Source organism: Vombatus ursinus, unplaced genomic scaffold (assembly GCF_900497805.2).
Source record: "Vombatus ursinus unplaced genomic scaffold, bare-nosed wombat genome assembly UNPS02014818.1, whole genome shotgun sequence".
Classification (NCBI taxonomy): Eukaryota; Metazoa; Chordata; class Mammalia; order Diprotodontia; family Vombatidae; genus Vombatus; species Vombatus ursinus.
In genome coordinates, this window is record NW_020954596.1 from 59,486,250 (window position 1) to 59,558,338 (window position 72,089).

Genomic DNA, 72,089 nt, shown 5'->3' on the forward strand with positions numbered 1-72,089 from the left:
TTAGGACTGGATCTGAGGATGTTAGCTATTCACCACTGATAATAGAATTTCTGCGTGACACAAACACAAAAAAGTCACAGTAATCTAGGCATTACAAGTATTTCTTCCACTAAGTACGAGTATTTGAACAACTTGTCCAAATGGCTATATCACTGCATAACTGAGGTAGAATTCAAGTAAATGATATTAACAGCAAACATTCAAAAGAAAAGCATTTCTGCCTACTGTATGTAAAAGATTAATTCTTAGTGAAATGATTCATAATTATTTTATTAGCTGTAACACAATTAAGCCTTTTTTTTAAGGTCTGAATTGGAATTCTTCAATCCTGGGGTGGTTAGGAAAACAAAAAATCACCTGAATCTTCTGTGTGTGTGTGTGTGTGTGTATATACATACACACACATATACATACATACTACATATGCTTATTTACAGATGTGTGAATACTTAAATTTATTTCTGCTTTCTAAATTCAATATTATGCTTAAATACAATAACTGGAAAACTCAGACACTATAATTTACCTTTCAAAATTAGACACTGTAATAAGGTTTTTGGAGAAAAAGATTATAGTAATGAAATCAGACTTTATGTCTAAATCTTTTTCCAACCATGTGAAATTCATTAAGACAGTATACATATTTTTCCTTCAAAAACAAACTAAGAAACCTAAGCTTAAATACAAGCTCCGAAGTGTGTACTAATAAAGCCAATTTATTAGTTTGGAAAATTTATTCCTGGTCATTGCATAAAGAAAAGACAAATATACATTTATTTATTATGAAATGCTCATTTATTTAATCCAGTTAAATAAACTGCTAGTTTGGTCAATTTCCTTTAAGTAATTGCTCCCTTGGTCCCAAGCTTCCTCCCTCATCTCCACTCAAATTGGTTTAAAAGGATTTTATTCAATATTATGATCTATTAAGACAAATAGGCAATAAATCCACCAGTCCATATTTTAGATTTAAGTGTTAAATAATGCTTAGTTGTACAAATCATTTAAAAATATAACACCTTATGTTTAAATTAAGGTGTTAATTTGTTTACTAGAAAAATTCAGCAAGTTAAAATTTAATATAATGAATATTTTTGTATTGTTTTTTCTTAATCTGGACAATCAATTAAAATACAGACTTATCCCTAAACATATCTTTCCACAGCCACATTACAATGCTAAGTCCTTAGTTACCTCTTCTACTTCATCATTCCTATCAAACATATAGATCCAACACTGCCAAAGAATTAGAATTTTTTACTTAAAAAGCTGAAAATGTTTTTATTTTACCATGATTCCTAATTTCTTAATAATGAAAGAAAAGCAGCTTTAAATATTTGTCAAGGAAATTAACAGAATATCAACTATTAAAATTAAATCTAAAACATTTGATCAAAATTTTGTTTGAATTAAAAAATATTACTTGACTTACCTGATTTTATATTCTTTGATAGCAGCATGGAATAGAGCTCCAGCACTTCATTTTTTAATTTCTCATGGGTTATCAGTAGTTTCTGAACAGTTAAGTGTTTTGTTTACAAACTACCCCCAAAGTTTTATTTGTAAATACTTGAAAATTCCTGAAATCCTTTACCTAGCAATCATTGTTGAGCTAACTTTAAGATCATCAAATTTTTTTTTTTAAATGCGAGGCAGTTGGGGTTAAGTGACTTGCCCAGAGTCATAAGATCATCAAATTTAACAAGACAAATGAAAACATGCTTTATTTGACACACTAACCATAAGCATCTCAAAGACCAACTCAGTAGACAAAATCCCTATTCTAGACTGAATTTTTAAAATAATTTCTCTTATGATACATAGAGATGAACATTAATCTGTCTACAGCCCTCGACCATGACATAAGCCTTCAAACTTTCTGAGCCAGAACCCCTACATAACAATGTAATTATTTCCCCAATCTGGCAGTTATCATGAGTACCTTGTTTCCACTGCCACTATTGCCAAATTTTACAATGCTTAATTCTGAAAGAATTTAATATCATTTACTTCACCAAAGGTCAAAAAAAAAAAAAAAAGGAGAAACTTTAAAGGAAATTTAATGCCTACAGTTAAAAAAAAACACAACCATAATTATAAAAAGTTTATGAAGATACAATAGGATAGCTGAAATTGTCTAGTTGAATGGGATGTTACTAAGGAATGAGAAAGTCTTCAATCTGAAACATAAGTTTCCATGAGAAAGCATAAAAACCTTTCATACCTTCATGCCAGACTTTAGACTTGGACAAACATGTTTGAAACAATAAAGCTACAGTAAAAAATTAAATAGGGGAAGGAATTTTTTTAAAAAGGAATTTGGGGAAAAGGCAGTTTTTTTCAAGAATAAACTGAAGTTCAACAAATGACAGAAGAGAAAAGCATTTCAGTAGATTGCACCACTCTCTATTGAAAACTAATATGATTTTTGCTTCTAGACAAGAGACATATCTTATTTTCCATAAACAAAGTCTCTTGCTCTAGTTAACCATTCAATATTTGCCTAAGAAATACTGTACTCAGAATAATAACTCATAGTGTTTTAAGGAAAAATAAGTTTCCTCATAGCAATCCTCTGAGATAAACAGTGCAAGTATTATAGATAAGGAAACTGAGGATCTGAGAGATTAAGTGATTTGCTAATAGTCAGAAAACTAACAAATGATGGAGCAAGGACTCAAACATGGTCTCTTCATTTTCTTTAAAAAGAGAAGGGAAGTCACCTACCCTAAATTTCAAAGCATTTTATTTTTAAGTAAATGTAACATGACACAAAGGAATCTTGTATCAGAAGTTAAAGAATGCTAAGACCTTAGAGAGATCAGAAGGCCCAATTCTTTCACGTTATTGATGAAGAAACTGAGGCCCAGAGCCTAAATGACTAGCCTACATACTTCTAAGTCCAATTCTCTATTCAGCTATGCTTATGTAGGTCAACTACTTCTGTGTACATAAAGGACTTTTCTTCAAGTACTATACATAAGTAATAAACAAAATAGTATTCCAGTCACATGCAGCAAGTACACCCAATTCTGAAAATGCAGATGTAAACTTAAAAACTTCTAACTACTGGCCAATCCACTGAGGTTTGTGTTGACATAGCAAAGATAAAATATCAACTACTACTACTCAAACATTACTCTTAGATGTCAATTAGTTACTTTCATATAGAATTTTAACAAACAACTATAAAATACTGGTTCATGTAACACTATGAGGTAGGTAGTCATATCTTTGTTTTGTAGATGGAGAAATTAGCTGAGATCAAGTAACCTGGTGTCACAAAAAGTTAGCAGAAGAAGCACATGTCAACTCCTGAATTCCAGTGTTTGGTTAGCTTAACTTCTGTGATAATTTTCTATTTTGTAAAAATTATTCCTCTACAATCAAGAAAATTTTGAAACTTCTGACTCATAACTTTCTAAACCGAACCATATAACAACTTTTATATGTTCTAGAAAGAGAACATAATAGTAACTCTTAATACTTCAGGAAATATGGTTGAACTACCCCACATTACATTGCAAGATACGTTCCTGAAAAATATGGAACTTCATAGGCATTAAGAATAAGGAAAGTTGGGAAACAGAAATTATGATAAAGAATTGGTAATCTCAATTCATCTTTATAAATGTATCTAGACTCAAAATATTCTAACAGAATAGCCATATTAAAACCTTTAACAAAATACTAGGGTGCTAGACGATGCAAGACAAGTACATAAAAGGGAGTGGTTCTAACGTGGGGTGGGGGGAAAAGTTATCTATTCTAGAACTTTAGCTAGGACCTGTCCGAGACTAAGCCCCTCCTCCTAAAGTCTCCTGAGACAGCAACTATGACTCTTACAGGGCAAAAGGATTGGAGTACCACAGTTCCATTTTGCCCTATTTTCTTTTCTTTTGTTCCCCACGGAAGGATTTTTTTTTTTTTGATGTCTTCTTTGTGAGAACAAATGTATTGTTCAAGGAAACAGCTTCTAAGGGGAATATGAAATAATTGAAAGGTTACAGAACAGCTTTGGGGTCAGAGGGTGGCAGTAATCTTAGAAAGGAAGAGAACACCAGGTTCTATTTATGTACAAAATAAAGACCAAGTACATGCTTTGAACAGGGTGCTAGGCATGAGGGCTTATAAAGCTAATCTTGAAGCTACAGTTGGTGGCAACAGAGATGAGGCTTGAGTGATATCCTCTCATTAATACAAATAAATAAGCAAGTCATTTGGGCTAATAAGCTCCTCTTTTAAGAATGCAAATATCCCCAGAGAAGGCTGAACCGATCAGTGATTCTCTTCCACCCCCCTCCCCCAATAATCAGACTAATACTCAGTTAAGAAGCAGGAAATTGTAAGTTTTGCTTTAAGAAAACAGGAAAGGAAGAAGAGGGAATTTGTCTACTTCAAGGAAAGGCAAGGCAGGCAGGCTCAAAGGAGGTAGGCTGCCTCAGATGAGAACAAAAGAGCATGGGAGGTCTAAATATCCAGGGACAGAAAGAAAGGTTGCAAGGAGAGGAAAAGGGTACAGAAATGAAGGTTGGAGGGGCAGCAAAAACAAACTGTGCAATTCTGCCTTAAGGTAGCATATATGCTCCTGAAAATCAGCAAGATATAATGGGATTGACCAGTTGTATTTAAAGAAACAACCTGAAACACTCTACAAATGACACTAGTCACAAAACCTTTACTATCATCTTCTGGTTCTTCCTGAACTATAATTCTTCAGTTATATAGGTAGCTAATGAAAAAAAGAAGCCTTTGGTTACTACTGTACTGGCTTTGAGGATATCACTATTTTATAGCATAAACGTAAGTTTTGCCTAAAAGAATAATAGCAGTCACTACTAGTTCTCCTAGAGTACAACCACATTAATACAACAACCATTTTCTACATAGACAAAGTAATTTAAAAGTATAATTTTTAGGGGAAAAATTGACATTTGTCTTATAAGCTAATCATATCATCTCAGATTGATTATGGTTTTTTACTAATAAGTGAGTCATAATTTGCATAGTTGAGTTTCCAGGGACATAATTTTACCAACATATTATCCAAATCAATGGAGTAACAAACCATACTGTAACATGGTTGCTATTCTACATTTAAACACCACCAAATGTTTCTTTCTATACAAGAATGGTGAATTATTTCCAAAACCACAAATGATATGCAAATTATTCACTAAGCTTATGTAAGAATCTACACACTCATTGAGATTTTTACAAATACCCCACTTTGCCAGTACAAAAATAATAATATGGCTCAGAACTGATGGGAGCTATAGAATAATTGCCATTTTAAGTATTTCCTTCAGACTAGCCTACACATAAAGGCATCTCTGACATTTGCAATTTCCAGGAACATAGCCACTCAAATTCATAGTCTGCAAAAAAAAAGTAACCCAGTTACACTGGGGGACACTAATGAAAACCAAAGCACGAAAACCTAACTGTTCAAGGCATAATTGGCTCATGGTAGTGCCGGCATATTAAGCATTCATGGTTCTTTTCCAGATACACATTGAAAGTCTAAGAGTGCACATTCCCAGAGAATCTCTTTAAGCAAATGACACACTTCTCCATTTAATTAAAAAGAGAATTAGAAAGGCTTAAAAAGGACACTATACTCAACACTACCATCCATAGTAAGTTTCATATTCTCTTGAGTATATTAAAAATATACTTTTAAAATACCCTACATCTTTTTGAGGGCTGATTAAAAGAAAGACTAAAGGTAGGAAGAAAAAAATATATATCTTTCTAAACAGGTTCAGCTCTTTTTAGTAAGGCAGCCAAGGAGACACATCTACACATGCAAGATAAAGCACCACATTTTGAGACAGAGCGTTCTACTGCCTCATCTAACTCTATAACAACAGCCTTACCTTTCCTCTGGTTTTACACCCTGAAGCAGATAAAATATTCTCTACACTTTCTTTTAATCTAAACCCAATAAGGAATATTACAGTGTTGTTTTGAATAGCATAACATTTTAATTGCACTATTCAAAGGGCAGCAGACCATACCCTAGATACAAGCTAAGTGAGGTGAAACATGTGATTGGACTCAGCAATTTGAGCTCTTCAGAAGAAAGGTAATTGTTCTTTTTAAATTGTTACTATTATTTTGGGCACCAAAGGTAAACAATTCTCAGGAAAATAAATGACAAATTATTCAGACACTTTCTGATGTCAAATATAAGATGACATCCAACCATTTTAGAGAATACAGTACTGTGGAGAAATACACAGAACACGTAAAAAATACAGATGTATAAATTAATGAAACTGGTATTTAAAAGATTTAATACAAGGTGGAGGGTATTTTGTAGTGGTACCAATTCCTAATACAAAGTATTAATCAAGAGTATATGTTTTTCAAAATTATTCACATTATTGCTCGATACCACAGCTGTATGGAACAGGTTCTTAACATACATTAAAATTTGTATAATTCCAGGCTTATAAAAAGAACAAAAACTTACATATATACCATTGAACATTTTTTTAAAAATGTAAATGCATGAAGGTATGTACAACCAAAAAAAAAAAAAGATATAATGAATATAACTGAACTGACTCAAGAAAAGGTCACATCCCCATGAAAAAAATTCTTAAAACAATTGTGCAGAAAATTAAGTTGCTCTAATGGATCAAAATTTTTAAAGAACCACCACATACACAAACTGATATCTTCTCCATATCTTAAGCTTTCATTATTGTCTTACATACCCTATTTTGAATATCCTTTGGAGATTAGGTAATGGTCTGTATTTGTCTCCATTATTCAATTTTTCAAGACTTTTTAAGATTATCCAATCTAGAACTACAAAGAGGATGTCATGGAAAATGTGTTCCTTAGACAAATGCTTAATAAAAATGAATATTTCTGCACCTTGGTATACAAGATTTGGTAAACAATAAAAAGTAACCCAAGTAAGGCCATCATTAAAGATATAACCTTGAATAAAGATATATGTAGGTTGTGATGCTACTATGTTTTCTGTGATCCTGAGCTCTAGTAACCATTAGATGCATGCAGACCTTTAATCAATTCTCCTATTCTAGACAAAATAATTCAATGTCTGTTTTAGCAACATTGAAGGTAGAATATTTTCAGAACTATTTGATATGATTTATCCATAAATGAACACTGATATTCCTACTCAGAACAGGGGTAAGGATTGGGAGCTGGATTTGGGGAATGGGGATTTAAGTCCCAAAAAGACTAGTATGGAAAATTCACTATTTCAAAAGGGATACCTTGATTAAATTAAGAAATAAAGAATATAAAATAAAGTATATCCACTGGGAATGATACATAAAGAATCACAGAAAGTGTGTTTATGTTAAAGGAATTTACAATGAAGGGATCATGAACCTTGGGTTAAAAATTAAAAAAAAGCCTGGTCACTTTTAGGCTATGTTCAAATGTATTTTTTTGATAATACAAAAAAGTAATCTTTGAAAATCAGAATACATTAACAGAAAAAGCACAATAACTTAATTGTTTAACATCTGTATGAAATAACTGTTGCAAAGTCTGACAAAAATGCACACTTAGAACATGCGGTTATTTAAAAAAAAAACACCACAAGATTCTGTAGAACCAATGCTATGTCACCACCAGGAGAGCACCAAGCAAGGCACCATTGGAAAGACAACATACTTGGATAAGTCTCTATAAATAAAGCAAATGCTAATCTGGTCGAAAAATCGGTGTCTTTGGTAAAAATTCTATGAGGATGACCTGTAAAAAAAAAAAAGACAAAATTAAATAAATTTGACCGTAACAAAATGTAAGCACTTTTCTATCATTTGAAAAAACTGCTAAGAATACAACAATCACAAACACTCCTATCACCACTACTTGGCATTCAAATAGTCTTTCCCTGGGAAATTCTTATAAATGATTTACAATTGCTACCATAAAAAAATTATCCTTACTAATTACCATGCAGGGCTTATCTCAGTCTTGCAATTTATAAACTGAAGGACCAAAGAGGCAAGTAGCCAAATTAAGGTGTGAGGGAATGGCCCAGGCAGAAAGGTATTCCTTTCTGATCCTAATTCCACTGCTGGTCAAGTACCCCTACTGAGTTTCCAGCTTATGTACCCTCTGCTTTCATGCTGTATTCTTGATCAAAGTGTGAATAACCAATTCTCTTTTCCCCTAATTTCAATCAATACAAGGCTAGAATTTTTCAGAACTTGTACTAGAAAATTTTGGTTAGTAGAGGGAGGACAGTAAATTAAAGGATAGAAACAAGTATTCAGAGTGCAAATGTCTAATTCCCAATGGCTCCCCAGAGATCAGCATAGCTGGTACAAATTACGAAGCATCAAATCCTAGTTCCTTTGACTTCACTTAAATCCTATTTAAAGTTGATAATAAGATTCTCAAACCACAAGCCTGGTCTAGTGGAATTCTTCAATCCTTTCCAAAATCAGTTTCCTGATTTTGTATTCAGTGAATAGATCCTCTAGCTATGGGCTAAGCTGCACTTCCACTCTGTTAACTACATTGGCCCTCTCAGGTTTTGCCGCTTTGCTTGAAATGAGCAGAGGTTCTCTACCTTGTCACCCAATATTCCTCTCCTGCTTCCAGTTACCTCGCACTGAATTTACACGTACCTCCTCTGCCTCTCTATTGCAGGTTCACAATGACTCCAAATCTTTGAAAGTTGTATCCCTACTCCAATCCATTTCTTCTAACCTGTCTGGTGTCACTGAAACATATTCATTTGACTGTTAATTGCTAAGGTGGGTTCCATCTTTTAGTCAAAGTATGTTTTTCTATCTATTGATCTTAGTTGGCTATCCAGGCTTGCTTTCATCATCAATTATGTAATGCTGATGGAAGATACCATCTTACTGAGGAGTCCATTTATATCATTCAGGTCCCTCAGACGGCCAAATTCAGATTTTGTGCCTTTTTGTAGGAAGTTAGGTGGCACAGTGGATGAAATGCTAGGCCTGGAATCAGGAAGACCTGAGTTCAAATCTAGCCTGGGACACTTACTAGTTATGTGCCCCTGAGCAAATTATTTAACTGGTTTGCCTCGGTTTCCGCAACTGTGAAATGGGGATAGTACCTCCCTCGAAGTGTTGTTTGTGATGACCAAATGAGATATTTGTCAAATGCACCTAGTACAGTGCCTGGCACATAGCAAACATTATATAAATGCCTATTCCCTTCCCCCTTCCTTTTTCCTGTTGAAAATCTATTGCTTCTCTTTTAGAGTCCCTCACTAAATTCCTGTTTCCTTTATGAAAGGTGTCTTCAAGTTCTCAATTAATTTTTAAAACACAAGTAATTGGTAGATGTTGTGTTCAATAAAATACTAATTTCTTCCTGGCTCATATTAGCATCTCCACAATGCTTTCTTGCTCTTCAATGAACTACCACTTGAGAGGCCTGAGGAAAGAACCTAAACAAATTACTGTTTTATCATAGCAAAAAGACTTTACATAAACTTAAACCAAGTAAAGGCTATTCCTTCATACAGAGTAATTCATAAAATAAATGACAAAGCCAATACTAGAATCCAGAACTCCTAACTTTTAACTATAGCACACTGGATCTAACAGATGTTCACTATGAACTGTTTTTACCTTTAAACAATTATGATCCTATGATCATCCTATGAAGAGTTGAGGAAACAGTAATTCAGAGAAAGAACAAGCAAGCCCCAAATGATAAAGATGGAATATATACTTAAAGGCTTTGAGTAGAAAGCATAAGGCTCAGAAATAATTCCCAAGGTTTAAATCTCTGTAAATTTAGAATTCTTCATATTTTATCCAAGAATTTTAGTAATAATGATTCAAATAATATAATATTACCTTTCTTCAAAGAGAAACAATAAAGCAGAAAAATAGGCCAAGACTCTCTAGGGGATCTAGGTACAGATCTACCACTTACTAGATGTATTATCATAGGCACTTAATCCCTCTAAATTTCTTTACCTATAAAAAAGAGGGAACTATGCTGAGAAAAAAGAGGGTACAATTTCTTTAAGATGATCTTTCAGTTCTAAAAATTAATATTCAATATGTGTATTCTCAAATATTAGGGATATTGCATTCAAACTGTGTTTTTCCAGGCACAAAATTCTACAGCATGGGTACAGCTCCTAGCAGACTGAATTCCACAAGGGTACAATGCCTTACATCAGGCAATTAAATTAAGCAAATATCAAGGACTTGTAATTTCCTTGGTCAACAAAAACTTCACACCTACTACAATGTAGTAGGTAAGTCTTCGATAGTTGCCTGAAGCTCAGAGAAGTAAATTGGGTTGCCCATGACCACAGAGCTAATAAATGTCAGAGGTACAACTTGAAACTAGGTCATCCTGACTCTGCAAGTCCAACACTAGGCTATTTTGTTATGCTGTCTCTAACTTAAACAAATATTAAAGGCCTACTATCTCTATCAAAGGCACTATGCTAGGTGCTGGGTTGGGATGCAAAAAGAGAACTATTCAGTCCTCACTTCACAAACATTTGTAGAGTTAAATGGCAAAGCAGAATGCTAAAACATAAACTCCGTTCAGATCTAATGGTTGCTGTACCATACACATTGCAACATTTAGCATTATGTACTACATATATAAAAAATAAAGCCAATTCTGATAATATTCTTAGGCATTACTAATTTTTTGAGAAAACATTTTATGAATATGGTCTCATTACTTTATATTTATGCCACGTAGTTATCATACTCCAAAAATCTGTAATCTCACCTATGTGTGTTCTGTCTCTACTAGCAAAGGTTGTAAGCCCTTTATGAATTAGCAGATGGCTTAAAGAATTGCTATGATCCCATCCCCGTTCCACACTCCGCTCCCCCCAATCAAGTATCATCTGGTTCCAAACCTCAAATGATGAGCTTTTCCAAAGTAAATGTGAGGCTATCCTCACACAACAGACATATAGAGGCAATACTCAAAACTTTTCAAAATAGTAAGAGGACTACCACCAATCATTCTCTACTGGCAAATTTTTGAAAACTTGGAGTCGTATTTATGCCACAATGGTATCAGAGTTGCAATTAAACTCCACTGATAAAGCACTGCCATTTCAAGATGGAATACAAGGCTAAATTAGGTTTCCCTAGCATGCCTCTAGTATTCAAAATACAACTGCAGTCCTTTCTTCTAACTGAAAGTATTGCTCAAAATTACCAAAAAGTTGTCTTTAAGAGGAATACTTAGCAAAAAGCATATATTAACTAGAGAGAAGGCAGTATCTTCTTAATGGAGCACTTCATAGAAAAACATAAGAGAATATCTGAGATTATGTTCTTCCCTTCCAACTTCTTATTAATATACATAAAGACCCTTTATGTGAAAAAAGCAAAAATTAGTTGAATTTTTCAATTTAATCTTCTCATAGATAACTTACATGTTATTACAAAGTACAATTTAGCTAATTTTACTAGATAACTTCTTATTGTTCTAAATAAAGTGTATGTAAGCATAGTAGAATACAGAAACAGCTGAAGTAACTGTTAAAGAAAACTAATTTAAAAAACTTTGATAATATACAACAGAATGTTTTCTAAGATTACTGCAAAAAAAGGTAACTATATGGTTCAACAAAATAATGTCATAAAAAGAAACAATGTCAATGATAAATATATTCATTAAATAGATGAATTTCATACACATAAACCTTGAAAAGATTAAATAGCAATGGTTTAGACTTCTGCTTTCTTCAAAGCAAATTCAAGAATGAAAAGAAAATCAGAGATTGAATTTTCAGGTTAGTGGGTAAAGTCTCTGGTTTGTCAATGTATTAAAAATTTCTATATCCCCAAAGCAACACTCTCTAACCTACATTCAAAACTGCCTCCTGACCAAAAAAAAAAATTAAAAATTACCAAGAAAATATTGTATGGTTTAAAAAACATATCTATATAGGACTAGCATTTTCACAGGTCAAGCTCAAAACTTATTCAGATGTGCTTTTTTTTAAATGGTTATAGAGAAGTATCATGTGTCTTTCTCATCATCATAAATTAACATGTTTGATATAATAGATAATGATACAAAAAAATCTACATTATTCGGTTCACTGAATAGAGCTATTCTGTGTAAAAAAGAAGCATTTTTAAAAAGGCCTTTTATGTTTCAGGCTAGAAATAGGACTTGATAGTATGAAAATGGAAGAAAGGGGAAATGCTAACAGAGAAAAGATGATTTTAGGATAATTTCCAACTATTTAAACACTGTTTTAATCAATCTTTTTATAAGCTATCTATGATGGCTGCATTGTTTCAAAGAATAGACAAAATATCATGCAATAAAAGACCATAGATATGTTAGAAGTACTATGCCAGGTACTTCATGAAGGTTAGTCTTTATTTTCAGCAATTAACCCTTTAATGGACCTTTCACTTGTATCTATAAAGCCACACATAAAGCACCCGGTTTCAAGAATGTCAATACCCCAAATTTCCTTATGTTGTCCATAGACAGAAGGACCAAAAAAAATTCAAACAAATCAAGCCACCAACGGGCAAGTTAAATTCCACACTAAATTATTCTAAAAATTTATATAATAGCTAGATTATATACTGTTTAAAGAATAAACACAAGAAGAACTATCTTTTGCTTACTTTTAAAATGAACTTTAAAAGTAATGTTCTAGGAACCCAGTGAAAGATATTTTGCAGACTGTTGAGGTATGGGCAGTTAAAATCTATAAAGGCTAAAGGTTTCGTAAGCTCCAGCAGCTTGGCTGAAAGGTCTTCTTCCATACTTTGAGACTTGATTAGCATTATATAAAAAAGCCATATCTGACTTGCTGCGTAACCAAAGTTGTGGTTGTTCTTTATACAGCATCTAAAATTTCACACTCCATCAACACACGTTCAGGCTATTTTATTTTGGCAATTAATTTATTATTTTTCAGAACACAGTGAAGCCTTGTTTTCAAGTCATTCATAACTTTATAAATCAGTCTTGCACATGAAACCATGCATCTGTGAACCGTAGAAAATCCTTGCACTCAGGAGATTAAGCTCCTGACACCTTTGCTGATTAATAATCATGAAAAGAATAAGATCAGAAGCAAAATAAATGATCATTTAATAGAGAAACTCACAAAACAGCCCTTTAACTTACATATTCCATCATGTTATTCGTTTCACATTTCCTTTTGCTCAGTCTCCAGTGCAAGCACAACTAGACAAGAACGAGAGTAAAGGAAGAAAAATGAGCCCTATTTTATTGCAGCACAGAGAGTAACCCATTTGTCCACCTTTCATATTTTTAGTTCAACAAAAGCATCTGTTTCCATACTGTGCAATTCAGACCCCAACAGTACGAAGCTGCTCCCTGCGGCACTCACCTTGTGGTATAACCTATTGTTTTCCCATTCTAATAACTTCTCAATCGATCTTCGTGTCTGGAAGACAAATGAGAAAAAACTTTACTCTTGACTGGTTTTAGAAAAACTTTCTTTTGCAGCTGCTTTTTGTGTGAAAAGGGGAGAGGTACAGGACAGTGACTAAGTACAGGGTGGTCTATAACACTATCAAAACTGCCTCTGGTGATAAACAGTTAACAGAAAGGCTCCTCTCTATTAAAAAGCGAGGCTTTGTATTTTAGCATGAAATATCAAGCGTTTTTAACTGCTTCAAACTTAATGGCCTCTGAATTTAGAATATAACACAAAAATGATTAACATTAACAATGTTATCTACCAAATAACATATTTTAATATATTGCTTTTAATGTCAATTTTAAATATTTAAATGACAATAAAACTCATAATATGTTAAAATAAAAATATACTAACATTTAATAGTCCTGTTTAATTACCAGTTTAAAACTAGCCATTAGTGAAAATTAGTAATAATGATATAAAAATCAGTAATTACATAATACACTTAAGTTGAATTTTGGCTAGTAAAGGCTTAAACTTGACTTAGAAAGGATAACCTGTAAAGTTTTTGTTTTTGTTTTTAAAAGGGAGAGGAGATCTGTTGGTAAAATAACTTCTTTTGAAAACTCTATTTTTATCTTCATACCCAAAGTTCAAACTCAGGACTGAAAATAATATTCTTTGGAAACCATTTGGTTTCAAAATAAGACAATTTAGAAATTTACTTGACATTTATAGCCATTTTGCTACCGCAACAGATACCATGTAGCCCTAAATGTGACCTGCTTGGGAGTATGAATAAAAGAGAGGATAATTCATGATGCCAGGTGTTAAGATGAGCCTGACACAGCTGCAGGTGCAAAAGGACAGAGAACTGCAGCAAGAATCAACTGGAACTTAGTGCAGCTGCAGCTTCTTTACAAGGCAAAGGAAAAAAAGCATCTTGCAGTTAATACTCCAAAACAACTGATATACTATAAAAAAAATTAATAAATATAAGGATGTCAAGCAAAGACGATTTATAAAGCAAAAATTGTTAGAATCAAAGTGTTCTTAAATTTCTAACACTTTACAATCCAAAGTTAGTATTTATTTAAAGCACCTAATGCCAATCTGGATGCCACACTACACTTTTCATTTTAAATGTGCTAAAGACTGCACTATAGTCACATGAATGCCAATTATAATTCATCATTATCTATGAATTGCCACTATTGGCTTAAGTTCCCTTAAATTACACCATAAAAGCAGAAACTCAAGTAACTTTCTAGGTAGCAGTGTGTCAATGACTAATTTATTGCATTACTTTTTTTTAACATAGTCTTTTGGGCAAGAATTTAAAAAAAAAAACCAGTGCCCTTGTTAACAATGATCAGCAGACCTCACTTGTTTCTTTGTAAAGATAGCCTTTTAGAGTCTGCTCTCCTTTTAAATGAAAATAGGGCAGCAGTTATGGTCACACTTTTTGTTAATTTAGTTGCCAGTCAGCTCCAAATCAAAAGAAAATAAGGCTGCAGAGTGTAATTAACATTCAGTTCAGTCGTTTTGTCCCTTGTCTAGCCCCCAAGCTTTGTTAAAATTGCCATCTGAATGCTGAAGGCTGTAGGGAAATCGATTTGATTCTAATCGCACCATGAAAAGAACATGATCTAACTGCTTTCAGCCCTCCGTAAATCTGTACTAGGTCTTTAGCACAATGCAACTTCCAATTTAAAAAGCACTGAATGTCTCGTCAATGACTTTGTGAAGAAAAAAGAACAAGGAGCAGACATAAAAATTCCAATAGTTGTTTAAGCATTAAAGTTCATTTGCATCACAGCGAACCTGAAAAGGGCTGACCTCTCAAACCGCCTCTCAGGTCTATGAAGTTGTAGCCTTGACAAGCTCACATTGACAGAGCTCATTGACTCTGAAAGGCTACTCTATCAATGGTGAAAAATGGCAATAGGTTCTACTCTGAGCAGGCATCTGCCTGCCCACCCGCTGCTAAACCAATGGCAAAACTGATTCAAAACCTGAATCTACCTTGTAATCTTCCTTTCTAGGACCTTTTAATAATAGATTAAGATTACTATACAATTTGAGGTTTTAATTTTACTGGTAGGTTGAAAAAAGAGAGGGGAGAGGAGATGAATGAAAAGAAAATCAGGCTCTCCAAGACCGCTCTTTTATACCTAATTTTTAAAAATAAGGCTCTAAAGCACTAGCAAATTAACATGCTATGAATATTGAGTATTAAATGAAAAAATATAGCATTCACCATATATGTGCCCACAAAAATCCTATGTTTGCCTAATAATAGGACTTTAATTAGTGTGATCTTATGAATCCATAAGGATTTCTAATACTTTTTGCATTTACTGTAAATAATGTGAAATCTCCCTAATCTATAGTTGATAATGATTATATAACACAATCTGCAAACTTCAACTAATTTACATAGGAATTATCTCTACTTCTTATGTTCCTAAATAAAACTTCAATAATACACTTTACTATGGTGAATATACTTTGGAATGCCTAAGTTTCTAAATCATACATCCTGCTGGTCTTTTCCAAAATCTGAATAAAAACTTGAATGCAATACATTTCTGCAAACTTCACAGTCTGGAGTAAAAGCTATGAACTAAGACAGCAGCATCCAACCTCTATAGCAAGACTTTTCCTACTTGACAGGTGAAAAAAAAGCACTTGCACGTGCAGCTTAATTAATCACTGCACTTGACATCTCAATGATTTACAGTGAGGAGCAGGTGAGGACATACAAAACCAGAAAAGAATCCTTGATTTGAGTGGAACATTTCCAGCACACTATGATGACAAGCATATAGATACTAGCAGTAGTATTAAAAAAAAAAAAAACCCCAACCCTGTGCGACAAATTATTTGTTAGTAACAACAAAAGCTCAAATTAAAAGAAAAAAAGGCTTTAGTTACTAAGAACATTTGTTAATACTCTACAATTATTTTGGTTCACAAAATCAAAATACAGTTTTAAGAACAAATACAATGCCAATTTAGCAGACACTGGAAAAATATACCATTTTTTCAAACCCATGACAGCTGTATTTAACTAGATGCCTTTAATCACTGTAAGAAAGCAGATTATAATTGCATTCAAGAAAAAATTATGTGTTTATGTCCATGGATTTTGTCATATACTTAATCTAATAAAATATACTGCAATACTGCCAAACTCTGAAGTTTTTGTATCATCAAATGAGGCAAATGAAATGTAGTTACAGAAATTTTTCCTTGGCTTTTGTTTATGTTCATTCCTTTCCCTTACCCCCAAAGAACTTAGACCACATAAATATACATCTGAAAAAATTTGTCTAGATTCTGTCAATGATAATGAAACCTTAACCACTAGTGAAACACTGGTCTTTTATGTTCTAGTTCAATGGATTTCTAAAAATGTCATTTTAATTTTTTTTAAAAGAAGTGAATTTAGTGCTTAAGAAAAGCACCAGATTGATAGTCCTGGGAACTAAAATCCTCTATTTAACTGAAAGAACAGTGGAAAAGGCAGCGCAAGCTTTAGTGTAAGCTTCCCCACAGTGCTCCACCAGTCCAGTGCCTTAATCCTTTTCTGTGCTCACACCCGAGGGGTGAGAGGACAGGTTAGCAGTTTTGAGCATTGAATCTCTAGCCATTCTGCTTAGATGACCATCAAGAGAGTTAATTTTATCATGAGTTCCTGTCCTTTATAAAATGGACCAAGACCACCAACTCACTCCATAAAGCCAAAATAACCTTCCAGTGGTAACAATATCATACTTGAAAACATAGCATGAACCGATATTCTCAGAAGCAGAAGGCTCCACCACCTGAATAGCCTACCTCCAGCACATAAAAGACCTATTTTACTTTTCTAACACACTTTTTGTTCACTCTACCTCTTTGCTAACTTTTTTTTTTACTGATCAGTAAACTATATTACTCAATTATGATTAAGACAGAGGCAACTAATATGGATAACTAAAATCCAAAGGACAAAATAATCTTTAGCCAGCATCTGCATCTATTAAACTTAACCCTATTAACAAATCTAGATTATAGGGTGGGAATTTTAGCTTCTTAATTTTCTTCATTTTAACTTCTTTCTCATTTTTTAGTGTGTTGGGAAACAGTAGATGAGAGATTCGGGGAAGGAAGAAAAAATGGCCATATAGTACATAAATCAGGTAATCAGATCATAAATAACCAGGAATTAAAACCATAAATGGAAATCCTTTCATACATTTTAATAAATGTCCTTATTTCTGATTTTCCTAAAGAGTAGATTATTTCCTAGGAATATACTCATATGACTGGTATTATATACTGACTGGTATTATATACTGATTAACAAACAATAAACAAACCTTGCCAGTTTTTAACCCAAACTGCTATAAAACACTTTAGCTAATGGCTCACTAATAATATTGCTCTTATCAAACTGCCTTAACTTTGATTTACCTAATATTGTCTTCTCAGAGGATCAAATGATGATATTAATCAGGGTATGCTTATAAATCATGTCTTGGACTTGCCCAGGGTCATCAAACTACTAAGTGTCCGAGGCCATATTTGAACTTGGGTCCTTGACTCCAGGCGAGGCATTCTGAAATCTAGCTGCCCGACCAACTAAGTATTGTTTCTGCAGAAACTGCCCAATTTGAGTTTGGGTTTCATCTCGGTGGAAGAGTTTGTTTTTCCGTGTTTCTAACTGGCTAATTCACAAATATTAAATGAGGTTTTGGTTGGGGGGGTTGATTGTTACTGTAAATGAGGTTTCTATCTTTATTGCTAATAAATGAGAATGTAATGATTTTATGGATTTATTTTGTATCTTACAAACTTGCTGAACTTATTTGTCTCATTCACACACCTTGCAAGTTCAGCTATGTGCCTTTGTGCCTTTTCTTAATTTTTAAATTTAATCTTGAATACACTGAAAATATGTAGAAGATCCCTTAACTATTTATTCTCAAACTTTTATTCTGATATTATTGATAAATCTTTTATGAATTTACTGTCAAATTGTTGGAAACATAAAAATCGAGAATTGCAACCTCTCACTTGTTCTCAATTAATCTATTACTTTCCTCAAAACAAAACTGTGAGATAAATATTAAGTATTATTATCCCCATTTTGGAGATGTAATAATGGGGAACAGAGAGTAATTAATTTATTTTCCCAGGGCTACACAGCTAATAATTGTAACTGTAAATTATACTGTATTATAAATTACATTAAATTTGTAATGTAATTGTAAATTACATTAAATTGTAAAAGTAATTGTAAAAACTAAAAGCTGAACCCAGTCTCATATCACCATGTCATGCTGCCTCCCAATGTGAAATAAAAAATTTCTATTTTTAAAAAACCATTAATAACCATACTTCCCTAAAGTTTAATGGAAAAAAAAAGCATCTATTGCAAGTTTATCATACTTAGAAGTTTTGCCTTCAGGGTAGCAAGCTCCTTTCTCCCTCTCCTTTTCTGAATTGTTTCTCATCTGGTTTTTCTGACTTTTTTTTCCTCTTCTTCCTCCTTTTCTTAAAAACAAAACAAAACAAAACAAAACTATTTGTTATAAGAGATGGTTTTCTGGAAGGGGGAGAGGGAAGAGTTGGAAGGGGAGGTACTAGGAGCGGCAACAGTTGATGTAAACGGGGAAGCAGCATGGCAGAAAGATATTTGGAGACTAAGAGGCCTGGGGTTCAAATACTGCCTGACACTTGCCAGGTGTGTAACCTTGTAAAAGTCACATAATCCCTGCTTCAGCTTCACATTCACTCATCCCCATTTCTGATCAGCTGCAAAGTCTACTACTTCTACCGTTAACATTTCTAGTGTCTGTTTCCTTCTCTACTTACATTATAACCGCCCTACTCCCTTATCACCTAAGTCTCTCTGACTCCAGTCTCCAATCTTCCATACAGTTTTCAATCTGATATTCCTCAAGTACAGGTCTGGCGATATCACCTCCTTGTTCAAGAAGCAAATGGCTCCCCATTTCCTAAAGAATCAAATATAAACTTCTCTGGTATTTAATGCCCTTCTGAATCTGACTTCAGCCTACCTTTCCAGACTGATTACATATTACTCCCCCTTCAAGGCAAACTGCCCTACTTGCTATTCCTCATACCTGACATTATCTTCCACCACTGTGCCTTTGTAAAGGCTGTCCCCTGCTTGGAATGATATTCCTTTTTATATCAACCTCTTGGAATCCCTAGAACTCAATTCAAAGGCCACTTCTCTCAAAAGGTCTTTTCTCATTTTGTCAGTTGTAATTCTCAGGCCTTCTTCCACCACCCATCAGTGGGTATTTTTTTTTTTATTTATCCTATATTTATGTATCTTTGAATATGTCATATCCCTCCAGTAGAATTTAAGTTCCTTTAGGGTAGAGACTGTCTTTGGAGTCTGTATCTCCAGAGCCTAGCACAATGGTAGGTGCTTAATAATTACTTAATGATTGAAAATAATACCAATATTAACTCCTTCACTGGATTTTGTGAGGTTCAAATGAGATAAGGAATGTATTTTGTGGTCAGCTAGAATGCAGAGGGCTAAACAGTAACTTGTGAGAAGGAAGGAATGAAGAAATAAAGGAAGGAAGGGAAAGAATATCTAAGCAAACTGTGATTATAAATGTAATGGAATACTGTTGTCCTCTAAGAAATTATGAATGAGAAAATTATAGAAATATGGGAGAGACTTATGAGAACAAAGTAAAATACTTCCCTCATCTTAAGAGAGGTAAATTACAAAAGTTTAACATTATACATGCTACCAGACATGGTCATTTTGCCCACTAGTTTTATTTAATTATTTTTCTTTGCTACCAGGTAGAGTTCAATTGCAGAGGGTAGGAGGGTAAAAAAGAAAGTAGTTTTGTGGGAAATGTCTATGCTGTGGTATCAAGAACCATACTGTATCAAAAAATGAAAAAAGGAGAATATATGGCAACTGCCTAAGAAATAATGAGGTATCAATATAACTTTTGAAAAAAAGTAACAGATGAGTTTTACTGGAAGGAAGTGAAATAATGCATTTAAGGAAAAATAATCCAAATGCCTTTAAAAAATCAGAAATTACTATCTGAAGAATATTCTTAGATGTACTGCTTTGCCTAGAAACAAAAGAGAAGAGATGATCCTACTGCAGCATAAAACCCTGGCACTTTCATACCTAGAATACTACCAGCAATCTTGGTCACATCCCAAAAAGGAAATTCAAGAGCTAAAGACGGTCCATCCAGAAGAAAAAAAAAAAGCAATTGAAATGATCAAGGGAATTCCATAAAAGAAACTAAATTAGGACTCAAGAAAGATAAAAGGCTGAGAGAAGGGATATCATCAAATCCTACAAAATCATAAAGGGTATAGGTAAGATAACCATGTATTTTATATACTATTTCAAAAAACTGAAATTAGTGGTAACTTAAAGATAAAAGGAAAACCTATTTCAAGTAAGCGGCAAACAAAAGACTTAAGAAATGATGCAGGCTAAAAATATAAATAAAATCAAGAAGGATTAGGCATAACAGTAAATTTCCCATATGACAATGGCAATCTATAGGCAAAAACCAAAAAGCAAAGGAGGGTGGGGATGAGGGTGGGGTGGAGAATGGCCTTTTAGTAGCCCAAATGGATGCTATATGATCTAAGCTCTTTAAGAGAGCCTGTCAAAGACCCTCACTCAGAACCTTATTGCTCTATTTTAAAATAATTCTGAAAAGCTTATTTACCTTGTTTCTCAGCCCATAGATTATCAGAAATTAGAAGTAAATAGAAGAAACAAAAAAACCCGAACACTAAAACTGTGTGTATACGTATGTGCCTGAAACACACACACACACATACATGTGAATACATATATATATACACACACATATTTACATTTATTTACACGTATGCATCTCATCTTGCATTCAGAAGTTTCTCACTCTATCAGAAGGTAGATAATATGTTTCATCACCAGTCCTATGGAATTGTGACTGCTTCTTGAGCTATTCAAACTTCTCTAAGTTTTTCAAAATTGTTGTCATTATATATAATCTGTTCTGCTGGTTCTCTTTATTTCACTCTCCATCAGTTCATACAAGTCCTCCCACATTTCTTTGAAACCATCCCTTTCATCATTTCTAATAGTACTCTATCACATTTGTATACCATAATTTGCTTCCCCATTCCCTGACAGATATCTTTGCCACCTCAAAAAGAGCTATAGTTTTGTACATTCTTAGAGGATATTTTGCTTAGAATAATCATTTCCTTAATTTACCCTCTCTCAAATTCCCCCTTCTTCCTTCTCTTTTCTTATTTACCTGAAGTACATTTCTGTACCCAACTGTGTCTGATGCACAATATATTTCTGTATCTAATGTGTGTATACGTATTCTTTCCTCCTTTGATCAGCTGAGTGAAGTTTAGATTGTCAGCTGCTCCCCTGATCCCTTCCTTCTTGACTTTACAACCCGATTTTACACATACACAAAGTTTTAAAATATATATAATTTCTTCTAACCATCCCTCCTCCTCCCTCCTTCCTCCCCGTGTATTCTTCTTCCCCTCCCTTTTCATTTTTCTCTTAAGCTCTTCAAGATGTAATAGAACCACTACTCCCAGGCATTGTCTAATTAGAATCCCTCTACAACTACTGACAGAGATAGGTTCAGAGAGGACAAATGTATCATCTTCTCATATCCCTTTAACTCTTATCATTATTCATTCATGTTTACTTTATCTTTCTCTTAACTTCGATTTGAACTTCAAAGTTTGTATACAGATCTGTTCTTTTCATCAGGAATACTTGGAAATCCTCTTTTTTCATTAAAGATCTACTTTCCCCTGTAGGATTAAATTCAGTTTTCCTCTGTAAGTTATAGGGTTAGCTATATCCTTTGCCTTCTGGACAGTCATATTCTAAGCTCTCTGCTTCTTAATACAATAGTAGTTGCTAAATTATGTGCTTATTCTGACTAGCTCCTTAGTACTTAAATTCTTCCTTTCTGAGTGTTTGCAGAATTTTCTCCTTTGCCCTAGAAACTCTGAATTTAAGCCACAATATTCCTGGAAGTTTTAATTTTGGGGTTTCTTTCAAGAGGTGACCAGTGGATATTTTCTATGTCCATTTTGTCCTCTGGTACTAAGAGATCTAGGTAGTTTTCTTTTTTCTTTTTTTAACATTCATATTTTTATTTTCAGTTCCAAATTCTCTCCCTCACTCAAGTCCCTCCGCTAAGCATTGAGAAGGCAAGCAATATGATACCCATTATACATGCAAAGTCATGCAGAACATTTCTCTATTAGTCATGTTGCCAAAAATAAATAAAATCAAGAAAAATAAAGGACAAAATATCCTTCAATCTGCACTCAGGAGTTCATCAATTCTTCCTTACACATGAATAGCATTTTTCATCATGTTGCTGCTGTTCAATCACTTCAGTCATGTCTGACTCTTCGTGACTCCATTTGGGATTTTCTTGGCAAAGGTACTGGAGTAGTATGCCATTTCCTTCTAAGTCTTTCACAGCTGATTATCATTACAATACTACTGTTACTGTGAACAATTCTCACTTCATTTTGCATCAGTTCATATACATCTTCCCAGGTTTTTCTGAAACCATCCCCTTGATCATTTCTTACAGCACAATAGTATTCCACCACAATCATATACAACTTGTTCAGTCATCCACCAACTGATAGGCATCTCTGGGTAGTTTTCTTCAAAGACTTCTTGAAATAGGATATCTAGCCTCTTTTTGTTGGTCATGGCTTTCAGGTAGTCCAATGATTCTTAAATTTTTTCTCCTCCATCTGTTTTCCAGGTCAGTATGTTTTTCCATGAAATGCCTTACACTTCCTTCTTTTTCTTTTTTTTTTTAAGTCTTTTGATGTGTTTTAATATTTCTTTATCTCATGGAGTCACTGGCTTCTATTTGGTCCATTCTAATTTGCAGAGTGTTTGCTGCTTGGGCAAGTTTCATACCTCTTATGCCAGGATGTTAATTTCTTTTCTAATTATTTCTCATCTCTTTTCCAGTGTTTTCCTCTAGTGAGCTCATTTCAACATACATACATACATACACACACACACACACACACACACACACACACACACATATGCATGTATATATGAATGATTGTTTCATCTCTTCCAGGAATTTTAGTTGAATTTGTACCCAAGATATGTTTTTGAGGATTTGCTGTTAGATGTTTAGGAGTCATTCTTTTCTGGGTTTGTGTCTTCAATGTCCCTGTCACCATAGTAATTTTTTATGATGAAATCATTTTTTTTGTTTGCTCATTCTTCCAGCTTGTTTCTTGACTTTGAACTTGATGGTGGGGCCAGGATCTGCATGCTTGTGAAGGTAATGTCTGGGCTGGCCCTATTGCTGCTTTCTTAACTGTTATGTTACTCCAGGATCTCAAGGACAGCTTGGATTGGGGACCTGTAAGCTTTTGTACTCCCAATGTAGCCTGGAATTCAGGTGAAGTCTCATCACCGGCTCCCAGTCCTTAGCAGTTCAAGTTTCTGACCTAGACTTAGGTCTGAGCAACAGTAGATTACTTCTTGAACTCAGCCCCTATTAGTCAGCTGGGAAGCTATACTCCCTTTGTTTTGAGACTCCCACCCTGGTTACTCCTCCATAGGATTCAGATTGGACTAGAAGCTGTAACTGAGACCCTGCTCTGCTCCTGGGATCTGAACCACACTGCTGCTGCTTGTTTCTGAACTTATTACTTGCTCAATACACAGTGTAGGGCTCATGACTGCTTGTCACTCTGGACAGCTACAGAGGTCCCTGGGTTTGTTATCTAGAACTGAATAGTGACAAAGCTGCCAGTTGGTCCCTGAATTCCTGTACCCTGCATGAGGTCACAGTGCCCTGTTATGGGTCTGCAACCTTGTCTTGTTCTTAAACACAGTCCCTGTGGCACATTTTTGACTAGATCCCTACTTCAGTGTATACAAACCATTCTGTCTTCCTATGCCAAGTTGGACTGGACAAATGACTCTTTTATGATTTTTCCTTTGATTCCCTGATTAAGATTTGTTCTGGTGAATTTTATGTGTATGTGTGGGGAAGGGGGAGGTGTAAAGGAAGAAAAGTTCACTTTAGTGTACTTCTTCCTGTTATTCCATCATATTGGCTCCACCCTGCTACATATAAATTAATAAATGACAGATGCAAAATAGAAAAGTAGGGATGTTTTGTGGACCCATTACTAACTTTTTGATCTCTACATCATTATCACTTTCATCACTCTTATTTCCAAAGACCTGTGCTCCATAAGGTTATTTATCATCCCACTTAACCAGGTCACCAACTAGCTTGTACTCACCTCAAGGACAAAGACTATGAATCATTTTATTCTTGACATGGTAATTTGTTTAAATAAATGTTTGTTTACCATGATAATACTTATACTCACAACCAACCAGATACGAAAAGGAGCAATTTAGTTTCCAGTGTTAAGCCAGTGACTTCTATTCCCACAAGCATTCTCTAACCTTCCCCCATAGTCTAGGATGTCTACTACCAAGGCTAGACAAACTTCAGATGTGAGGCTTTTGTGGATTTCAGAGATAGTTTTGGTCTTTCTCCTCTAATGAAAAGAAGCAAAGGATACTGACTATAAAGTCTCAAATCACATTTATTGTTCAGTGTATCTTTAATTTTTTAAAATCACTTTTCAAAGCACCAGCAGACATGTACTTCACATGTTATATAGAAAATGGCTTCTAAAATAGTAAAGACATTTAAAAAGAATCAAGGAATTTCAATGTCCTTAAGGGAACTAAAGCCTTTATTTTATGGATCAATCATGGTAGCAACGGCAAGAAATTAATACTATGCTAGAACACTTTCCACCTCAAGTATTTATAAAAGTTGAAAAAAAACAAAACTAAAAAGTGACCAACTTGGACAAATAAAAATTCAAAATAATGCTTCACTGATCATAGAGATCATAGAATTCAGAGAAGAAAGATATCTTAGAGATTACCTAGTCCAACTTTATGGTTCCTTTTCCCTACCTTTTGCTTCTACCAAAATAATAAATTATACCACAGTATTGTTTTCAAATTTACAAAGTAACATGTCATAAATTATTACTATAAAATCTGAAGCCTTAAATGTAGGGAATTTTCATATATCAGGATCTAATCCAGGCTGTGTCACTAACAAGCCATGTCACCTTGGGGGAGTCACTTAACCTCTCTGTCCCTTGGTTCCCTCATCTATAAGTTAAAAGGATTAGATTCTAAGGTATTTTCCAGCTCTAAAATTCTCTAAGTCCATATGATATATAACAGCACCTGCTGCACAAGGGTGATACTGTACTCTAGCTTTCTCACGCACTGTAAATATGACCGAAGTAACCTAAATTATAAGATTTCTACTGTGGATCCAGGATATACTAGAGATGGAAGAATTCCTACAGTCTCAGAAAAGGATGGGGGAACTCTTAATAGAAAGGAGAATCTGGACTTAGAAAGGAGCTATGAAGTTCTTCAACGTTCATAAATTTCTAAAAAAAAAATTATCTTTTCTTCTTCCATGCCAAAAGCTTTTAAATTTTTCTATTTATAGAATAATATAATATAATAGGACAATGGACAAATAAAATTCCCTTTGCCAAGTTTTCTGTTCTAAGAAAATTAAAATAAAAATCAACTCATACTTTAAGCATCCATGATCTCGTATACATGGAAACTCCCTCTGACAGTTCACATTATGAACATGTAAAGACCATAAGTTCCTTGAGAGAAGAGATTATCTTTTGCCTTTCTTTGTATCCCCAGCACTTAGCATAATGGCTGACACATAACAGGCACTTACTAAATGCTACATTACGCTTTGTCTTTTGTGATTCTTGTACATGTCCACTCATCCTCCAAAGAGGAATTACGCAGCATGCTGGAGGGCTTCCTCAGGATTTCAAATTTTCCTGGGTAATAATGAATCACTCAGTCTAATATTCATCTATTATCTCTCTCTCACCATGTGAGGAGCCCACCTGCTTTTCCAATATTATATTTATTTACTTTATAGATTTTACACCATTTCTTACAGTTATCATTGATAATATGCTACAGGCAATTTATACCTATTGTATATTTTTCCATCTCCCCTTGAGTCACTGGCAGTTTTGATTCTTGTTTGTTTTTTGTTTGTTTGTTTTGGCTAGGCAATGGGGTTAAGTGACTTGCCCAGGGTCACATAGCTAGTAAGTGTCAAATGTCTGAGGCTGGATTTGAACTCAGGTCCTTCTGACTCCAGGGCTGGTACTCTATCTACTGTGCCCTAGCTGCCTCTGGCAGTTCTGATTCTTAAGAGATTGTGGTGTTCCAAGATTCACAACTATATAGCATCACCAGAACAACACTGAGGTTAAAAAGATGAATACTTGTGGCAAGGGACAGCATGATATCATCAAAAGAGCTGTACAACTTTCCAAATACACTCTAGTTCAATCTCTTCCTCCAATTCAATTCAGGGACAAATTTACTATCCATCAGCTGTTTGTCCAAAATCCACATATTGATAAACTAACTCACTGGATTGCCCATCCAACTGCATGTATAGCAGAGGCAACAGGCATCTCATCTACTTGTTTTTTCCGGTGCGATTGTTAAACTAATCTCTATTCAATGACCATGGATATCACTGAGGAAGTCATATGGTATTCTGAGGTTTTATGTCTGAAGCACAATGTTATACAAAAAACAGAAGTATTTGGAATAGTTCATGATCTATAGTGACATACTGCTACACTTGTACATGCTCCATGACAGCATCAAATAACTTTGTTGAGACACCTGGTGCACTGTATTCAGTTCTTGGTGCTATATGTTAGTAAAAATGTTGATAACCTTAAGAGTGCCCAGAAAAGGTAACAAGAATGGTGAAGGACCTTGAAATCATGCTATAGGAGTATTGGCTGGAAGAGTAAGTGTCTGGCCTAGAGAAGAAAAGACTTAGGAAGAGTATTAAAGCTGGCTCAAGAGTATTCAAATATTCTTCAAATGTGGATGAGGGAATATATTTGTTTTTCTTGGCTTCCAATTAAGAGTAATGAGTGTAAATTACAAAGAGGTAAATTTAGATTTGATATAAAGAAAAACCTCATATTAATTAATGCTATCAAAGTGGAATGGGAAGGAAGAAGGCAGTGGGTTCCCCTAACTGAAGGGTTTCGTATAAAGTTTGGATGACTATTTCTGGGACACATTATAGAAGGAGAATCCTTTTTTCAGGTACCAGTTGGATTAAATGGCCTCTGAAGTTGCTACTGTATTTGAAATTGCATCATTCTGGAATTCTACATCTTTCTGTGCTTTTGTGCTAGACTTGACACTGATAATCTGAAGATCTTTAAACAAAATGATCTCTGCAGTTACATTTATAATTATGTAAGATCTTTTAAATAAACTTACTGTAAAATCAATAACCATTAACAAAAATTACATACATAAGGAATAAAATCTTATATAAATTCCTTAGCATCTAATAAGATATAACCAAATTAGCTAAACAAGAAAAAAAAAGTTCTTCTCTTTCATGCCCTTTTTCACATATGTCTCAAATACTATCTTTGGCTTAGTTTTCTTTCTTTAAAAAATAAACAGTTGTCAATATATATGTAGGTCTAGTTCTGTTGAATTAACTTTGCATGATTTTGCATAAGTATTATGCTTACTCTAGCAGCATATATATAAAAATAGGAACAATACAGAAAAAAATAACATCTATGAAGAAAGACACACTTTGTATAAGTCTCCATATTTCTTTTATATTTATTATTTTTGTGGCACCACAGCATACCAAATTTATTCACTCATTCACTAACTGATGGACCTCTTTACATCTCTAATATTTTGCTAACATGGTTCCAGTAGCTATTAAAATTTTTATAGTGACAGACTTTTTTCCTTTTGATATTTTTAGGATGAAGTAGCAATGAAATCACTGGTATCCAAATGATATACTCAGTTTTGTGCTTTGTGTATTATCATACTTATGTACCAACTTGTGGTCCCAACAATGTATAGCTCTGACAACACTGAATTTTATTATTTTTTTAAACCATTTTCCCCATTCTAGTGGGGATAAGACAACATTTTGATTTGTGTTTTTTGTTTGTTAGAAAATATAGAATTCTTTTCACATATTAACAGTTTATAGTCAAAAACTGCTCATGTCCTTTGACTACCACTCCAAGGAGTATGCATTGTTAGTCTTATGTCAGTTCCTTATATAACTAATGTTCTTGATATCAGACCTTGATCTGACATATTTACAGTAAATATTTTCTCCCAATATGTCTCTTTTAACTTTAGCAATAATGCTTTCCATTACACATAATTTTATCTAAAACAACTTCTACTTCCTTGATAAAAATGTTCTTCTCATCCAACTGAGAAAATATGTCTTTTTTCTTCTTTTTTAAAACATAAGATTATTGATATAGTCATTTTAGTGTGCTGAATAGTGAAGTATAGCTCAGGACATCTATTTGTCTTCGCCACATAGCTATCCAATTTTCCCAGAAGTGTTTATTGAATACTGATTACATTTTCTAATGTTTCTAAGTGTGGGATTAGAATCTTGAATGATCCCAATATATTCATGAAAGATATCTTACTGAAGAGATCTCAATGCTATTTTACTCTACTCAATTTTTCTTTTAAATCAACGAAACAATACGCACAACACTCTATCTTTCAGTTAATTGTATGACTGTGAAGATATGGTCTGCAGTAGAGAAATATCTTTAGAAGCCTACCTATTTTATCCTCATGTTTTCATTAAGAATTCCCTTGGTAGTTATATGGATAGTTTGCATGAAAATTTTGTAGATAAGTGAACCGTATTCTACAGATATATATGTTGCCTTGACTTGAGAAGCTTTTGTCAAGTTCTCTGTAGAATTTATCTTAATTTTCTGCAACAGATGTTGGCACATACATTGGAATTATCTTCATGGTGTGCTTATGTTCATCTTAAGTACTGAAAAGTAAAATGATCAAGTATCCCAAGCTAAGGAGAACTTTTGAGACATCCTTCTAGTTTTATTTATTGTGAGAATGTAGATAGTGATACGGTTTAGTTTTTCAAGTAGTATATCAAAAGCATTAGTCAATGGACCAAGATCTTACATTTAGAATATAATCAGTTAAATTAATGTTTATAGAACATTTAAAAACTGTGTTCCTTGGTACCCTGTTCATCACTCCACTAGCATCAATCACAGAGGAAGCAGAAAAAGCCGCAATAAAGGCAATTATGTATTTTCCTTTGTGCCATGTATTGACATGGCCAGAGAATTCATCACCTAATGCCTGACCTCCTGGTGATTATCTTTCTCCATATTTTTGGCTAGACTTGTCCTCAGAAAACAGGTACAAAATCAATTCATGATGAAATAAATTATATGGACCTAAGCTTTCATTCTATTTCACTGTAACAGAAGTCCATGCACACATATCCTACACAACGAGTAAGAGCAACTTGTATGTATTTAGTCTGTGATAAAGAGTTAAATAATTTATTTCCATTATGCAGGTTTTAGGTTTTAAACTACTAGGATTGTAATTGTAACTCTGTTTTTGTACATTATTCCTAATAGCATTCTTCACTCAATACTATTCAATATGACTATCAGTTACTAAAGCATAAGAAACTGAACAAAACATGCTCTCCTGATTGCAAATATATAAATATATAATCCAACTTACTCTTTTACTGAGACAAATAACTGGCCACATACTGCAACCTAACGTACAGCAGCAACAAAGGCAACCACAAAGTAGCCAACGGACATTAACTGGAAGGTTCTTCTTAAGACAACTGTTAACTCTGTTGATGCTGGCTTTAAATTCTTCAGGTGCTACCTAAAGAGATTAAAAAAAAAAATCACTAAAATATTAAGGTAGGAAATATTTCCTACAATCATTAAAATTCAAATAAAATTTTTGGGTTTTTTTGTAACAAGACCTTCAGTTGAATGCCTGACAAATATTATTAAATAATTCCAACACTCACTTTTCCAGTTAATGATGAAGGGAATTCTGATTCAAATTTGTTGCTCAGTCCAAATCTATGAAAATAAAAAACATGAGAATAAAGTCACTGCATGATATCACTGTGCCAAAAAGATATTAAATCCTTCTCAACTGAATAAAATCCTAAGAATACTTTACATAGCTAATATTTCACATATTGCTTTTATGTTTAGCAAAATTATATATATGTATGTATATATCACATAATTTTATCCTCACGATAACATTATGATGTAGCTATTACCGATATTATTTTTCCCATTTAACAAATGAGGAAACTGGGGCTCAAAAGGTTAAATGATTTGCTCATAGTCACAGAGCTAATAAAAATATATACATACAGATTAACAATAACAGCTTAAATATGATTAAGAAACACTTCATTAAATACTACTCAATTTATTACAAGTCATTATGTTGGCAGATGCAATAACTATTGTAAAATGAAAACTGGCTAGATCAGGAGTTCTTAACCTTTTTATGTCATGGACCTCCCTGAGCAGTCTTTTGAAGCCTTATGGACCCCTTTTCAGAATGTTTTAAGTGCATAAAATACATAGTATTACAAAAGAAAACAATTTTACTGAAATACTGTTAACAAAATATTTTTTAAAAACAAATTCGTAGACCCCTCCTGAAATATATTCGTGGACCCAATGGGGGTCCACAGACCTGGGGTTAAGAATCCCTGGGCTAGATGTTCAATAGATGGGAATATACTGAAGAATAATTGTTCATTCACATATGCTTTACCTTAAGAACTGACTTCAAACATTTAATATGATTGCTGGGTTAGCAACCTCTTCAAAAGAAAACATAAAAATAAGGAAGAAGTAGGAAATTAGAAGGCAGAAGGAGAGAGATGGGGCAAGTGAATAAGGGAAACCACAAAGAGGTAAAGAAGAATACCAAAAACTGCCTCAGAAGCCAAGAAGTAAAAAGAGGTAGCTAGGCACCTCTGCTGAAGTCTTATCCATTTAGGTATTAAAATACTGATGGCATTTTAGCATTATGGAAATGAGATCAAAATAACATGAGATAAATCATTTGACTTTGTCTGTTCTGAAATTCTTACTAGACAAAGAGACTATGGCTTTACCAAAGGATCTCTATCAACAAGGATATATTATTATTTTCTGCTGTTGAACTGCCATCATATAAGATGGTACAGAAGGAAAATGCAAGAAAGGAAATACATGTTATGAAATCAAATGTTATATATTTATAATGACCAAAAAGCGTGTCCCTAGAGAATAGTAAATGCACTTCCTCCTGTCTTTGGAGGACTAAGGGTACAAAAGATTACATACGCTATCAGATTTTGTTGATGTGGGTTGATTTTGATTAACTTTTTTTCTTTTTAAAATTCTTTGTTAGAAGGTTGGAGGGATATATTTGGAAATGAAAGTGATATAATAACAAAAGAGGTCAATAAAATCCTTTATCATTTGACATCTGGGAACATCTCTTTAAATGTTTATTAAACATTACTACAAACAAAGTGAAACAAAACATATCAGTCAAAATTGGTGATTGAAACAATAATTTTCAAAGTATAGCCAATGTCCCAAAGAGATTAAATTTAACCTAGTAACCGTACTTAATACTTAATTTTGTGTTCCCTGAAGCTCCTTAGTAATGGGCTTCTGCATTCTAAATGAACATATATTGATAATAGAAACCACCATATAAGTTTGTTAGTGACTGGAAAAATCAAAATAAGAGGTGCTATGTAGCTTTAAAAACAAAGCATATTATGCAAACTTGCATCTTCTTTTTAAAATATTTACAAGCAATTTTACAAATTCATGTAATATACTTTTCAAAAAAATCTCCCAGGGAACATAGCATTTACCTGGCTAACTGCTTAAATGCTTAACTTCAGTTACATAACAGATTTCTGAAATAGGTATGATGTCTCCCGCACAATGCACAAAGACGACATGCAGAGAAGAACCCTATAGTAAGCAACTTTGAGAAGAAAAAAATAATAAAACATTGTGAAAGACATTTAGAATTTATATAGCTCCAGTACTCTATAATCAACAGGGCACTGGCTTAAGAATTCCAAGAGCTGGATTTGAATTCTAACTTGCCCAATAACTCATCTGTAATCTTAGATAAACACTTCCTCTCCCTAGGCCTGAGTTTCCTCATTAATACAAGGAAGCTAGATTAGATGATCTCTAAGATCCCCTTCAGTTCTAACATTCTAACATCCTTGTGTACTCAAGTGCTCAACTTTACAAGCACTCTGTAACAATTCATTATTAATCAATTTCTCAACATGGTAGGTCAATATCAGTATCCTGTTTGATATAAAACAAAACAGTCAGAAACAGGGCCAACCTTGTTCAGAAATAGAGTAGAAAGCTACTTCCTTAGGGGACTGATAAGCTCCTTGAAGGCAAGGTCTATGACTTACACTTCCTTGTGTTCCATATAATACCCATCCTAGTGCCTAGGATAAAACAGCGCTTAATAATCAGTTCTTTTAAATCTGAAAAATATACTCTCTACATAACAAAATAGTCCAGCGCCTGAAATTCTCATTCTATCTCCAGAATGCCATCATTGAAATAGGTCTTAGAGTACCCCTCTAGGAAGATAATACAGAATATTCACATTAAGTTAATTGACACCTTGAAAATTCAAAGTTGTTCTGATAATATTAGTTATATGACAAATTGCAACTGAGGGGGATCTCAAAAGGACAGGGAAATCTGGCATGGAGGTTCTAGCAGGAAGAGAAGGGAAAGCACTAACGTGGGGCAGGAATATTGAAAGTAAGCCTTACTTACTTTACTATTTTGCCTATTGCTGACCCTGGTCACATAGAAAATCTGTCTCAGTGGTGAAAGAAAAAGTCAAAAATGGAGATGTATGTATTATAGGCCATGTACCAAATCTGGGTGTTCCCTCCAAAGGCAAAGTCCTGAACAAGAAGAAAGCAAACTAAATTGAGAGGCATTCATTGAACAATATAATTAACATTTAATCAGTCAAAACAAGAATACACTTTTACTTTATATAACAGTTCTTTCCTTTAAAAAAAATCATACAATGAATTTTCACAAGTTTAATTAATATTAAATGTTTATACTGATAGTTTAGGTATACAGAGAGGTTATTCCTACCAAGAGTGAGGGTGGGATATACAGTATGCCTCAGTTAATACTAATAAAATTAATTGCTGCTCATTCCCAGCAACAAATGATGTTCTCTCCTAGGTCTGCTTACGAATGAAAACAAAGCTACCAGTCCAAGTTTTCACTTTTTCCTGGTTTCAAATCATAAGAATAACTTTAGTCAATCTAAGAACTTAATTACAGACTATAACAGTAGCAGAAGTATAAATATATGCATGATGTATATACATGTATAAATATGCATAAAGACAGTGTTGGCTTAGTAGGAAGAATCCTGGACTAGAATCAGGAAATCCAGGTTCAAATACTGGCTCTAACACTTGGTAGCCATGTGATCTCAGACAAGTCATTTAATCTCACTAAGTTTCAACATTCCCTGAGAGAACTACCTTCTTTTTAATGTATGTATGTATGTGTGTGAGTGTGTGTGTGTGTGTATATGTATATGTAGATATATATACACACACACACACACACACACACACACTTACACATTCACTTGTCACGAAAAGCAACTATCCCATCTAACAGGGTAGTTAGATATAATCATCATATAGGCTGGGTGGATTCAAATCAGAATTTCTACAAATATTGGTGTGGGTTATCTAGTTACTAATAATTACTAATAAGACCAAGGTCACAAGTATGATCCCCACACAGACCTGTCAATCAAGAAACATTTATCAAGCATCTACTACGTGCCAGGGACTAGAAATACATACACAGAGAAACTAAACAGTACCTGTCCTAAGGAGGTCACATTCTTTTTTTTTTTTTTTGTGAGGCAATAGGGGTTAAGTGACTTGCCCAACGTCACACGGCAAGTATGTGTCAAGTGTTTGGTCTGAGGCCAGGTTTGAACTCTGGTCCTCCTGACTTCAGGGCCAGTGCTCTATCTACTGCGCCACCTAGCTGCCCCTTAGCTCACATTCTTTCAAAGGAAACAATATATTCTCATATAAGTAAATGCAAAGTAATATGGGGACAGTGGGCTGGGGAAGAGACTGAAGGAGGGGTGGGATCAGGAAAGCAAGCATGTGGTAACCGACTTGAGTTTTGAAGGGAACTACAGAAAATAAAAAGCAGAGATAAGGAGAAGTGCATTCCAGGTTTGGAGTACAGCCTCTTTAACTGCATAGGAAAATAAGATAGAATGTCATTTAGGAGTAAGTAAGACTAGACCATAGAGTACATGAAGGATAATAATAAGTCCACAAAGGAAAGATGGAAACATTTTAAAGGGCTTTGAATGCCAAACAGGGGAGCTTGTATTTTATCCTAGAGACAGTAAACAGAGGATGCATCATAGTTATACATATGCTTTAGGAATATCACTTTGGAATTTATGTTCTATCCAGAGGAAGGATGCATTCTTAATTTAACCCTGTTATGTTTTGAAAGATATACCAGGCAAGAATAAGTACATATGGCTTAGAGCTATCCAGTACAATGTGTTCATACTACAAAAAAAAGTAAATCAAAGCATTTCAAACTGCTGGTGGCCATTGGTGACATTTTTATATAGAAAGAAAAACAATTAATTTCTTATCTACAAGGATGAGCATTTAGAGATTACTTTGTACCTATAGATATTATGAAAATATTCTAAATGAAAGCAGAAAGCTGTGAAACAATCTTTACAGCAAGTGTCTCTAATAAAGGCCTCATCTCTCAAATATATAGAGAACTGAGAACAAGCCATTCCCCAATTGGTAAATGATCAAAGGATATGAACGGAGTTTTCAAATGAAGAAATCAAAGCTTTCTATAGGCATAAGAAGAAGTGTTCTAAATCACTTTTGATTAGGGAAATGCAAGTTAAAACAATGCTGAGATTAACACCTCCCACCTATCAGATTGGTTTGTAAGATAAAAAAGGAAAATGACAAATACTGGGGAGAGTATGGGAAAATTGGGACACTGATGCACTGCTGGTGGAGTTGAGAAATGATCCAACCATTCTGGAGAGCAATTTGGAACTGTGTCCAAAGGGAAATATACCCTTTGATCCAGCAATGCCACTACTATGTCTATATCCCAAAAACATCTTAATAAACAGAAAAGGACCTATATGTGCAAAAATATTTATAGTAGCCCTTTTCATGGGGGCAAAATATTGGAAACTGAGGGGATGTCCATCAATTGGGGAATGGCTGAAAAAGCTGCGGTATATGAATGTAATGGAATACTACTGTGCAATAAGAAATGATGAACAGGAAGATTTCAGAAAAACCTGGAAAGACTTGTACCAACTGATGCAAGGTGAAATGAGCAGAACCAGGAAAACACAGTAAACAGTATCAGCAACATTGAGTGACAATCAACTACAAATGACCCAGCTCTTCTCAGCAATACAATGATCCAAGACAAGCACAAAAGACTCATGAATACATATGTATAGCTTACATCAGATTGCACGCCATTTTGGGGAGGGGGAAGGAAGGAAGGAGGGAGAAAATTTAGAACTCAAAATCTTACGGAAGTGAATGCTGAAAAACTAAAATAAATAAATATTAAAAGAAAATTAAAAAACAAAGGACTCAGGAAATGGTATCAATATCCAGATAAAGAACTAATGGACACTGAAGCAGATCAAAGCATATTTTTTTCACTTACTTTATTCTTTCTCATGTTTTTTTTTCCTTTTGATTTGTTTCTTCTTTCACAATTATGACTAATATGGAAATCTTTTTTATATGACATCACATGTATAAACTATATCAAGCTGCCCACCATTTTCAGAAGAGGGGAGGGAAAAGAGGGTGAAAAATTTGGAACTCAAAATCTTGTAAAAATGAATGCTAAAAATTTTCTTGACATGTAACTGTGGGAAAAATAAAATACTATTAAACTTAAAAAATATATACTCTAAGGCATTCTAAAAATTATTTAGTAAAATCTAGCTATACTATTGAAATATCTTTTAAAAGTGATTTTGATTCATTTGAAGGGTTCAGACATGTCTTAAGGAGTTGCCTGAGGCACTGGGAGGTTAAGTGACTTGCTCATGATAACATCGCTATTATGTATCAGAGGCAAGACTTGAACCCAAGTCATTCTGACTCCAAAGCTGTCCCTGTATCTACCCATACCGAGTATCGATACAAATGCCTCTCTAGTGTGCTGTACTAGGCAAAAAGTTAAAATGATCTTGTTGTAAGTTCCTTAAGTGGTGGATCTTTTTTTAAAACTTGTATTCAAAATTTAACACTGATCATAAATACAAAAAACTAAATTTGCTTAGTGAGACTTTTACATTTAAAATAATCTCATAAAATAAATATAGCATTGTCAAAGTCACTCAAAGTCCTCACTGGAATTCTTTGTTCCTCTGTTCTCATATAAATAGTGTATATTTCCTTTCTTTCCAGATTTCTTTGTATTCTTCATACTTCTCAGTCTCAACTGAATTAAGGTATTCTGTTCCATTAATGGACCACAAGTCATTTAACCATTTCCATTTTGTTGAACAATTAGGTTGTTTGAACTTCTCTGTAATTATATACAATATTGCTATAAAAATTTTTCAAAGGATAGCTCTTTTTTTTTAAATAATATTTTCAGAGTATATGCTCAACAAAAGAATTACTGGACTAATGGGTAGGTTTAACTAGCTCTGACTCTAGACTGCCCCACTGTTCTCCAAAAAGACTTTACAGACAGGTCTACAATTTTACCAGCCATGAACAAATGCACCTATTTCTCTACAACCCCAACAATATGGAATTTCCTTTCCTTTTACTGTTATTGCCAATTTGATGAACACAAGATGGTACCTCAAAGTTGTTTAAATGTGCATCTCTGATTTTTTCACATCATTATTAACAATGTATTTCTTCTTTTGAAAACTGCCTTGCATAATCTGACCTTTAACCAACTGTGAACTGGAAGTTGCCACTGTGACTTTTAAAAATTTCTAATGTATTTTATATGGCATTTTGATCTGTCATATTTGCCACAAAAATTTTTCCCCAAACTATTCAGTGTCTTATTTTTATATCCCCAGCAGCCAGCACAACGCCTTACACCTAGAAAATGTTTAATAAGTGTTTTTCAAATGAATGCTTTGACAGAGGTTTAGAAAACAGACTACTGTAATTTATAAACTATTTGAAAAAGAAATCTCTCTTCATAACCACAGAAACTCCCATGGGTTTAAGTAAAATCTCTATGAAAATGACTCCCAGATCTATAGATCCAGCTCCATTCTCTCCCCCAAGTTTTAGTCCTGGATCACCAACTGCCTTTGATCCAGTGACACTGGCCTCTTTGCTGTTCTGAATAAGATACTCCCTCCCAACTTTCAGCTCCAGGCATTTATTTTCTCTGACTGCCCCCCATGCCTGCAACACTCTCTCTCCTCATTTCTACCTACTGGCTTCCCTGACTTCTTTAAAGTCCCAACTAAAATCCCATCTTCTACAGAAAGCCTTTCCCAATCCCTCTTAATTCTAGTGGGTTCCCTCTGTTAATTATGTCCTATTTATTGTTTATAGATTGGGCATATTTGTTGTCTCCTCCACCATGAGCTCGTTGAGGGCTAGGACTGTCTTTTGCATCTTTTGTATCTCTAGCACTTAGCACAGTGCCTAGCACTGTGGTGGGAAATTTGTGGCCTCAAGGCCACACGTAGCCCTCTAGGTCCTCAAGTGCAGCCCTTTGACTGAATCCAAACTTCACAGAACAAATCCCCATAATAAAAGCATTTGTTCTGTAAAACTTGGACTCAGTCAAAAGGCCACACCCAAGGACCTAGAAGGCCATATGTGGCCTCAAGGCTGCAGGTTGTTCCCCAACCCTGGCCTAGTACACAGTATGTCCTTAATAAATGTTTACTGATTTGCCTGTTAAGATATTTCAAACCGGATGTCCTAGGGACATCTTCAACTCAACATGTCCTATACAGAACTCATTTTCTTTCCCCTAAACCCCTTCCAAACTACTCTATTTATGTCAAAGGCATCAACATCTTTCCAGTGTCTCTGGTTCAAAATCCTGGCATCATCCTCCACTCATCAACCCCACATATATCATCAGCTGTCAAAATCCTGCCATTTCTACTTTCATAACATCTCTCACATCTAACACCTTCTCTCCTCTCATACAGCTACCATCTTAGTGTAATTCATACCACTACCAACAACCAACCAATCGGTCTCTCTGCCTCAAGTCTTTCACCACTCTCATCTATCCTATACACAACTGCCCATAATAATCTTCCTTAAGCCCAAATCTGACCATACAATTCTCCTACTCCTTCAATTCCAGTAGCTTCCAATTACCTCAAGGATCAACTCCTATGTTTAGTCCTATACAACCTGGCCTCAACCTATCTTTTCAGCTTCACTGGACACTACTCTCCCTCCTGCCCTCTGTAATTCAGCTAAACTAGCCTTCTCTCTCTGATTCCTCACTCAGACACTCTATAGCTCCCTCTTCTGTGCCTCTAACCCAGCCATCCCTTCAAGCCATGGAATATACTCCCTTCTTACCTTGTATTCAACAGAAGCACCTTTTTCCTTTAAAATGTAGCTCGGGCACCATATCTTCAGCATGAAGACTTTCCTAATCCCTACTGTTCAAGCCATCCATCCCAAACTACTTTATATTTAACTCCTCGATGTGTGTATGTGCATATATACATACATACACACATACATATATTTAAATATACATCTGTTATTTTATAAGTGTTGGTACACTTCCACTTACATGGGTAGAAATATTCTACCTATGCAGGTGGAAATCTTCCACAACTTAGGAGATAATTTAACAATTTCTGTGGTCAAAAATAATCATTTGATGTGCAATCTCAATGATGAACTGTTCTGATCCTAAGTAGACTGGTTCACCCAATGATATACATCTCTCACACTGGATGCAGTCTTTCTAGTCTTCGAGGACTAGCTAAAGTTTGTACATCCTTTGAAGAACTCTTGGAGAATCCAGGGTTATCTCCACACCACCTTAAGTATCAAGGTAAGACTAAGAGCCAAATATATGGCAGATTAAAATGACTGAATTTATTATCCAGAGGGGTATAGGTTCAATTGATTCAACTCACAACTGGAAAAATTCCTATGCCAGAACATTAGAATTATTTCTAAATTATTTTCTTAGTTTTAATATATTTTAAATAACTTTCCAAACATACTTATATTTTGCACTGTCTTAAAGGGTAAAACTTCTCATGAGAAACAGTTTTGATTTGAAATATGAGGCACATGGTTTCATCTTATGTTGTCAAAAACATCCCTTTAAAAAAAAGTAATTCCAATGAAAATTTACAAATAAATAGATTGGAAAAAACATCAGAAGATTACTAGATACAGAGGAAATCCTTCATTAGAAAAAACAATGACTGCTTTATAACTTTAAAGTAAGAGCAAAGGTAATAAGATATGGAGTTGAGATAAGTACAATACAGAGAGCACTGACCTGGAGTCTAGAAGATGCCAGTTCAAATTGAGACTCAGACACTTATTAGGTGTGTGACCCTGTCACTTACTCTCTCTCAAACTCAGTTTCCTTGTCTGTAAAATGGGAATAGTAATAGCACCTACCTCCTCCCATGGTTGTTGTGAAGATAAAATGAGATATTTGTAAAGCTCCTGGCAAACCTTAAAATGCTACATAAATGCTATTATTAAGATTATTTATAAAATACAACCTAAATCAAATACAAAGGTAGGTTACCTGCACCATCATTTAATATTCTACAAGAAGCATCATTAAACTTAAAGGTTACCACTTTGGTTGATGCCTCACTAATAGATATTGTGTTCTCAAGAAAGGGCTTTTGCAGTCACTCTGATGCACAACTTTACTTCCACAAACAGGCAAAAGCAGTTCTTTTGTCCCACCCCTGACCCAGATATTTTATAAAATTAGGGGAGGAGGGGCAGAGATTAGAAGAATAAGGTAACAAGTGACCAATGACACATTCCCAAAATTCCCCAGACACCATCAGAAAGATCAAATCATCTGAGATTGAAATGAAATGTACTGCTCTGTCCTAAAATTAATTCAATATTCTTCAGAGATCAATTATCTATCATCAAGAACAGTTCAAAAATAAGGAGTAAACAAAGGTCATCAAGTACATCAAGTATATACATGTGTACAATAATTAAGCATAGCATTTTGCTTGGAACATAGTAGGCACTTAATAAATGTTTGTTGAATTGACACTACAGCTCTTGCATTTTATTCTCAAGCCCCTAGGCCCTTCTTCACCCCATTTACTCTAAGATGAAACACAGTTCTAATAAGCTTGGTTATCTGGTTTCCCAGTCAACAATAGGAGGGAGGGGAAAGACTTCTAAAATAAATGAACATTGATAGTAACAAGAAATGAAAGCTAGGGGGGCAGCTAGGTGGCACAGGGGATAGAGCACAGGCCCTGAATTCAGGAGGACCTGAGTTCAAATTCGGCTTCTGACACGTAACACTTACTAGCTGTGTGACCCTGGGCAAGTCACTTAACCCTATTGCCTAGCCAAGAAAAAAAAAAAAGAAAAGAAATGAAAGCTAATTTGGGATAGAGCAAGGAAACTATCCCCCCAAAAGAAACAAGAATTCAAAAAGCATAGCATAGAGGCAGAGTGCTCTAAATACTTCAAAAGTCCCTTGAGGGCATCACTACATTATAGTATAATACTATTTATAATCATAGTCATTGATTTAGAGCTCCTAGGGATCTTAGAGGTCACATAGTACAACACTCATTTTACTCATGAGGAAATAAAGGCTAAGATGTTGCCCAAGATATCACAAAGCAGGGAATCTGAACCTATGACCTCTGATTCCAAATGAAGTGCTTTCATCTAATGTAGCATGTTGCCTCCTGATAACTAGAAATCTTCAAGACAAAGTTCAATATAACATGTTCAGTATATTATTTAAGATAACAGGAAACTGTATACTATTATTTACAAAAAGTTCCATAAAAATAGTTGATATAAAAAGTTTTTGTTACTTCTGCAAAATAATCATGTTTGGACTAGAAAACCTCTTATATCTCTTCCAGCTTTAAAATTTTACATTAAATTTAAATTTTAATTCAAATTAAATTAAATTTTACTATTAAAAACTTTTAAGTTCAATTTATCTGGAAAACTAACCTACATGGAACATCTATTGCAATGATGCCAAGTTAATGAGGCATTACTATAGTAGGCTACAACATATGAGCTGGAAAAAAGATCTGTCTAGAATTTTATAAATAAATCCTAAGTAAAATGATGGCAAAATCATCTTAGAAAACATTTTACTATGGTATTTCACAAAAGAAGCAAATGCTACATCTGTTATATTTACACTCACACTTAACTAAAAATTAAGTTTTTCAGGTTTTACAAACAATAAAAAAATTGTATAAATTTATCCTAAAAAAGATTTTTTATTATACTAATTTGGAAGAATCTCTTCTAACCACCTATTTCATCTCATATTCAAGGTCCTTAAGTATTTGACTTGTTAAAAACATAAATTACAGTGTTAATATAAAGTTGGACTTCCAGAAAAGATTTAAAATTAAACAGCTTGTTTTCAAATAATATACTTGATTATTTATTAGTAATAAATAAATGTAATTTACTTCTCAAACTTTAATTATTTTATTTCACATAGCTATTCACATGGAATTGTTAAAGCCTTGTCAATTTCATTTCTCTTATCAGGCATAAGTCCAATAATATTGCAATATTTAAATTGTAAATACCATATGGCATTTAAAAATTCAAATACAGTAAAGATTTTCTTCACAAGTTCCCACTTATGCAAAACTTATTCATACATTCAAATTTTGGAGTCCTAACGATAACAGTCTACTAAGAAAGGCCTAAAATCATTGTATTTTAACGCTGTCTGTCATAAGAAAAATTGTGTGAAAAATAAAATTTAAATTTGATTGTTTTCAATTACATTTATTATTAAAATATACAATGGTTTAATCTTTTAATGTGATTTTATATTACAAAACTCTTAGGCTTTAGTGCATTGTCGAAAAAATGAAACTAGTGTTTCCTGACCCTAGCTTTGCAAGACCACACTTTAGTTACAATTTCCCAAAAGTCTTGAAACAAAATTAAATTTAATTAACTTCTTAAAACTAAATGTGTACTTTTGAGAGGAAGGAAGGGGAGGAAAAATTAAATGTGAATACTATGAATCAAGCAAAATGAGCAAGGAATAACTTGTTAGGCAGAACAGGTCAACTCTCAAGTACAGACATTCCATCAGAGTTATCTTGGAATATGGAACTTCTCAGGACAACCAAACTTGCTTGGTAGCTATCATAGCCTTGACCTAACAAAATGTCAAAAACTTTTGCAAAGTCAATAAATACTTTGTTGAGTTTCTTGTACTTCTGTGCAGCAAAAGTCCTGTCCATTGGACCCAAAGTAGCTACCAAAACTTTTCAAGTCATAATTGTCATTTCTAAACCTGTCATTGAACACTGGAGGGAGAAGGAGGCAGGCAGGCATTGGAAAGCGCTCCAAATTCGATTATGAAAATTTCTTTTGGAGGATGAAGGATTCATGATGAAGATTAGGAGTGATTTTTTTTTTAAATCATCATACATGACTACAATAATCAAGCAAGGAAAAAAGAAATCAGATATAAAGGGGGTATTTGAGCACAAAACTCAGCAAAAATGGCATCCAGATACATAACTGGGCTCAGATTAGGAGCCAAAGATTATGTGAGCCTTCAATTTGATTCTGACTTAGGAGGATGGATAAAAAGATACGGATGGAGGAAGAGGAAGGTCAAAGAGCAAATTGAGCACAGCCCTTATCACAATCTACAAAATAAGCACTAGATTTGGAGACGCCCAGGCTTCAAATTCCAACTGTGCCATTTACTGTGTGAATTTGAGCAAGTCATTTGAGTTCCCTGGACCTCAAGTTCTTGTCCATTTCTCAAACTACAATCCTATGACTGAGGACACTGAGCGAGGGTATGAACCACATCTTAACCTATCTTCATATCTTCCCTGTCACAGTGTACTGCATGTACTAGGTGCTTAATAAAAGTGTGCTTTTTTGATGAGAATAAAGCTTTATTATTCAAAAATAAATTAACCAGTGACTTCAGAGAACTGAAAGTGAAGTATGACTATAATCAATTGTACAGAATGAAGCATAAACTTTCAGGTATACTCAATATGTTGATTTGCTTGGCTTGATTATACTTATTTATTACAAGGGAGGGCCCTATAGAGAGAACGTCAGGAAGGAGTGGGGATGCAAAAAGAAATAATCAATGAGGCTTTAAAAAAAGAAATAAAAAGTACATTAACTATTCCTCCCAACAACCTTCCAAAGGAAATAATTATCTTTTATGGAACAATAATGCTAGAACAGACTTAGAAAACTTTCTGGTTAATCTCCACAAATCTAAAAAGACTATATTCAGACCTCAGAAAAGAAATGTATATCTTTTAGGTAACCATAGAGTGACAAGGCACAAAATCACTCCGTATGCATTTTAAAATGGTACTTTTGTTATCCCCTCTCTGCTGTTCCTTTTTCTCAGAATATTTATTTTCAGTGATGGTTCTTCTACTTTGGAGCTGTCTACTTCATTAATGCAACCAAAAGAAAACATTATTCAGGCAATTTTCAAGCATACTGATTGAGGAAAGAACAAAAGGGGAATCTGATTTGCTGTCAGTCTTAAGAGATTTTATTAAAACCACAGTGAAGTATATTTTGTTTACATAACACTAGACATTTTATATGATTTCCCAAACACCAACTTAGCCTCCAAACCAACCTGGACCTTTTGAAACAAAAAGGGGAAAATGAGAATATTGCATATAATGTCAAACGTCACTATATTTGGTTTTGTTTAACTATCATCCTTTGTTACAAGGGAAGGACATGGAGGGGTTAGTGGATGGAGAATTAATATCTAGAAATCATAATATAGAATGAAATAGATTACTTACTTTTAAAAAATAAAAAGGTAACCTACTTTTGCTCATTTTCACCATTATTCAATAATATCTGTAAGTTCTAAACATGATTTACCAATAAAAATAAAATGGCACTATATTTACATTAAATTAGCCACGAAATAGTGGGGAAAGTATAAGATTTACACTAATAATGAAAGAAATGCAAATTAAAACAACTCTCAGGTTTTATCAAATACCTATCAGATTGGCAAAACTAATTTTAAGAAAGGCAAATAACAAATGCTGGAGGGGCTGTGGGAAAACAGGTATGACAATATGCACTATTGGTGAAGCTACGAATTGGTACAGCCATGGTAGTCTGAACTATGCTCCAAAAGTTATTGAACTGTGCATACCCTTCAACCTAGCAATAGCACTACTACATCTATACCCCAAGGAGATAAAGAGCAAAAGGACACACGTACAAAAATAGTTATAATAGCTTTTTTTATGGTGACAAAGAATGGGAAACTTGGGGGGGAAGGTAATCCATCAAATGGAAAATGTCTAAAGTTATGATATATAAATGTGATGGAATATTATTGTGCAGTACTCAGCACAGTATGTGGCTCATAGTAGGTACTTAATGAATGTTTATGGTACTGTATTGTACTGAAAGAAATGATAAAGGGGACAATTTCAAGAGAAATCTGGGAAGATTTGTATGAACTGATACAGAACAAAATGAGAAGAACCAGAACAATTTATACAAAAACAATATTTGAAAAACAAACAAGACTTAAGAACTTTTGATCAACGTAATGACCAACCACAAATTCCAGAGGACTCGTGATGAAACATATTACTTACATCCTAACAAAGAAGTAATGGATTCAGAGTACACATTGAGATGTGTGTGTGTGTGTATTTGGACATGGCCAATGGGAGAATCTGTTTTGCTTAAGTATAAATATTTGTTACAAGAGCTTTAATTTTCTTTTTGGAGGTGGGGAGTGGGAAAGAGAAGGCAGATTCTGAAAAAAAAGTTTAAGCAATCAATTTCTTTTTAAAAGAGAAAGAAAAGTACTGAATTTAGATCAGAAGATCTAGAGTTCAAATCCTAATACCTGTGTGAAAAAATCACTTAACCTCTTTGACATTCAATTTATTCATCTGTAAAATGGAGTTAAACTACGTGATACCTAAGGTCCCTTTTACCTTCTAATGATCTATGAAGAGAAAACTCTGATGTAATGAAATTAGATTAAACATACTTAATAAAATATTGCTCAAAAAAATCTATGAAGTACATTATAGATTTCCATATCTCACTACTCATCTATACTAAAAATATAATTTTTATACATTTAAGTTTAAATTTATTCAAGCTCGTCAATGGAAATTGTCTAATAGCCACTTAGTAAAAAAAGTAATGAGTTCAATCACTTAGGTTTTTTCACTCTAAGGTCTTATTTCTATTTGAAATTAAGAAAATTAAATGTCATCAGTCATAACATTGAGAGAAGGCCCTCTACTAAGTGCACTTCTACCTCTAGATGGAATTAACATCTCTATTAAGTTTCTATCATATTAAGATTTCCATCTAGAGAACACATTCTCAATGTATTCATCTAGTCTTTGACCATCTCATGAAACACTGAATAAATGCCTACTACATATATGGTTCTTTGCTTGGTCTTGGGGACAAAGGGAATCCAAAGAGATTTTGAAAAGCTTACATATCACTGGGTAATACAACATATATAAATAAGTAACTACAAAATAATGAGAGGAGGAAGACAGTATTGATATATAAAGGGCAAAAAGGAATCAGGAAGGTTTCTCAATGGAGGTGACACAAACTTGAGTCTTGCAGTAACTATGTACTTCAAAAACTCAACTTAAATTTATAACTGTCTTCTAGAGATAGCAAGCTAACACTCAGCTAAGATAATATTAGTGAGTCATTTTATATTTGGAAATAGCAATTCTACTTCGTAAGTACTATTCTCTCAATCAGGTTTCCTCAAAGTGGAAATAAAGATAACCCAAGGGAGAAGAACCAAGGGGGATCCAAGGGACATAGATTTTCAATCTGGAACTGCTTTGCTACTTTTTGGCAAAATAAACTTCCTCTTCTGAATCTATGCTCTCTCCCTCCCTTACTGGCCCCTTCCAAGTTCTCAATATTTAATCAATATTTATCCCTTATTTTGTTCTGAACCCTGTTCTGAACTTACCACTTCTCCCAATATATCTTCTTTTTCTTTCAATCAAATTAGCCTCTTCCCTCTCAGTTACAAGAGAAATTATTCTACTACTACTAAGTCTCAAGGAAATTTTTAATGCAGGAGAGGGACAGTAGACTCTAGGTATAAAAGTCTGGGAGCCATTATTCTGAGCAATCATATCTACCTACTTCACAGTAGGTGTTGTGAGAAATAAATGATACAATGTGCAAAATCACTTTTAAATTAAAAAGCTATGGGACAATCTGGAAAAAGTTAAAATGTTCTAAAGTTAATGACCTGTTAAAAAACTACTAGGGTAATGTTGTTTTAAGTGTCAAGAAGTTGCAATATTAAAGACGTGCTGTGATGTGACATAGTATTTATTACATATGTAATCTATGTTTATTACTTTTGCTAGTGTGCTAGTTAATTTATTAACAATTCATTGTTGAAAAACATTATATATTGTAATGGTGCTCCAGGCATGGGGTGTGACAGTTCTTATCCAATGCCTATGCTTTGTAAACTAATAGGTTCCAAAGAAACTAGAGTATTACATAAGCTCATCCAAACAACAAGAAAGCCTACTGGTTTGTTGAGAAACTGATTTTTTATTAACAATGATATGTCTGAAATCTATTTGGCTAAAAGTTAAAGTTAGTATCCTATTCACTAGATTACAAAAAGTAATAAAAATTGTTTAAAAGTACACTAATCACTAACAGGCACTCATGTAAAAAGCAAATTATGGAGCTAACTAATAAACATGGCACTTGAGTCTATGATGGGAGAACAAGCCTTTATTCATTTATTAAGTGCTTACTGTGTGCACCATGCTAGACGTTTTACAATTATCTCGTTTGATTTGTAATGAAAAGAATAAAAATAATGTTTTAAGTTGTACATAACTAGTTTTCAGAGAAACATTACAAAACTTCCTACTTCCGGACAGCTCATTATTTGGTTCAAGCGTTCACATTCCTATATTAGTCACAAACCCAGAAGACAGGTTTTTTTTTTTCTTACTGTTTCCCTAAGGCCTGGATGTTAAGTGTCGTTTGTTGAGATTTCATTAAACCTTATGAAGTAAGATAGAGGTATATTCTAAAGAGGAATGGATGACAGCGGAATTGAGAGAGGAAAGAGCCACAGGTACCTATATTGGAGAAGAATGACAGCAATTTGAATGGTGCTGTCTATGTTCATCCAAATTGGAGGGTTTGGGTTTGTTTTTTTAATTATTTGGAGGTACTAGTTATCTTCCCACATTTTAAGCAACATGTTAATTCAAATCATGAGCAAGCACAAGACCTTGGGAGGTTTTGCGCAGAGGAACCCTAACATATAGAAACTAGGAACACCCCTGCGATCTCTCTCTCTCTCTCTCTGACACCAAACACTCGCGAATGACTAATTTTCATTAGGGTCTTTATGTCCATTTCTACACAGCCTGAGCCCCATGTCACCGGGCGCAGAAGGAAGAGAAACCAAGGTTAAGGAGAAGAGAAGCCAAGAAGGGAGGAGGCAGATGACCTAAAGGACTGCTTGCTTCCACACTGGGGTGGAAGGAAGAATGGATAAGCTAAGAGAAACCTTCCCTACTTGGTTTTCAGTGGCATCGGGGCCTGCGGAAAGAGGAAGAGAGAGAGGAGAGGAAGAAGAGAGGGAAAGAGAAAGAGAAAGGGGGGGGAAGAGAAAGAGAGAGAGAAGGAGAGAGAGGGAGAGAGAGAGAAGACATGTCCCTGAGCTTCCTGGTCGCCAGCCCAGGCCACAAGGCCCCGGATGGGCGTCGCGGGAGGGGGCCCCGCCGCTGCCCTCCACCTCCCCGTCCTCTCCCGCACCCTCCTCCGGGCCTTACACGGTGACGTGACCGGAGCCGCGAACCACCACAGGGTCCGGCGAGTACTTCAGCAGCTGCTCTTCCAGGGCCCGCTCCTCGTCCTCCTCCTCCTCGTAGATCTCGTCGAAATCCGCCATGCTGAGGCCTCGCAGGCCCTCCCCCCTCCCCGCCCCGGCCCGAAGGGGGCTTGAGTCCCGGGGCTGGGGTGACAGAGAGCGGCCGAAGGGTGAAGGGAAGAGTCGCAACCGCCGGCGCTCGGGGAGGGCCGCTCAGCTCGTCCTGCTCCGTCGCCGGTTCTCCTGGGGGGGGGGTCTACAGGAGGGCAGACGGGGTCCCGGCCGTCACCGCCGCCGCCATTACCATCAAGCAGTAAAAACACACAATGTCAACATCCGCTCCGGAGCCAACACCTCCACCGGCGCCGCCACCGCAGCAACTAAGGCAACCACAGCAACAGCGGAGGCAGCCGCAGCGGGAGCCGCGGCCTAAGGCATCGCGAGACTTAGCGGACAGGCAGCCCGGGGGACGAGCGAGCGGGGCGGGCGCGAGCGCGGGAGCGGGAGCGGGCGCGTGTGCGGCGCGGGCGCGCGGGCCCTCCCTCTTCTCGTACTCCACGTCATCCTTCCCTTTCCTCGGGCGTGCGGCCAACTAGCTACCTCGGTGCCCGCTCTCGGGATTCCACCTTCTCTCCTGCTTCCGAGAAGCCCGAGCTTGGATTAGGGAAGGAGGAGGAGGAGAGGAAAAAGGTGCTATTGCCTTGTTACAGAAGACCTTGACGTTGGAGGGCGGGGCAGTGGGGGAGGGGGGAGGGGAACCTACTGGGCCCGTATGGAATAGACAGCGCTGCCAAGCGAAGGAACCCCTTCATTCCCCCCCCCAACACCCGCCCCCGACACAGGAGCGAGCACAAGATCCCTACCCTGATTGCCAGAGCCCAAGGCTGCATGCATATCCCGTGGGGTCAGAGTGCAGTACTGATTTGTGATCCTGCCCCTGATTGCTGAGATGTCTTAGCCGTTCGTCGGTTTTTCAGACTGGGACCGTTTTGGGAGGCTGCACCTTTGACAGACGCACAGGTTCTACTGGAGGCCCAGACCAACTGCGCCTTGCAGCCTCACCAAATTCTTAGGAGGTTTAAGGGCACCGAAGAGTTTTACTGCCTCATTTACCCTCACCCCCCTCCTAGAGCATCGCCACACTTGAAGGGTCTCCCTCCTCCCCTTCCCCCAACATCCCCCCAAGGAAATGTGCAAAGATACAGGGTGTTCCTGAAGTCTAAGTGCAGTTTTAAGCTACTAAAGCTTAACGATTTTGGGGACACTGTATAAATTATCCTGGCCAACCACTGGTAAAGGTCCAAAAAAAAAAAAAAGAACTTATCTTTTGTACAGGGGAATAGAGTGCTGGACCCGAGTCGGGAAGACCTAGTTTCACAAACTGCTTCAGATGTTTACTAGCTGTGTGACTCTAGGCAAATCACTTAACCTGGATGGGCCTCGGTTTCTGCAAAAAGAGGGTATTGGATTTAATGACTTCCAAGGTCACCTCCAGTTCTCAATCTGTGATCCAATAATTCCTTCTTCCCCCAAAGCTACTCTGACTTTCCAGTTCCTATCAGTGCACCACTTTTGATTAATTCCTACCCATGCTACAAACTCAACTGCCTTTGATTATTTTCTTTTTTCCCCCTCCTACATTCAATCAGTTAACAAGTCTTGTCAATTTTACATCAATATTATGTGTGTGTGTAACCATTTATTATGTGCCTACTGTGTACCAGGCACTATGCTAGGCACTGGGATACAAAAAAGAGGCAAAAGATAGTCTCTGATGGGGGAAACAACCTGCAAACAAATATAAACAGAGCAAGTAACATACAGAATTAAGAGGAGATAATAGAAGGAAGGCACTGGGATTAAGACGTGTTGGCAAAGCCTTCTTGTAGAAGATGGGATTTTAGTTGGGACTTCAAAGAAGCCAGGGAGATCAGTAGTCAGTGTGGAAGAGGGAAAGCATTCCAAGCATGGGGAACAACCAGAGAAAATGCTCAGATTCAAGAGATGGTGTGTCTTGTTCTTCAGCCAGGAGGTCAGTGTCACTGAATCAGAGTGTAAGGAAGGGAGCAAGGTGTGAGAAGACCAGAAAGGTAGGAGGGGGCTAGGTTTGAAGGACTTTGAATGCCAAACAGAGTATTTTGTATTTGATCCTGGAGGCAGAGGAAGCCACTGGAGTTTATTGAGTAGGGAGTGAATATGATAGGACTTTGGCTTCAGGAAAATCACCTTAGAAGCTGAATGGTTGAATGGACTGGAGTGGAGATTTAGGGCAGACAGACCCACCAGCAGATTATTGCAGTACTCTAAGTGTGAATTGATGAGGGCTTGAACTAGACTGGTGGCAATGTCAAAGAAGAGAGCATATTGGAGAGATGTTACGAAGGAGAAATCAACAGGCCTTGGCAGTAGATTGGATATTCAGGGTTAGATAGTGAGTGATGCAGGATGACTCCTAGGTTGTGAGCCTGAGGGACTGGAAGGATGGTGTTGCCTTCTACAGCAATAGAGGAAGGTGGAGGAGGATTTGGGGGGGGGGGGGGATAGATAATGAGTTCCATTTTGAGTTTAAGATATCTATGGGACATCCAGTTCAAGTTTGAAAGGCAGTTTGAGATATGAGACTAGAGGTTAGCAGGGTATTGGTGTAGGATTGGTAGATTTGAGAATCATCAGCACAGAGATGGTAATTAAATCCATGGTAACTGATGAGATCACCAGGTGAAGTAGTATAAAGAGAGAAGAGAAGAAGGCCCTGGACAGAACCCTGAGGGGAAAAGGTTAGAAGGTATGATCTGGAAGAAAATTGGCGAATGAAAAAAACAAGGAGCAATCAGATAGATAAGAGAAGAACCAGGAGAGAGAATAGTGTCCCAAATACCCAGAGAGAAGAGACTATCAAAGAGAGAGTGATCAGCAGTATTAAAGGCCGAAGAGAGGTCAAGGAGAATGAAGAGCAAGAAAAAGACATTGGATTTGGCAACTAAGAGATCATTGGTAACTTCTGAGAGAGCAATTTTAGTGGAATGATAAGGCAGGAAGTCAGATTGTAAGAGGTTGAGAAGAGAGTGGGAGGAGAGAAGGTGGAGGCACCTATTATTTTGAGGAGTTCAGCTACAAACAGCAGAAGAGATACATAGGATGATAGCAGGGAGAGAAGGCTTAAGTGAGGTTTTTTTCAGGATAGGGAAGACAGGCATGTTTGTAAGCAGTAGGAAATAAGCCAATAGAGAGGGAGAGATTGAAAGTAAGCGAAAGAGTGGAGATGACAAGAGGGGGCAATTTGTTAGAGGAGTTAGGATGGAATGGATCACTTGAACAATTAGTAGAGGTGTTAGCCTTAGAAAGTAGTAAGTCCACTTCATCATGTGAGACAGGGGTGAAGAAGGAGAGAATGGCAGAAGAACCTAAGTGACAGGAGATGAGGAAGAGGAGAGAAGAAGGAGCTCACAGTGTTTGGCCTCAGTTCTCTCTATAAAATATGAGGCAAGATTTTCAGCTGAGAGAATGGCGGGAGGTGGTGTTGGGGAAGGAAACCATGGGAGGTTTGAGGAAAGAAGAAAAGGTTAGGAAGAACTGCTCTGCAGAGTGGGATAGTGAGTTGGTAAGGGAGGTATAATAGGATTGTCTGGCAGCAGTGAGGGCCCAGTTTAGATTATTTGCAGTGGGTCCACCTAGAACAGTTGTATGATTTTCTCCATTTTTGCTCAGCAGCACAAGTGTAAGAGCAAAGATGACAAATGGTTGGAGTGATCAAAGGCTGAGGCTTAGTTGGACGTTGTTGGCAATGTGATTAGAGGGCTAGGGATTCAAGAAAGGAAGACAGTGTAGAATTTAATTGGTTTACCAAGGGGTCAAGATGGGATGGATTTTCATTGAGTGGCTAGTACAGAGGAGATAGCCTGGGAGAAAATTGAGGGGTCAAGGGATTAGAGGTCATGATGCTGATGAAAGAGTAGGGTTTTGTAAAATAAGGCAGAGGGAGAGTCGAAAAGTCAATAGATTATGGTTGGATAAAGGGAATTCTCTATCGGCAATATATCTGTCCACATCCCCTCCTATCTATTGCTGCTGCATCTACTTTTCCCAGGCCCTCATTCACATCTGCCTAGACTATTAAAATAGCCTTTTAAACAATTTCTCCCATCTCTAGTGTTCTCCAACTCTCTGGCAGTCATGATCCTCAGAGCTGACAGGGACCTCAGAGGATATCTAGTCCAACCCATACCTGAAAAGGTATCTTCTTCAGCATTCCCAACAAATGGTGACTTTTGCCTCTGCTCAAAGGTACTCCCTAATTTTCAAAGGAGCTAATTATACTTTGAGATGTGGGAAGTTTTCCCTTATCAAACTTGTCTTTTTACAACTTCTACCCACTGGTTCTGTTAATAACCTCTGGGGCCTTTCAAAATCAAGTTAATCTTTGCTGCCAAGTTAATCTTCCTTATATACATAGCTCCTAATATTCTTTTGCTCAAAACCCTCCAACTGAAGCTAAGGAAAGTGCTTTGGAAATCCTAATGCATTGTGTAAGTATGTGTAATTATTTCCCAATAAAGTCCAGACTTCTTATCCTTAAATTCAGGGATATAACCTGGTACCTCCCTACCTTCCCAAATTTATGCTGGGCCGCTTCCCACATGTACTCTATACACAAACCAAACTGAATTACTAATCATACACTATTCACTTCTCAGACTTTACACTCAGATTACCTGATCTCCTATTGGAGTATTCAATTTTTAAAAATATATTCATTAATACCTACTATGTGCAAGGCCTATTATGTGCCTTTCACAGATTTATCTCTACCTGCTGAAATCCTACCCATCCTTCAAGATGTAAATCAAGTGTTTCCTCCTCCATGAAGCTTTTCCTGTTTCTCCTGCTCCTCCACATAGTCAGAATGATCTTTTCTCATTTAGACCTCAAATGATACTTTTGTATCTTTCTAACTGGCTCATCTAGTTCAACATTTATTTAATACCTATTATTCACTCATTCAATCATATTTATTGAGTACTTACTGTGTAGCAGAATACTGTGCTAAGCTATGGGAGAGATAGAAAGTTTAGATAAGACACTGCCCCCTTTTCCATAGAGTTCATTGCCTGTGAGAAAGGTAAAAAACAAACACAGATAACTATAATGCACAATGTTATATGATTAGTGCGTTAGGGAGTTGTGGAACAAAGTGTTTTGTGGAGTCCTAAGAGAATTGATGTACCAACCCAGATGAAGGAAAGTTTCAGGGAAGAAGTAGCATTTGAGTCAGGCTTTAAAGAAGGGATAGAAATTTAACAGGCATAGAGGAGAGGGTATGACATTCCAGACATAGGAAAAGCCTGAGCAAAGGTACTAAGGCTGAACACTGTGCAGGTTTGGAGGGCATTGTCCAATCTGATGGGAGCATAGAGTTCACTGAGGGAGTAATATGAGAAGATTGGAAATATAGGGTGAGGTCAGATTGTGGAGGGCCTTGAATAACAGCCAAAGAAGTTGAAACTCTAATGAATATGGCTATGGAATGGATGCTGATAAACTCCTGCATTAAGGAGGTGGCAATGGGAAGAGAGAGGAGGGGATGGGTAGGAAAGATATGGAGGTAAGAGAGAAACCTCAGTAACAGCCTGGATATCTTAGGTGAAGGAAAAGAAAGAGTAACTCCATAGTACTCAGAATAGAGTACTGTACTCAGTCCTGGTACATAAAAATGAAAAAGAAACTATATTCTGCAATATAATTATTTATAAATGTGTTGTATCTCCTTCACCCAAATAGACTAAGCTGTTTGAAGAAGGATCTTAACTAGTTTAACTTTGTTACTTCCCTCTATCAAAGCAGGACAGTGGTTTGCAGTTAATAAATTGTTTGGTTGAATTGGATTTAGATAATCCAATCCTTTTATTATGATTGTAACATTGTAGGCACTCCCAAATTTGATGTAGGGAGCCAGCCACTGAGAATAAGAAGTGTTCTACAAGCCACTTGTTCTTCCTTCTCCTTGGAATGAAGAATGCCATCCCATTCCTTCTCCCCTTGTAGGGCAAGGAGCTAACAGCTATGCAAGGGAGACGGTAAGGAGAAAGACATGAAGCACCTAGTATGTTCTCATGCTAAAAAATTATTTTTCCTGTAGAAACAATATCACAAATAACATTAAATTACAAATCTATCAAATTATGCTGACCACAAATATTCTGTTTAACCCATAATGTTGTTGAACTATATGAACAATTTACTATTTCAGCTATATTATGGATGAATGAAAATTTAATGGGCAGAGCTAAAAACCTGCCTATCATTTGTCACTTTGTTTTAATGGTCTCTATCTTCAAGGAATTTATAATCAAGTGGGATGGGGATATGACATTCCACAATAACTATAATACAGGTAACAAAATGAGTTCTCTAGGGGAACCAGTCCCTAATTCATTCCCCTCCACCAAGGAATGACTTCCACCATGATTACCAAGTGCTTAGTATAGAGAGTTGTTACCTTCTTTGACTTCACATACGCCAGCTTTCTATCTACATTTATAGCCTACAAAATTAGAATATTAGATTTCATCTGATTTATCTCCACAAATAAACCTCTGGCCAAATAGAGAGGTAGCAGCAGAAACAATGATGTTGGAGATATCACCATCATAATCATCATCATCATCATCAACATCATAATATCTAGCATTTGGTTATTTAAGGTTTGCAAAGTGCTTTACAATTATTATCTCATTTTATGTAAGTAATCTGAAATCATCTTGTTTCCCTTTTTAAAAAATCACATATCAAGCACTGGGCCATATCCACAATGAATCATATTTGCAATCTACACTTACATTTACAAATTCCCTGGAGAAAACCCTGGTTACCCACATTGATCTATGAAGGTACCCTGAACATCACAAACATTTTAAATGTAGAAGGTCTTCAAGTACAAAGACTGCTGAATTCTCTTAAAAGTCTTCTTTAAAACTTCACAAAAACACTTGGATAAAAAGAAATCCTAGGCCTTTGCCCAAGATATATGCTATGACTGGCATATCTTCCCTGACCCTTTTCACCTAAGAATTCCTATCCATCCCTTAAAACAATACAATACAATAAACATTCATTGTCTACTATGGGCTAGGCACTCTGCTAAGTACTGGGGATACAAATAAGAAAAAGACAAGTCCCTGTCCTTAAGGAGCTTATCATCTAGTGGTGGAAGATCACAGACAGAAGGAAACTGAAAAAGTAAGGGGAGGGGGAAAGGTGGAATTGAATTTAAAGAGTGCAACTGGTGGGAAATGAACAGTTGGCTGGGCAAACTCAGATGCCAACTCCTCCATATCCACCCATCTTTAATCACCTCTCCCCAAGGACTTATCATAGCATTTTGTTCTATAACTCTCTAAAGCACTCATGGGCACATATAGTGAGGACACGTTTTATATGTATGTGTAAATAGTATATATATCCTTCTGTATAGTGTATGTATATATATGTATATATATAGTATATATATGTGTATGTATATATATATATATCCTTCTGATAGTAAGAATGAAAACTATATAAGGGCAGGGAGAGTGTCTTATAAAAATATAGTAAAGGCTTAGTAAATCATGGAATTTCAGAATTGTAAGAGACCTCAGCAGCCATCTAGTTCAACCCACACCTGAAAGAAATATTTGTTATGACGCATTCAACAAGTGATCATCCAAGCTTTTCTCTAAGACCCCTCAGGTAAAGGGAACCCATTGCTTCCTGATATCTTTAATTGTTCCCCTTTGGGACATCTTTAATTGTTAAGAAGGTTTTCCTGACCAAGTCTAAATTTGCTTCTTTGCAGCTTCCACCCCTTTCTCCTATTTCTTGCCCTCTAGGATTTAAAACAACAACAACAACCAAAAAAATAAAATAAAATAAAACCAAAATACCTATGAACCCTTTTCCACATGATAGCCTTTCAAGTACTTACAGGTAGTTGTAATACCTCCTCTGAGTGTAGTCCCCCTACTCTCATTCATAGGTCAGGTGCCCAGAAGACAGTTACTACTCCCAGGTTCCAATAGTTCATGTGTCTCCATTGGTGCACTTCCCTTTAATAGTCAGCCAGTAGACATAAAGCAAAGACATTTTACTGAGATGATACAGTAAGAGTAGTAGATATAAAACATTCCCTCACCCCACAATAAACCATGTAGACACATGCTCCTATAATAAATATAAACAGCATCTGTGGGAAGAATGGACATAAACTTTGAGAAAATGGAAGTAAGGCACACATGTAGGAAACACATGTGGCCAAGTCAACTTGCACTTCCAATACTAGGTACCCAATATAATTGCTCTTCACATGAAATCCTCCCCCATCACCAGTGTGGTTTGCCAGGACTTGTTTGTTCTCCCTTGAGTTCAGAGTTGACTCTCTTCCTCCTGACAGGGATCATATTCCTTGGAGCTGCTCCCATCCTCAAATGACTACCATCCATCTAGATGTCTGTCTAGAGAGATTATGTTTCCTCTTCCTCCACTGTGTCTACAGCTCTCTCTAACTTACAAACTCTTGAATTACTGGATAGGATGTCTCTTACTCAGTAAATAGCTCAGTAAATAGCTAAATGCCATTGCCATTGAGGAGTGGAGAATATTCTCTTAATCCTCCATCTGGTTTAGACAAAAGGGATCTCCTCCCTACAAGCGTTCCTGTATTAAACTCATCTAGTGAGTTTATGTCTTTTCAGGGACCATCAGGGACATGACAAATTACTGCCTGGTTAATGACAATATCCTTTCTAATTCAATAAAAGAAAAATGTTCACACTTCATAAAAGGATAACTGGATATTATTAGTTAAATATCAGTTAAACACCATATCATTTGCCCTTTTCTTCAACTACATCAACTGGGGATGGGTGGTGTGAGGGAGGAATCAACTGGTCAGAAACCAACTACTCCTCCCCTAATATTTGTTTTGTTGCTGTTCAGCCATTTCAGTAGTGTCCAACTCTTCATTATCCCATTTTGAGTTTTCTTGACAAAGATACTAGAGTGCCATTTTCTTCTCTAACTCATTTTATAGATGAGGAACTGAAGCAGAGTTAAGTGACTTACCTGAGGTCAAACAGCTAGTAAATATCTGAGGCCAGATTTGAACTCAAGAAGATGAGTCTTCCTGACTCCACACTGTGACACCTAGCTGGTATACTTAAAGGCTGTTATGTCCTTCTTCTAGCCTTCCCATCTCCAGACTAACCATTCCACATTCTTTCAACCAGTCCTCACCTGGCATGAACTTGAGGTCCTTCACCATCCTGGTTCCCTCCTCTGGATACTCTTACATCTAAGTGTCTTTTCTAACATCTAGTATCTAAAACTGATCCCAATATCTCAGATGTGATTTAACCAGGGTAGGATACAGTGGAACTATTTCCCCCTTATTTTTATTCTTAATGAATCCCAAAATCACATTAGCTTTTGCGGCTACCATATCACACTGATCTCCTTAAATGCTCAGGTTTTTGTCAGATTTATTGCTATCTATCTGTTATTGCTATTTATTGCTATATCTCTCTCATGCTTAATAAATTAACTTCTTGGATCCCAGGATAAGCCTTTATGTTTATCCCTATTAGGTTTTATTTTATTCAATTCACTTTGATATTCTAGTCAGTACAGATCTTTTTTAGATCCTGACCCTGCCATTCAGTATATTAACAATCAATCCTTCCTACTTATTTGCTATTGTCATCATAAATAACAAATATTAAATTCAGGGGGAAAATGACCAGATTTTTTTAAGTGGGCAGAGAGTTTGCATTATTTTATGCTTTTTATAGCTCAATTGTCCTTTAAGATTCATCAAAATAGATAAAATCACTTCACAGGATTTTCCACAGTACCATGCTCACCTAACCACATAATAGATTTTTTTAAAAAGATATTGAGCCTCTCCTTTATATTCTGGAGGGTACAATCAATGTAAATATAAGGGGATTTAATCATTTTCCTTCCATGACTGATTTTATGAACCCTGCATTTGCATTTTGGGCAGTTTGAGATGATGGGATACACGTATTACTAAGTATGGGGGAGAGAAGACTCACCTTCTAACCCCTCATGGAATTTAGCCTGGAGTCAGTGGGTTCCTAAGCCACCAGGAATACTGTTATTTGTACTTCAAATATGGCACAAGAAGAGTTTAAGTAGTTCTGCCTTCTTTTTGCCATTGTTATTGACCATTATTATTGATTCTTATCAATGGTCATATACATTCTTTTATTTTCCTCTGTCTCCCAGTATAGCTAGAGAAGCATTTTGCTTGTGGTTAGCAATTCATCACCAGTCTCAGCTCAAAAAGTCTTCTTCATTCTCATTCCTGCATCTTGAAAGGGCCTGGGCTTCTGTGAATGTCCCAGATTAGACCCTCAGAACCTAAGTGAGACTTTTTGGGAGTCCCGTACCCCTTATGGGCAATAGAGTATTTCTCCCAAGATCCTCTAAGCCCTCTAGGTCCTCAAGTGCAGCCCTTTGATTGAATCCAAATCTAGAGGGCCACATGTGGTCTCAAGGCTGCAGGTTCCCACCCTTTCATAAACATGAACTTTGGGCACTTTTCCACTGACAGAAAGAACAGAAGATGCTTAAGGTTGTGGGAATTCTGCCTAGTAGCCTAGAATAACTTTGTAGGCAATAAGAGGCTATCCAGCTATTGTACCCAGACTTTCTGGCCAGAGAGGCAATAATATATAATGGAAGAGCACCAAAGTTGAAGTCAGGAGAGACTTGAGTTTCAATCTCAGCTCTGAAATTAATTGTATAGCCTTGGTCAAGTCATGTAAACTCTTTGAAACTCAAAGAGTTTCTACAAATGAGTATAATAATCTACAAAATGAGTATAATAATGTTTTCAATATATACCTCACAAAGTTGTAAGGAAAGTACTTTTATAAACTTTAAAGTACCATATAAATATGTCATTATTAATATGATTCTGACCTTGAATCCTAAGAGCACAGAGGATTCAGCTTAGATGTCCAACATGGGAACTTGAATTTCGCCTGTTTTCTAGTGCCTTATGCTCCCTTCTCTGTTTCTACTGTTCAGCCAGAAATCCCTAGCTGATGCTGTACCAGAAATAAGATTCCACTTTCTTACTGACACATCCCAATTTAATCTATCTCTAAATCAAGTATTCATTTTCTCTATACTATATGTCAATGTCTTGTCACTCTACTAAGATGCTTGCCCACAAGAATCTATGTGGGAATAGGTAAGCAGCAATACCAGGAAATCATTATCATTCTTTTGTTCTGTTCTTCATAATTGAAGAGTACCAAAATTATATCATGATGTTGGATCAATGTACAGTGTGTCTGACTATGGCAGATCAAACCAATATGAACTCAGAAGACTCCATCATAGCCCATTCTCTTTTTCCTGTTCAATTATGGGCCCAGTTATTGGCCAAATGAAATGTCTATCAAAAATATATGAATTAATGGACTAGTTCTTTCAAATCTCCTCCAACTACACATAAGGACAATAGGCTTTAAAGTTTACTACTAGTTTTTCTTGAGTAGATAGGTAGACTGAAATCTTTTCAGTCATCACGGATGCCTTTCAAGGAGCTTTGCTGTGTTCTAGGGCTTGAAGCAATCAATGTAATGTCATTCACCAACAGAAGCAATTCATTACTGTGTTAGAAATCCTTTCTGACTAGGGAAAATACTTATTCCTTACTTGATATTGATAATGAGAAAGCAGTCAAAGTTACTTCTGTTTCTGTCTTTCAAGGAATCTTGTATGATTCTAACACATGCATGGGAAACACCTTTTTGGAGGAGAACAGTATGTTGCTCTGCTGAATCAAATGCTTTTTTTAAGATCAATAAGCAATACATACTTGGGATCTTGTGGGTTTTTTTGCACCTTACAGGCATTTGTATGACTATAAAGATATGATTTGCTATAGAATATCATTTAGGAAAGTCTGTTTTTATCAAGCTTACATTTGATGTGTGTATACATTATGCTCAAAGTTATATAGAAATGAGAAAGAAGACATATGAGTCAATAATTATTGATATTTTCTTAATTGCTTTACTTTTGGCATCTTAGTGTTGTTAAAGTAGAGAGATACTGGGCCTAGTTCAGGAAGACCTGAGTTTAAGTCTAGCCTCAGACACTTACTAGCTGTGGGATCCTGGGCAAGTCATTTAACCTCTGTTTGCTTCAGTTTCCTCAATTGTAAAATAAGGATAATAACAGTACCTATCTCTTTGGATTATTTCTTCCCAAATGTTTGATATCTTTCTTTCAACTATCTTGAAAGTTAATTAATATTCTCTAAATCATCAGTTGCAGCACAGATCTCCAAAGTATACACTTGGTCTGGTCTAACTACTCTTCCCATTCTCTTTAATGCCATTTCTGCTTTCTTATGCAGCACATTTGGGTATTGTGATGTTAAAAATAAGCATGAGAACCTTGGGAGTGGCAGCACCCACCACCCTATCACATCACCAGTCTTGCTTCTAGCCCAGCCCTCATGGCCATTATCCAGGGATCAACTCCTATGGAGAAGGGGCCATCCATCCCCACCGACTGCTAAACAACTGTCACTCACAAAGCAGGCAGACCAACCTGGTTGAAGCATAAAGGCACCCTGAGGGAAAGAGAGGAGGTACCATATCCCCTCTGACCCCAACACAGCCCCCAGGACCCTGAACTCAAAGCCTTAGAAAAAGCAATGGTTACAGCCCAGTCCCTGTGAAGATGCATCCTGGCCACTGCTCTTACAGGTCTGGCAGTCACAGCAATTAAAAACCCCAAAAAGAAAGTTCTTGCCACCAAAGTCTTTGGCACTATCAAATGGCTGAACATCAGAAATTGATATGGTTTTATCAGTGGAAATGGCATTAAATATGAGACATTAACTGCTTTTCTGCTATACCTTAAGGACCACGAGTCCTTTCCATTTGATTTCCCTTCTTCTGTGTTGTCTCCCCCTCCAGAATATTAGCTCCTCAAGAGTAGGACTGTCTGACTTATCTTTTTGTTCCTGGCACTTAGCCCACTGCTTTACACTTTACTAAGTAAGCTCTTACTAAATTCCTTTTCATTCACTTATCAGAGCACAGATTAATTACATCAATGTTACTGATTAAGAAAGTCATTTGTAATAAAATTTTGACAGATTATTTCCATTTTTCATCTGTTTGTTGTCCTCTTTCCAGTTTCCTCCTTCAATGTCCTTGGGATAGTGGAGCTTAATTGTGTTTCTTCCCAAGGTCATCTTTAAATGTCCTTGTGATAATGAAGTTTAACTGGGTCTCTTAACAAGCTTTCTGCAAACTTGCTTTCACCTCTGCCATCCTCTCTGTTTTTAAAGTAATACTGTTCATATCTTTCCCTTCCACTATCCTCCTCTGTAAGGTTTTACAAACAAGTTTATAATCTACATAAGTCCCGCCTTTGGCTGCCACAGCTCTCCAACTGGCAAGGACATTGAGGCTTTGCTGGCTGAAGCAGTTTCTATACTCTCATAGCCTCATTGTGAAGACTGATTTACATGAGCAAAATTTCTTGTAAAGAGCTCTTCCTAGCTTACTTAAATAGGTCAGATTTGAGCTGTTCTAAGTGCAAGACATATTTTCTTATTTCTGTTCTCTCTCTTATTTTAGTATTAATTTTGGTCTCTGCTCAAAGTTAAAAAACATTTAGACAGCTGTTTCTGAAATAACTCCCACATCAATGACCAGTTATTTCCCATCTACTACAATACAGTAAATTTAATTATTTAATATTATTCACAATAACCAGTGTAAAGACAATATTCATGATATAAAGGTAGGAGGCTTCAATGTAGTCTAAAAGCCTTTGGCTTCTTCATTTTTTAAACCTCAGTCATGTTGTCCAATATATCTTTTTCATGTTCCCCTATATTCACCTTTGCCACTGCTCCATAGAACCTGTAAGCCATCCTTCCAATTTGTTGCAACTTCCTTATCTGATGATCACTACTAGGTCCAGGGAAACTGGGGTGCTCACCTTTGCTCTTACCATGAAGGGGTCTTTCTCAGCTTCAAAAAGTTGGGCTCTTTTGTCTTGTTATTTCTGGCTCTTTATACCCCCATCCTGAAACTCTAGGAGAAATTACCCAAAGCTTAGGTTTGGCAAGTATCCAAGGTCTCCCCCAAAATGAGCACCAGAATGGTACTCAATGTACAATGCAGATCAGCATTGTATAGGACAGCAATTTTATATCCTTTTCACAAAAGAAATGCTTAACACACTCAAGACCTACAGGTACACACTTACAGAAAAATCAAAGCAGCAGCAGTAAATAGCTACTGTCATACTTTTCTGGAAGGTTGAGGCATAAACATCAGAACATGAAGAAATTTGCAGAACTGCTGCATAGGCATTTTGCATTTTACTCTGGCTCTATGTCAACCAAACAGCTCCCTCCAGGTTCTTGTCCTCTAGAAAGCTAGGTCACTAGTTAGACTCATCCTTCTGGTGGTCATCATCTTTGATGCAGAAACTACTCCTGCTTCCAGTCAGGCTCATATGTAGTGAGAATGCCAATATCACAATGACTCAGTTCCTTCAGTACTACATAGCCACTTATTGGACAAGAATCATACAGTTAGAGGAACAATAGTTAAATTAATATACAATTATATATTAATATATAAAGATACTCTAAAAGCTGATGTTCTTAGTATCCTCTTAGTATTTTAGTATCCTCTTCCTCTTTTTCTGACATTGTCACAATCACTACAGTAACAAAAAGCTGATCCATTTTGTATTTCTCATCATTTCATGGCTTGCCATGGTTAAAAAATTCATCACCTCATGACTGGTCTACTGGAGATGAGCTTTTACATATTTATTTAAGCTAGTCTTTGGAAAATAGACCAAATCTGTTCACAGTACTGTACATAAAGCCTTGCTGGCTTAGTTAAAAAAAAAAAACCTTCCAGAGTACATTCTAGTAACATAATATTAAGGGGCAGCTAGGTGGCCCAGTGGATAGAACACTGACCCTGAGTCAGGAGGACCTGAGTTCAAATTCAGCCTCAGACACTTACTAGCTGTGTGACCCTGGGCAAGTCACTTAACCTAATTGACTCAAAAAACAAACAAACAAAAAAACCTAAACAAACCAATAACATAAGATTCAAGAACCCAAAGTCACTTCCAAACCAAGATCATGGATTCATAGATCTAAAGGTGAAAGGAACCTGAGTGGTCATCCAGTGCAACCCCTTCACTTTATAGTTGATAAACCACTGGAGAAGGACTCTGTGGAGAACTAAGAAAAATTGAACCCTCAAATTACCATATGATAAGGAACTTGCTATAATCATGGATGTTTGTTTTGTTTTGTTTTTCACTTTTGTTTTGGCTTCATGTGGGAAATATTCAAATGAAGAAATATGAGGGAATAAAGTATATTAATCCAGGCCAGTAAAGAGATACATGATAGTATAACTTATAAAAAAGTAGAAGAGAAGATATAAACAGGAAAAGTAAAAAAAAAATTAACTGAAAATAGAAAATATAGGAAAAGAATGTATTTCTACTCCAGACTTCTAAATAGTCTGTAGTAGGCTCTAAGTTGATCTGTTTCCCTTAATACCCAACTAAGGAACAGGAAGTGATTTGATACTGAGAACATAGAACATATAACAAGAAAAGTTTTTTAATTTCTTCAGTGAGTAAGAGAGCTAGATTGGAAATAGCAGACCTTGAGTTTTCCTGACCAGATTCTAAGTGACCATTTCCCTAAATGACTTTCTTTCAGTTTTCTGACATATGGTATTAAAAACTATGAATTGCCAACTGACTTGTTTGCAAAATGTATTAACATACAATAATACATTCTGAAGTCCCTGAAAGAGCAAGATAAATGCAGGAAGATAAGACCAAGGCCTCTTCCTGTTTTGTTCTACTCTTCTTGCTATTCCAAGCAATAGACTATAGCAATGGGAGAGCTGGAAGAGTAGTAATCCATTCAGAACCTACATTGTTGCTGGGCAACTTCAGAATTCAGTGGCTGAAGTGGCCAGAACAGCCAGCTTGACGTTTTTGTTTTTTGGTATTCAAACAGACAGCTCACATGATCGCTGAGAGGTTCATTGAGGTAGCAGTGCACGCATCATTGCAGGAATGGATTGCTTATTCTGCTGATGTGTTAGTACAGAGCAAACAACCTGGGAGAGAGTTCTGCACAAGGGGATGCTTCCTCGGAAAATAAATTATGCACTTGAAAATCCGCTTGCTGTTACTGCGGCAAATGCTACTGTTGCTACTGCCACTACAGCTGACAAACTTGCAACAGGAAGTTGAAACTGTTCCCAGGCTGTGTTTGCTTGTTAAGATGCCAGCTATTCCTCTTTCCTACTAAGAGAACTACATTTTCAGGGCAATGACACATCCCTCCATGACACCACCTGTAAATTGTGAATCTATGAGCTGACTCTTGGCATTTCAAATATACCACATGTGAAGTTAGTTAATCATGCTTGTTACTCTCAAACAATAACCTCATCACCAAACCAAGCTTGTGTGACTTAGTGGAGAGAGAACTCTATTTGGAGTCAGAAGGTTCATATCTGAGCTTGGCTACACATACAATGCATGTGACCTTGGAAAAGTCACTTAATCCCTCTCAGCCTCAGTTTCTTCATCTGGAAAATTATCTTCCAAAGTCTATTTCAACTCTTAATTCTGTTATTCATGATGAAAACTAGGTTGTTCCCAAACACAAATACCATTCAAATTGGGCTATACTCTTTGTCATCCAAAAAATTTTTTTTTCTATTTTGGGCTACCTAGTTCTGAGAAGATTCAGCAATGATGAAATTTGGAGGCATATATACAAGGTGTAATTAGCATGTAATTTGATGTAATTTGCAATCATGGACACATTGATTTTAGAACATTTTACAGATCATAGGACTAAAGAACTCTAAGATCTTCCAAGGCTGATACATAACTACATATCTGTGAACACTGTCCATTTCTGCCAAAGAGAAATTAATAGGTTCTTTCCCCCGTCTATTCAATAGTCAGCGCTCAGCACAGACTTTACATTTTAATTCACTGAAGAAATTTCATGTACTCTGGGAAAGGGAGTAGGCTGAGTTATTGCAGGTCAGATCCTGCTACAATGGAGATCAGTGCATCCAGACAAAATTCCTAAGCCAGTTAAACTAACAGTATATGAAAAGACAAAATGTCATCACAGCAAAATAATTGGTCTCATCAGTTATAGGATTTGAGCTAGAAAGTCATGCCAAAGAAGTGGAGGAAAATGGGAGAATAAATCCTAAATTAGAACTTCCCTTTCATATTGCATATATAGGTGGATATCAGCTGATACCCTGTTTTAAGTGCAAATAATTTAGTTCAAATTTGGTAATGTGCTATATTGGAAAGACCACTAGATACAGAGTCAGAAGTTGTTGTTTGGTAATGTTCAACTCTTCCTGACCCCATTTGGGGTTTTCTTGGCAAAGATATTGGAGTAGTTTTGCCATTTCCTTCTACACCTCATTTTACAGATGAGGAAACTGAAGCAAATAGGGTTAAGTGACTTGCCCAGGGTCGCAATAGTTAAGTATCTGAGGCTGGATTTGAACTGAGGAAGATGAGTCTTCTTGATTTCAAGCCTATTTATTACTCTATCCACTTCACCACCTAGCTACCCCATAAAGTCAGAAGGCCTGGGTTCAAATCTTGGCTCTGTTATTTACTACCTGAGTAACTGTAGACAAATCACTTAATCCTTTCTGGGCTTCACTGTCCTTGTCTGTAAAATCAGGGGCTTGGACAAGATGATCTCTAAGGTCCTATCTAGCTCTTAATCTATGGTTCGATAATCTTATTTTTGCCTTTAATTTATGGATCATTCTGATATCAATGAATTGCTTTCAGAAGGCAACAACTTAGTAGATTTAGAGTGCTAGACTTAGATTTAGGAAGAACTAAGTTCAAACCCTACTTCTGACACTTAATAACTGTGTGACTATAGGAAAATCACTTGATCACTCTGAGTCTCAGTTTCCTCATATGTAAAATGAGGATTATAATGGCTATTGTACTTAACTCAACTCCCAGGGTTGTTGGGAGGCTCAGATGTTATACTGCATAAAGCACTTTGCAAATTTTAAAATACTTTATAAATGTCAGTTATTATTTTTTCTAATTTTAATGACTTTCCCTTTCTCCTAAATAGATGCTGATTATATCTATGCAACATTACAAAATTAACTGTTATGCAGTCATATGGGATTGAGGAGGGGGAGGAGGGAGTTATAATAACAGCTGGTTTCCACACAATTAAATTAATTATCTGCACAAATGATCAAAAGAACAGTTAAAATGTCAAAAATACTAAATCTACTGGATCAGGAGCTGGCATTTTTCAAAAATATAAGCACAGATTTCATCTCAGCTTTCCTCAACTACATTTTCCACAAAAATAAAAGTTTCTTTTGGCCAGACTAAATAGCTTAAAAAGAAAGTAAAAATCTAAGAAATTCTTCATTGGGTCAACCAATGGTTCATCCAGCATAGTTTTCTCTCTCTCTGACAATGGCATTAAGAGATAGTTTGTGTCAAGACCTAGATATCCACTCAAAAGGAAACATCATTAACCCTGAAGACATCCCTAGTTTCACTTGAAAAGTTACTATGAATATTTATCTAACCCTTCCTAGACCTTATGTATGCTTTCAGATAGTACCACATAATGAGTTCCGTGACTTCACTTCTTCCTGAATAAAGCAGTAACTCCTTAAAAATACCTTCTGTATACAGCAGAAAGGCAACCAGGTCTGATGGAAAGACCCCTGCACTAGGAGCCGGAAGACTCACCACTTACTAGTTCTGCAATATAAACAAGTCATTTATCTACTGAACTTCAGTTTACTCATCTATTAAATGGGGATAATGATACTTGCTCTTCAATACTTCATCTGTGCTTTCACTGGTGTGGGCATTCCTTCCTTCAATGCGGATTACAACCTCTCTATAACTAAGTAAAAAGTTGGAGAGTTTCTAAGAATGAAAAATTCATTACTTTTTAGCTAACCCTGTTATAAGTTTATTGGAGATCAGGCGATAGATATATGGCACCCGTACTCAAAGTTCTTCCAGCTTGATTGGATCTTCCAAAATGCATGCTCTGCTGAAGCCTTCCAGAATGTAGATTCTCCACCACACCACAATTAGTATCAGAAGAACGTTAGAAAATAATCGTGCCACCTACATAATGACAACAGCTTACTTTTAATTTAGCTCCCATTATCTCCAAATAGTTCATTATCCTCACAAGAATCTTGAGTGCAAACATTGTTATCTCCATTTTATAGATGAGAAAACTGGGGCTCAGAGAGTAACTTGTCTAAAGGTCTTGTTACATGGCAAGTAAGTGATAGAACATGGATGTTCGGTTACAGGTCCAATTCTCTTTCTACCATAGCAGGCTCCCTTATCACAAGGTTGTTGTAAGAAGTACATGCTATATGACATGTAAAATGCTTTGTATCAAATGCATATAATGCATATAAATTCAAGTTTTAACAGTATGGTGTAATGAAAAAGGATACTGAACTGGGAATCAGATAACCTGGGTTCTAGGCTTTGTTCTACCACTTAAAAGCCATATAACATGTTGACAAGATGCTTTACCCATCTTTCCTTATCTATAAAAAGTTGAGGTTGGACTCTCCTAAGGTCCCTTCAGATTCTGAAATTCTTATCATTCTATTAATACTTTTAGGTAATTTATACTGTAAGTAGCCAAACTGTCCTACCAGCTGGTCCTACCAATTTGATGGGCCATCTCCTGTCTCTGTGCCTTTGCAGAGGTTGTCCCCATCCCCCCATGCCTAGAATACCCTCCCTTCTCAGCTTCCTTCCTCTTAGAATCTCAAGGTTCACTTAGGTTCCACCTACCAAGGAAAGCATTTCACCTAATCAGGGCTTTTCTCTTCCCTCTGAAATTAGGGATGAGGATTGAACTTGTGATTTCACTGGTATAAGGAACTTCCAGGTGAGGAAATTTCTAACAATGAAGGTTAGCACTTTCTCCACCATTTTGTCTCATCCTTGAGAGGTCTAGTAATTTACTCAGGATTACAGAGTCAAAAGTCAAGATATGTCAGAGTCAAGGCATGAATCCAGGTCTTCCTGGCTTCAATGTGTCTACTATGACATGCTGCCTCTTTGTACATGTTACATCCCCCTAGGAAAAACAAAACTCCTACAGGGAAGGAATTATTTTGTTTTTCTTTTCATATCTCCAGCACCAAGCACAGTGGGTAATAGATAATTAATAAATGCTCATTGAATTGAATTATGGCATTAAAGGATCAAGTCTGTACTTAACTTCTCTACGCAATTAACCATTCAAGAAAATTATATCACTATTCCTCTCAAACTTGGTCTTTTTCACTGGAGGCTGTTTTGTTTCGTTTTGTTTTTTGGGGGCGAGGGGGGACCTATCTTTGTTCAGGAGCTTTTCCACTCCTTTGATCATCTTACTTGTCCTTCTCTGAACTGTCTCCATCTCTGTTATGATTTCCTTGAGGTAAGGCAGCTAGAACTATAGGCAGTACTATAATTGAGTAAAGTATTAAGAACAAGTAAACTATAGAATTTATTCCTATCCTGGAGAAATTTACATGCTGCACATAAGAACACAGAAAATTTCAAACTTGGTCAGTCCAAAGACATCTTCAATCCAATTTTTTTTTCTTTAACACATGCACTAAGAGATACGTTGTGGAACATGTATTATAAATTTAAGAATGTGCCTCAGACATTTGAAAAAAATATGTATGAACCCATACCCTAGAATTTACAATGGAAATAACTGGTATCCCCTATATATGTATGGTAGCCACTGCATGAGTGTGTGTGACAAGGGTAATTCAAATCACTGGAGTTACCAAAGTAAGGTGAAATTAGCCTGGAAAGATTTCATGGAGAGTTAGTCTTTAATCAGAATTATGAAAGTATCAATGAGCAAGATTTGGTAGAGAACAGGAGAAAGAGCTTCTCTTTTATGACAAAGATGGTTTTAATTACCAAACTAGGGAGAGACTAAATAGAGGGGAAAGAGCTCTATAGACTAAGTTTTCTAATTAATAATTCTAAAAATTTTGAACTTTGTGAGGAGACTACAGCAAAATATCTGGAAAATAATTCACCATGATCAAGGTGTAATCATGCCAAGGATGTAATCAAGTGTCTCACCATTAGGAAAACAATTAGGATAATTAACCACATAAATAACAATAACAAAATCCACATGGTTATTTTAATAGCTGGGAATAAACTTTGAGAAAATATTGATCTCTTTTATGTTTTAAGAAAGCATATAGACATATAAGGGCCCTTCTTTAATATCACCCAGAATATATATCTAAAACCAAGAGCTAGCATTATTTGCAAAGGGGAAACTCTAGAGGCTTTCGCAATACAAGAATGAATAAAACAGAGATGCCCCATCTCCCCACTACTATTACACATATTTCTAAAAATGTTAGCTATAACAATGAGACAAGAAAACAAAATTAGAAGTATAAACATTGGCAAAGATGAGACTAAAGCATTCCTATTGCTGAGATATGTATGTATGTATATATATATATATATATTTCATGTTATACACAGAACACTAGAAAATCAGTGAAAAAAATGAATTGAAATGGTGAATAATTTTAGTAAAAGAACAGGATACAAAATAAATCCAGAAAAAATCATCAGTTGTTAAATGTATTACTAACAAAAAGCAGAAAGAAATGATCGTCACCTTAACTTCTTTATTATATGGGAGGGTTCTATTGAGGGGTTGGAATAAAAATGAACTGGCACTGATGTGAAATAGGCATTAATAAAATGTTAATTTTTTAAAAGTCAATTAAATAGACATGAAAACCTATGTCAATAAGACATTTTCTTAACAGTTTTACTCATAGGATCTAAGATTGGAAGAAACAGTAGGAGACATCTAATTCTACTATCCCCTTATGTTATAAATGAGAAAACTGATGCCTGTTGAAGTGAAGAGATTTGCCTGTTACCACCAAAGAGACAAAATACCAACAACAGTTACTGATTAATAAGGAGCTACTCATGAAACTCACATCCTTTAAATGTATAAAGTTCTGTGGTAGGTGGTAGGAGTATATATATTAAAAAAAAAAAAAAAAAAGATACTGTCCCTGCCATCAAGGAGTTTACCATCTAGCAAAGAAGATATCGTCTGTACACCAAGAAATTTGATACAAAGTAGATTTCCAGGTCAAATGCTGTAACAAAATTTTCGGGGGGAAAGAAACCTTTCAGCTAGGAGGAGGCAAGTGATTTAAGACAGAGAGTTTCAATAGACAGTAATGGGAAGTGGACTTATTGCAGGAATGCCTTCTACAAAGACATGAAGGTGGGAGAAAACCTAATGATGTTAGAGAGCAGCTACCAATCCACTTTGGCTAAAATGAGGACTACATGAAGGGAGATTGTGGGAAATAAGGCTGGATGATTAGATTGGCTCTAGATTCTGAAGGTCCTTAAAAGTAATGAGTTCTTATTTCATTCCATGGGCAACTAGAAGAAATGGAAGGTTTTTGAGCCAATGAGTATATGGTCATACTTCTGCATTAAGTTCATAGCTACAGTGATGGAAGGGATATCCGAAGCCATCTAATCTAACCCCTTCATTTTTCAGTTGAGGAAACTGAAGTTTAGGGAAGTCATGTGACTTGTTCAAGTAAGTGTTAGGGGTAGGATTTAAACCCAAGTTCTTGGACTACAGAGTTAGTGTTCTTTCTACTTTTCTACTCGGATTATTTTGGTAGCTGTGTAAAGGGTGTCTAGGAGAAGGGAAAGATTGAAGGCAAAGAAACCTGGAGGTGATAAGGACCTGGGCTGGGGGAGTAGGGAGGCAGTGATGTGAAGGAGGAAAAGAAATTAAGAGATTTTGGAGAGAGAATTTAAAACAATACCAGCTGATGATATGAGGACCACGAAAGAGGGAAAGGTCAGAGGACTCCGAGATCTCAAAATGGATTTATGGGAGGATAGTAATGCCATCAGCAGAAATAGAGAAATTGGTAAAGGAAAGAGGTTTGGTGGGGAGGGAAGAGCAATGACAAATTCAATTTTAGACACAGTGACTTGAAGTTAGGCCACCTAAGTGGAGAGAGATAGGGATGCAAATAGAGATTTGAGTCATTTTTTAAAAGGTCATAATTGAAACAATGGACATAAATGCATGGCACGTCAGGAATAGAGTACAGAAGGAGGAGGTGAGGGGAAAGAGCAAAAAGAGACTCATTCCAAACTGTTGTGATAGCCTAAAGGACATGAAGTTATGGAAGGACCCCAGGCTTTCTCCCAAACCCCTGAACTAGAACTAGAGGAGCCCATAGTAAAGCGATGG

General features: G+C 35.9%; 1 protein-coding gene across 1 annotated transcript; it reads right to left on the reverse strand.

Annotated features, from left to right (window-relative positions):
* Window positions 1-6,276: 6,276 nt before the first annotated feature.
* On the reverse strand, window positions 6,277-49,069 carry CHIC2 (cysteine rich hydrophobic domain 2). The gene is made up of 6 exons (XM_027836026.1): window positions 48,603-49,069; window positions 30,439-30,493; window positions 30,132-30,287; window positions 13,352-13,408; window positions 13,126-13,185; window positions 6,277-7,743 (listed from the first exon to the last, which is right to left on the reverse strand). The coding sequence occupies exons 1-6, from the start codon at window positions 48,719-48,721 to the stop codon at window positions 7,693-7,695; spliced, it is 498 nt and encodes a 165-aa protein (XP_027691827.1). The 5' UTR covers window positions 48,722-49,069; the 3' UTR covers window positions 6,277-7,692.
* Between the last annotated feature and the right edge of the window lie 23,020 nt (window positions 49,070-72,089).

Excerpts from the sequence above, each read along its gene's own strand:
- CHIC2 (XM_027836026.1), bottom strand. The coding sequence starts at position 48,721 with ATGGCGGATTTCGACGAGATCTACGAGGAGGAGGAGGACGAGGAGCGG. Across the intron at positions 13,409-30,131 it reads TTATTTGTCTCAGTAAAAGA|ACACGAAGATCGATTGAGAA; the intron begins GTAAGTTGGATT and ends TTTGTCTTCCAG. Across the intron at positions 7,744-13,125 it reads CGAATAACATGATGGAATAT|GTCATCCTCATAGAATTTTT; the intron begins GTAAGTTAAAGG and ends TTTTTTTTACAG.